The 71,844-nt window shown below is 40.6% G+C and overlaps 2 protein-coding genes across 5 annotated transcripts in view; one reads left to right on the top strand and one right to left on the bottom strand.

The window, feature by feature from the left end:
* The window catches only part of Pus7 (pseudouridine synthase 7), a 56,280-nt gene extending 42,375 nt beyond the window's left edge, over nucleotides 1–13,905 (bottom strand). The window contains exons 1-5 of the mRNA XM_059256443.1: nucleotides 13,883–13,905; nucleotides 11,050–11,356; nucleotides 2,648–3,066; nucleotides 427–511; nucleotides 213–314 (exon numbers count right to left, since the gene is read on the bottom strand). Coding sequence (XP_059112426.1) covers nucleotides 213–314; nucleotides 427–511; nucleotides 2,648–3,066; nucleotides 11,050–11,356; nucleotides 13,883–13,905 — 936 coding nt within the window. The remainder of the gene's footprint in view (nucleotides 1–212; nucleotides 315–426; nucleotides 512–2,647; nucleotides 3,067–11,049; nucleotides 11,357–13,882) is intronic.
* Nucleotides 13,906–23,169: 9,264 nt separating this feature from the next.
* LOC131906580 (RAD50-interacting protein 1) lies at nucleotides 23,170–70,556 on the top strand. 4 transcript variants are annotated; one of them, XM_059257195.1, is made up of 15 exons: nucleotides 23,170–23,370; nucleotides 23,791–23,836; nucleotides 30,439–30,623; nucleotides 38,527–38,768; nucleotides 47,290–47,463; nucleotides 47,552–47,701; nucleotides 49,077–49,233; nucleotides 52,108–52,218; nucleotides 52,309–52,534; nucleotides 54,087–54,224; nucleotides 61,613–61,812; nucleotides 65,967–66,181; nucleotides 66,845–67,025; nucleotides 67,095–67,213; nucleotides 69,249–70,556. In XM_059257195.1, the coding sequence occupies exons 1-15, from the start codon at nucleotides 23,329–23,331 to the stop codon at nucleotides 69,439–69,441; spliced, it is 2,379 nt and encodes a 792-aa protein (XP_059113178.1). In that variant the 5' UTR covers nucleotides 23,170–23,328; the 3' UTR covers nucleotides 69,442–70,556. The 4 variants fall into 4 exon arrangements, with proteins under 4 accessions (XP_059113178.1, XP_059113175.1, XP_059113174.1 ...); XM_059257192.1 differs by lacking the exon at nucleotides 30,439–30,623 and having other exon boundaries at nucleotides 23,173–23,355; XM_059257191.1 differs by lacking the exon at nucleotides 30,439–30,623 and having other exon boundaries at nucleotides 23,173–23,370.
* The last annotated feature ends 1,288 nt before the right edge of the window (nucleotides 70,557–71,844 follow it).

The raw sequence follows: 71,844 nt of genomic DNA, 5'->3' as shown, positions 1-71,844 counted from the left end.
AAAACACACAAACCTTTCCTTGATATATTTATCTTGAAATTGATTATTTGTCCTGATTTAAACAAAGTAAAACCAAAAACTAGTAGACTGCCATTTGAGATCAACAGGACAAGCCACCTCTTTGTTAAACGCAGCTAGCTCTTCTGTGGTCACTTATGAGCATGCACCCTGAAGGAAGCACACAAACCCACGCTCCCTCTTGCACTGCTTACCTCAATGGCAACACTGGTTTCTTTATTTTTGAAAAGCTGGAGTTCCTCCAACTGCTGCTTGTCCTCAGCTGTCAAAACAGTGAGCGCTTCTTCTGGAGGGTCCTTTAACCACAGAAAGGAAGTAAGTCACACAGAGACAGTAAAACTACCTTTCTAGGATCTTTAGGAAGAGCTACTCTATACAACAGGTGGATTTTTCTAGAAAGATTTCTACCTCCTTGTCCATTGGAACAGATAAGTCATCCAAATGGCTGATCCGTCCGTCTTTTCCAATTTCATGAACAACAAAGTCAGAGTATCTAATGAAGAGAAAACCAAAGTTTTTAAGAAGTGAGCATTTTACTTTCTACTAATTTTAGGACAAACTTTACTCATTCTAAATAAGAGACTTAAAGAAAATCTTCTCTTATTTTAATGAAACACACATAGTTTCATACCTAAGTTTCTAAAATATTATTATAGAAAAATTAACAAATGCAAAATGAAAGCCATCAATGTTTATGGCTCCATCAGTACAGTGCTTGAGTAGCAAGCATGAATGAAGACTTGAGTTTGATCCTCAGCACCCATGTGAAAAAGCCACATGTGGGTGCACATGTTTGTAATCTGTTGGGAAGGCAGAGACAAGAGGATCCCTGGAGCCTGCTGACCTGCCAGTCTATATGAATTGGCGAGTCCCAGGTTTTAAGACTGTTTCAGAAAACCAATGCAGAAGAACTGAAGAGATAGCTCAATGGTTAAGTGCACTGGCTGCCCTTGCAGAGAACATGGGTTTGGTTCCCAGTAACCACATGGCAGTCCACAAGTGCTTGTAACTGTAACATCAGTTCCAGTGGACCTGATGTCCTTTTCTAGCCTCCTTGGGCACTGCACACATGCAGTGCAGATAAACACATACAGACACTCACACCATACACATAAAATCAATCTTTAAAAATAATTGGCCGGGCGGTGGTGGCACACGCCTGTAATCCCAACACTCGGGAGGCAGAGGCAGGTGGATCTCTTTGAGTTCGAGGCCAGCCTGGTCTACAGAGCTAGTCCAGGACAGGCTCCAAAGCCATGGAGAAACCCTGTCTCGAAAAACACAAACAAAAAACAAAAAACAAAACAAAACAAAAAAAAAACCCCAAAACAAACTAAATAGTTACATCAGAACCCAGTAAGTCTGTCATAAGCTACTGTGAAAGCTTTTTTCTATCATCACACTTAACATCGTCTTAACAACTTCCACAGTGACACTGGTATCTGTCTTGTGGATGTGGATACTGAGGCTCAGGAGCCTCAGCTAACTATTAAGTAGCTGAACAGAGTCATATCCAAATTTTCCTGGCTCCAAACAACTTCTAGTTCCTACTGAAAAATATGGTCTCTTCAGATAAAACAACTTAAGATTATAAGATGAATTCAGCAAGAAAAAAAAATACCTTGAAAATGTCTAAAAGAATTTAACAAAACAAATACCATACCCCCACACACTAACAATATGCATCACTGGGAAATTACATTTATTTAAACAGTTCTAGGAAAAATCCTCTCCTTGATAAGAAATAAGAATTCATCATAAGCCAGATTGTGAATTAAAGGCCAAACTGGTTAAAGAGCAAGATTCTGTCAAGAAAGAACAAGAGAAAAGGCAAAAGAAACAAACAGGAAGAAAGCAAGAACTATAATGGGTACAGTATAATAAGAGTGTTTGCCTAGTGTGCATGAGGCTTTAGGTTCAAAGCACAGGACCACAGAAAGCAAACATGTTCAGAATCCGAGACTATTTACTTAGGCAGCTCTCCCCACTCTGTCCCTTTTTGATCAGAAATGTAAACAATCCTTGGGTTTAGAAAACTAAATTGAGGAGTTGGAGAGATGGCTCAGCAGTTAAGAGCACTGGCTGCTCTTCCAAAGGACTCGGGTTCAATTCCCAGCACCCATAAGGCAGCTTACAACTGTCTGTAACTTCAATTCTAGGGGACACCCTCACATAGATATTCATACAGGCAAAACACCAATGCACACAAAATAAAAATAAATAAATTATACAAAAAAAAGAAAGAAAGAAAGAAAAAAGAAAACTACAAGGAAAGTTGGGTGTGAAGGCATATCCCCAAATTTCTAACACTCAAGAGTCTGAGGATTGAGAGTTCATGACAACTTCTGGGTTAACCTGGGCTACTTAGAGAGACACTGCCTCAAAAAAAAAACAAAAAAAAAAAAACAGCAAAAGGTTTTCTTAAAAAACAACAATATGGGAAAGACTGAAAAAAAGGAAAAGGGAACAAAGAAAAGGAAAATGGAAGAGCGGGACTGTAGCTCAGTAGAGGAGCTTCGCTAGCATGCCTAAATCCTGGGGCTTGAATAGAGAAAAACAGAGAAAGCTAAACAAAAGACTATACTGCTGATTTCTTTCTGAAGGAAACAAACATGTTTAGTAAACTCACCTTTCTTTTAAGATCCCTGAGAAGCCCTCATGAGGGCTCACAAACTTCGTGATGCCTACATCAATTTCTGTGAGACCATGCTTCATCATGTCTGCAAAACTCTCGGGCTCCTCCTCTTCCCTTGTCTCTGAAAGGCCATCTTCCTCCTCTTCCTCCTCTTGCACCTGAGCACTGGAATTCTTTTCATCTTTCTTGGCACCTTCAACTTCTGGAGGTCCAGGCTCATCCTCACTGCTGTGTAGACCATCATTTTCTACCCCATCCTGACTGTTGGTCAAATAGCACTCTGAGACCTTCTGTTTCTTTGTCTCCTCCTGCAGGGCCACGCCATCATTATCTTCTACAACAAGGCACCCACGTTTCAGGGACATGCTTGTCATTTCTATCTTTAAGGCTCCAAAAAAAACATTTAAGAGGACCTTTCAGAGAGGAGAAAAGAGTAGAAGTTAACAATCTCCCATAAAGAAGCTAGTTTTGGTAAACAGAGGCACAGTGAACCTTGTTCAGAGGATCCTTAAAAAATCATTTATTACAATAATTATCAGGGGTGTGGAAAGATGGCTTAATAGTTTAAGAAGCTTGCTGATCTTTCAGAGAACCCAAGTTTGGATCCCAACACCTATATCAGGTGGCTCACTGGACCTGCCAGTCTAGCTCTAGGGGATTAAATGCTCTCTTCTGGTCTTCTAAGGCCATCACATACACATGGCATTCACTGACACACATTCATATAAATAAAAAATGGAAGTATCTTTTTAATGAGAAAATAAGTAATTCTGATATTGGCATACACTCAAAAGTCTAGAAACAGAAAACATAGTACAACAGTTGGTACCAATAGTCTCACGAATATAACCAGGTACAGTGGCACATGCCTTTAATCCTAGTATTTGGAAGGCAGATCAGGTAGATTTCTGTGAATTTCAAGCCAGTTAGGGCTACAGAAGAACCCTACCTCAACAAACCAACAAATAAAAAACTTAAAAAAAAATGTAGTTTTAAGCCAGAATTTTTTTTTTTTTTAGGGATTTAGCTTAAAAAAATAATTTAGAGAGGGGCTAGCAAGATGGTTCAGTAGTTAATAGTATTTGTTGCTCTTGCAGAGGACCTGAGTTTGGTTCCTGATACCCACTCACATGGTGGCTCACAACCATCCCTAATTTGTTTCAAGGGATCTGACGCTTTCTTTTGGCCTCTGCAGAAACTAGACATGTACGTGGTGCACATATATACATGCAAGTCAAACTCTCATACATAAACATTTAAAAACTAAAACAAAACAAACCCAAACCAAACAGAATATAAATTCAGGGGGTGAAGGGATGTCTTAGAAGTCAAGGGTACTTGTTGCTCTTTCAGAGGATCCATGTTCAGTTCCTAGCACCTGCATGTAGTAGGCGCACAACTGCCTGTAATTCGAGTTCTTGGGGATCCAATGCTCTGTTCTGGTGTCTGAAGCTACCTGTATACACACATATATATAAACAGACACACATGTATGTAGCTTAAGTTTTCCTGCCTGGCCCAAAGTCAGGGCAAATCTCTCTCACCTGCCAGTCCCACAGCTGCTCAAACCCGACCAAGTAAACATAGAGACTTATATTGGTTACAAACTGTATGGCCGTGGCAGGCTTCTTGCTAACTGTTCTTACAGCTTAAATTAATCCATTTCCATAAATCTATACCTTGCCACGTGGCTCATGGCTTACCGGGATCTTCACACGCGGCTTGTCATGGTGGTGGCTGGCAGTGTCTCCCTCACCCAGCTTTCTGTTCTCTCAATTCTCCTCTCTGTTAGTCCCGCCTATACTTCCTGCCTGGCCACTGGCCAATCAGTGACTTATTTATTGACCAATCAGCAACACATTTGACATACAGACCATCCCACAGCACTTCCCCTTTTCTTTTCTTAAAAAGGAAGGTTTTAACCTTTACACATCTCCAAAGTCAGCTTGGTATATTTGGGAATTTGGGCGTAGCTTCTCTTACTACTTCCTGCTGGGGGGGGGGGGTGCTGTATCTTATGGGGACACAAAGAATATTTTAGGATTATGGAGTAGTCCATGAGGGTGTATCATCTGAGCCAGTTGCCTTGAAATGGTTCTGGATGTTGGATCATCTGGGCCATGGTGTCATCGGAGACCTTTCAGGTGGTCTTGGCTGGTCAAACCTGATGTATCTTAATCTGGAACAAATCCATAGCCTCTGGCTTTCTATGGAAACAAAAGCAGAACCTCCTTTCCAAAGCAACATATCCTTACATCCAAATTTTGAAGTCAAGGTACCTTTAAAATATACATTTTGGCATAACTTAACAGCTTTTGTAATCAAATATTTTTTTTCAGTTACAAATATCAAAGAGAACATAATCCAGATTCTCTGTGTGGTAGCCATCTTTACGTGGCTTATTTTTTTTATATTAGCTTGAGCCTATTGCTTTAAACTGTAGCCTTCTAAGCCTGAAAAGGCACTGGCACTATGGCTGCTGGCTCCGCCCACTTCAGCTTCCCAACATGGTGGTGATACGTTTTCCGCCAGCTCTGGGAGCCATCAACTCTCAGAAATAGTGGGTCTATGCTTCTATCAAAGCAGCGTGTAGCCCAGAAACCTCTTTTTTTTTTTTTTTTTTGTTTTGTTTTGTACTAGCAAAGACTAAATCCACCACACAGCTTAATGTGCCACTTGCAGAGGCCTCATTCCCATCATACTGCAGATTGAGCATGCACGCCATAGTAGCTCAAACATGCAGGCTGCCACTAGCTTGAAAGAGACAACTAGGAGCTGTTTTTAGCTCCGTTTTAGAATCCTTTTTCTCCGTTTTTAGGTGGAAACTCTTGCCACCACGTTGGACGCCATTTGTAGCTTAAGTTTTCCTGCCTGGCCCACAGTCAGGGCAAATCTCTCTCACCTGCCAGTCCCACAGCCGCTCAAACCCGACCAAATAAACACAGAGACTTATATTGGTTACAAACTGTATGGCCGTGGCAGGCTTCTTGCTAACTGTTCTTATAGCTTAAATTAATCCATTTCCATAAATCTATACCTTGCCACGTGGCTCATGGCTTACCGGGATCTTCACACGCGGCTTGTCATGGTGGCAGCTGGCAGTGTCTCCCTCACCCAGCTTCCTGTTCTCTCAATTCTCCTCTCTGTTAGTCCCGCTTATACTTCCTGCCTGGCCACTGGCCAATCAGTGACTTATTTATTGACCAATCAGCAACACATTTGACATACAGACCATCCCACAGCACATGTATGCACATAAAACAAATTAAAATAAGCTGAATAATGTGTAGATACAACTGACTAGGAACTGCAAAAGGTGATTACTTCTAGGTGAGGACTGAGGTGTTTAAGTGCTAGCAGTGTGTTTTCATTGAATACCACCACTGTTCTATTATAACTTTGTTCCAGGCATGTGCATCATCTTTTCAAAACTGATAAAATACAGTAGTATATAAATGAAAGCATACTCACACCATACCAAGAGTTATGGGGTACTGTTGTATAGTACCAATAAAGTCATCCAGGTATGATGGTATACATCTGTAACCTCAGCACTTGAGAGGTAGAAATTGAAGGACCAGGAGTTCGAGGCCAGCCTGGGATATAAGAGATAGTGATGGTGGCTTATTCAGGAGGATCTCAACTTTCTCTCTAGCACTAATTTTCTTTTTTTTGAAGTTGGAGCCTGGCAAGGTGTAGACAGAGGGATTCTCTGGGGCTCACTGCTAGCCAATCTAGCCAAACTGCTGAGCCTCATATTCAGTGAGAGACCTCTTCTCAAAAAGCAAAGCCAACAAGACAGCTTAGTGGTAAGGAAGTGTGAATGCCTAGCCTGGCTTGAGTTAGATCTTCAGGTAGAAGGGGAGCATAGATTCCCATAGTGGTCCTCTGACCTCCACAAGTACACCCACAAACACACACATATACATACAATTAAATATAAACAAATGTAATTAAAAAATAAAAAAAAATACTAAGGTGGAGAAAGATAGAAGACATCTGACACTGGCCTCTGGCCTCCCTCTGAATTTCCCTCAAAACATACGGACACAAGACAAAAATAAAACAAAACAAAATGAAACCAAACCAAACCACAAATTCTAAATATATCAGGTTGGTCTTTAACTCTCAAACCTCAGCTTCTTGAGTGCTGAGATTGTAGATGTGCTCCACTATGACAGCTATGTTATGTATGTGACCACAATTTAAAAAGACACAGCCCCCCAACAGATTATTATTATTTAATCGGACCATCTGCAATGAATAGAGCAAAATATAAGACATCACACACACTTCCCCAGTGAAGAGGAACTCAGGAGAGGGGCAAACACAATCAAAATCAAGATATTCTAGACGGTGTGTACTTATCTACTTGATCTTACTTGAAACTAAAATAGGGATGTTACGTTTTTCCTATTTTTGTTATAGGGATGTTACGTTTTTCCTATTTTTGTTACATAGAGAGACAGGAAAGTGAACTTACCAACCAACTTAGCAAACACATCCATATAAACCATAAACGAGCTCCAAAAATACTCTAGTCCTCTAAGTATGGTTAATGAAAAACCAGAATTAGCCATGGTTAGATATTAAAAATCAAGGAAATTCTAAGAATTGGCAGATTTTGCTTCATGTCATAGACATGACCACCTGAGCAATCACTGAGAGGAGTAATTACAATAACGGGCTTGTTGCTGTCAAAGGACTGGTCAGGAATCTTGCGGGCTGCCAAGAATGTATTATAGAGATTCAGCTATGTATTAAAGCTATACTTTGACCGGCCAAGGGTCTGTCAAAAGGCAAGCCATTTACTATGAATATTTGGTGTTATCCAGTTTTTAATATTCTACCTGTCTTCTGCTATGAAATTCTTGTGTGTCCAAATACTATAGACCATTTGGCAAACAGATAAGCTTCTCAGATCTGCTTAACTTCTAGGTAACTAACTCCCCTGCTGAGCCTAGGAGACAAGCAGGCTCCTAGATGTATAGCTTTGTTTCTTGTGCAAATGAAGCTCAGGCCATCCCCTTCCCTCAGCCTAGGGGCATGGCAGAGAGATTGAGGACAACAGGGTGTTTTACATAACCATGGCCAGGGAGAGGAGAGGAGTGAACCATGAGGCAGGAATAGCAGACACAGAATAGTGTGGCCAGAGAGAGAAGAGGAAGACAGGTTTCTATAGAGGTTAAAGCAGATCTCGGGTAGAGTTTTCTGAAAGCTAGGAATAAGGAGCTAGGAAGGTGAGATGGAGGACAAAGGGACAGAGGGCATAGAGCAGGTCAAAAGCATAGGAGCTTACTAAAACTACGAGGACAGGAAAACTGAGCACAGAGAAAAGCCGAGTGTGAGGACAGAGCTGAAGCTGTGTAGACAGAATTGACTGAGAAGAATAAAGTGAATGGACTAAAGATTAACTCAGTGTGCTTAGATTCATTTGATATCCCTTAGATTAGTATCCTTAGCCACTTGTAGCATCTGTTCAGGACCCTGATAGAAATCTCAAGGCAGGCACTTGGGGGGAATTCGTTACAGGAGGAGATCCTGACACCCGTTCATAGGCCACAACACTCAGCAGAGAGGCAAGCACAGCCAGAAAAAGCCATGCATGCAGCCTGGCTCAGGGACTTTATACTCAGACCGTCCACCTCTCTCCCAGATTTAGAAGGAACACCAGATCTCCTCTATAACTCAGAGCAAGATTCCTAGGTCTTGCAATTTAGTAAGTGGGTCACTTATCATCTTTTGAGTTGTTGGAAAACTAAAATATGCTTTGGACAAATATCTAATATCTCTCCCCATTCAACTTTGTTCATTGACTTTTTTTTTTTTTTTTTTAACTTTGGAGCCTGTCCTGTCTGTAGACGAGGCTGGCCTTGAACTCACAGAGATCCACCTGCCTCTGCCTCCCGAGTGCTGGGATTAAAGGCGTGTCCCACCAACACTGCTGCTGCCACAGCCCTGTTTAGTGACATTTATTATGTCCCCAGGAGAGGAGACATGACAAATAACTAAGACCTGTTTTTTTTTTTTTTAAACGCCCCCCCCTTTTGTTTGTTTGTTTGTGACAATGTCTCACCACATAGCCCTGGATGTCCTGGAATACACTATATAGACCAGGCTGGCTGACTGCCTCTGCCTCCCAAGGGTTGGGATTCAAGGTGTATGTCACCAGGCCCGGTCCCTAAGACACTTCTTATTCACTTCTTAATTCTTGGGCTATTGTTGATGCTTAAGCATGGTTTGCTCTTTTAAATACTTTTGGTTTTTGAAACAGGGTCTCATGAAGTGTTGTGCATGATGAGCAAGTGTGCCCTGTGTCTTTACTTTGAGACAGGGTCTTCCTAAATTGCTTAGAATGCCCTTACAATGCAGCCCAGGCAGCTTTGAACTTGTAGTTCTCCTGCCTAGGCCTATAGCAGCAGGCATGACTTAGAAACACTCTCTTTAAGGCAGAGCACACTCTATATCCTCATCTGAAAAAAGCCACTAAGTCTATTAGAATCATTTACTCCTAACATTTATTGAGTATAAATTATCCTGTGTAGGCACTAGAGAAAAATGGAAGACTTCTTGCAATGAAACAGATGACATTCTACTCGAGGATAGAAAAACAAAATAAGCCGGGCAGTGGTGGGGCATGCCTTTAATCCCAGCACTCGGGAGGCAGAGCCAGGTGGATCTCTGTGAGTTCGAGGCCAGCCTGGACTACCAAGTGAGTTCCAGGAAAGGCGCAAAGCTAAACAGAGAAACCCTGTCTCGAAGAAAAAAACAAATAAACAAACAAAAAAACCAAACCAAAAAAAAAAAAAAAAAAAAAAGAAAAACAAAATAAATTGGCGGGGTTTGTGCTCAGAACATTTGCCTAGCATGCCCTAGGTTCAATCCTCAGTACTGCAAACAGCTAAACAAACCCTGTATGAGGACATGCAAGGCATTTAGAAGCAGAGGAAAATGAGCAGAGAGGGGTCATTTGGGAGAAGCCTCCATAAAGATGTTTTAAAGACTTGAAGAATGCAGACCTGAAAAATGGGTGAGAGTCTCACAGGGGCAGAACGGAACCCGTGAAGATCCCAGCTAGAAATTAAGGTGACAGACCAGCGGGTCTGTTATTTCTTTCCAGGATACAAAATCTCCGTTTCATTAGTGCTTTGTATTGCCTCTAACAAAAGTGTTGGAACAGCTGAGTGTGATGGTCCAAGCCTTTGAGTTCCAGGCCAGTCTGGTCTACATAGAGTTCCAGGACAGCCAGGCTACATAACAGAGAGACTCTACCTTAACTAAGTCCCGTCTCAAACTATGTGTTCAAATGAACTTATTAAATTAACAAATTCTGTCTGTTGGCTATTTGCTAATTATTGGACATTATTTCACTCTTTCTCACTATAGTGAATAGTCTGATTTTTGACAGTTCCTTCAATAATAAAAACATTGGGCGGTGGTGGCGCACACCTTTAATCCCAGCACTCGGACTCGGGAGGCAGAACTCTGTGAGTTCGAGGCCGGCCTGGTCTACAGAGCGAGATCCAGGACAGGCACCAAAACTACACAGAGAAACCCTGTCTTAAAAACCAAAAAAAAAAAAAAAAAGAAAAAGAAAAAGAAAAAAAGAAAAAAACAAAAACAAAAACATTGCCCTGCCACTGGGGCATACCAATTTACAGACGGCCACAGATTTTGTTGTTGTTGTTACTGGTGGTGTTTTAGAGTGGGAACAAACCAAAACACCACCTATATTTTAGTGATTTTTTAAAAAATTAATTCAAGTGGCCTTGAACTCTCTTCCATCCATACTTTGACAGGCGCTAATTAACAGCAATAATCCTGTGCTTTTTAAAGCCCCCTCCCTCAGTTTAGGCTGGTGGTAAGGACCAAAGGATAAAGTAGCCTGCACAGTCATCCAGCAGAGGCTGGAGAAAAGAACCCTGATGCCAGCCTGATTGCTTCCGCGGGTGTGAGAAGAGCAGCGACCCCCGAGGCCTGCCCAGTACGTAAGACGTTTGCGGCCAGTACCAGCACCAGGCTCAGACCGGTGCAGGGTAGTCGGACGATCTCGGGGATTGAGCAGTGCTGGGGAAATGAGTTTCGGGGAGGCCAGAGGCACCTCCAAGCAAGGAAGGAGAGGAAAAAGTTCCGGTCCACAGCTCCGCGGCCAAAGAGAGGATCTGGACGCAGCGCCGCCTAACGACCGGCCGGCATCAGGGCAAAGAGCCGGGATCAGGGAACACGGATCGGGAATTAGGGATCTGGGATCCTGGATCGAGGAGCATGGAGCAGATACTGGAGAGCGAGGAATGTGGAGAAGGAGGCGGAAAAAACGGGGGCGGCGCAAGCTGCGACCACGGCCGGCCGCGCCGTCTCCGAAGGCCTGGGGCCGCGCCGCCTAGCCGTGCACTTACCCGGAGCCTGCGGGTGCCGGCTAAGCAGTGAAGAAGGCGCTCGGCTCGGGACGTAGAAGGGCGGCGGCCACTCGGAGGAGACAGTGGCCACCGCCAACCCACATAGGGTACACCGCGAGGAAACCCACACGTACAAGATCTCCCACCAGCCGCCGGGCTCGCACACGTGCGGCGCGGCGCTGCGCTGCGCAGACCACGCCCTAGGGCGGAGTCCGTCTCACCAGCCCTGGGTCCCGGGAGGACGCTCCGCCCACCAGCGCCCGGGAAGCCTCTTGCCACATGCAAAGAATTCTGAACACTTTTAGGGCTTCAAAAGCAGAGACTGCCTTTTCAGTTATTAATTGCGCTTAAGTGAGAGCTTCTTTCACAGTTACAGCCTTTTATTACAGTTAATAGCGCATATTAATTGAATGGGTTTCCTATCAATAATTCCATGCTTGTATTGTGTGTTTCGATCGTGTTCAGACAATATGACCATTTCTTGTTGCATCCAATAAACAATAATGAAAAAAGAATCACTTTATTTCTCTTATACAGCTTGGTACTTGCAAATATAACAAGAGCTAAGAATGCCAATCTCCCCAATTCCTCTTTAAGACAGGACTTTTGACTCTGTAACCCAGGCTGGCCTAGAACTCAGGGCAATCTACTGCTTCAGTTTGTTTTTGCCACTTCTTAGTTTTGACAATTCCCCAGTAGGACTATCTTCAAGAAAATCCCATCATTGCTGGTTTATGCTTTGAGGTAAAGAAAAATAAAATGTATTTTTCTTCTCATGCTCTTCAAGTAGCAAACTGATCAATCAAAAGCACCTTATAACATTTCAGATGTAATTTTTTGCCAGACTTCAACTCAGGGCAAAAAAAAAACAAAAAAAAAACACCTCAAAACAAAACAACTCAAGATATGTGGAGTGGTGGTTTGAAAGAAAATGGCCCTCAAAGGGAGTGACGCTATTAGGAGATGTGGCTTTGTTGGATTGGATATGGCCTTGTTGGAGGAAGTGTGTCACCGTGGAAGTGGGTTTTGAGGTCTCATGTATGCTCAAGATTCTACCCAGTATCTTAGACCACTTGCTGTTGCCTGCCGGATGTAGGACTCTCAGCTCCAGCTCCAGCACCATGTCTGCCTGTACACTGCCATGTCCCTCCATGATGATAATGGACTGAACCTCTGAACTGTAATCGAGCCACTTCAATGAAGGGTTTTCCTTTATAGGAGTTGCTGTGGTCATGGTGTCTCTCCACAGCAATAGAAACCCCAACTTAGACACCGAGTGTCACAAGCCTCTCGTCCCAGCACCATGATGGGGGCAGAAGGACCAGAGGCTTAAGGTCATTTTGGGCTATTTAAGGAATCCCAGATAAACATAGGTTAAGTAAGAACTTGTCTCAAATTAAAATTTATTTCAAACCTTTGTATTTGTCTTAGACTTGTGTATATGTTCACATATGTGACTAGTCTTACTTGTCAATTTGACAGAATCTAGAATTACCTGCCTATGTATGCAGACTTATCCCTATTGAGTTAATTGATATGGGAGGATCCAAATACTATGAATAGCATAATTCCCTGACTGGGATGCTGGAGCATGTAAATCAGTGGTTCTCAACCTGTGAGTCGTGACCCCTCTTGAGGGGGTGAATGACCTTTTCATAGGGATTACCTAACATCATGGGAAACATTAGATATTTAAATTATGATTCATAACAATAGCAAAATTCCAGTTTTGAAGTAGCAACAAAAATAATTTTATGGCTAGGAACTGCATGAGGAACTGTATTATAAGTTTGCATCATTAGGAAGGTTGAGAACCACTGGTGTATATGGAAAGAGAGAGCCGAGCATCATCATTCATTGTTCTCTGATTCCAATAGTGGACATGATATGATGAGCTGTTTCAAGGTCCTGGTGCCTTAGCTTTCCTTCCATAATGGACTGTACTCTTGAACTGTGAGTCATCATAAACCCATTCTACCTTAAGTTGGTTTCATCACAGGAAAGAAAACAAAACTATGTTCAATTCTGAGTTCATGGAGACCAGAGGCCCATATTGGGTGCTTTCCTCTATCACTTTCTTTCTTTTTTTTTTTTTTTTTTTGGTTTTTCGAGACAGGGTTTCTCTGTGTAGCTTTGCGCCTTTCCTGGAACTCACTTGGTAGTCCAGGCTGGCCTCGAACTCACAGAGATCCGCCTGGCTCTGCCTCCCGAGTGCTGGGATTAAAGGCGTGCGCCACCACCGCCCGGCCCCTCTATCACTTTCTATCTTATTTATTTATTGATTTTTATCATTGTGTGTTTATGGTATGTGTGTATGTGTGTGCATGTATACATGTGGAGGCCAGAGAACAATTCTGTAGAAGTTGGTTCTCTCCTTCTACCTTTACATGATTTCTGGGCATAGAACCCAAGTAATCAAGCTTGCTTGTTAAGTGCCTTCCCCATCTGAGCCAGCTTCATGGCCCCTCTACCTTACTTTTTGATAAAGTTTTTCACTGATACTAGAGCTCTTCTATTTAACTAGACTGGTTGACAGGAGAGCTTAAGGATCCTGCTTCCTAATGCTTGTATTACAGCTATCTGCTGTGCCCAACTTTTTACATGAGTATTAAGATCTGAATTCAGGTCCTCATGCTTGCACAGCTAACACTGTATCAACTAAACCATCTCCCCAACCAAAGATGTCTTCTTACAATATGGATTTAATGTGAAGATTCAGCTAATTGAGTCATTGTCTTAAATACTTTTCTACTGCTATAATTATATACCATCTCCAAGGCAACTTACAGGAAAAAGAATTTATTGAGGGCTTAAAGTTTCAGAGGGTGAGTACTTGACGATCATCATCAGAAGCATGGCCGCAGGCAGCTAGGCAAGACACTGGAGCAGTAGCTGAGAGCTTACATCTGATCCACAAGTATGAGGTAGAGAACATCAGGAATCTTTTGAAACCTTAAAGCCAGCTGCTAGTGACACACCTTCTCCAACAAGGCCACACCTCCCACTCCTTCCCAAACAGTTCTACCAACTGAGACCAAGTATATGAACATGTGAGCCTGTGGTAACCATTCTCATTGAAATCACTATGTCATATATAATTAGCTTAGACTTGTAGGTTCTACATTGCTTTCCTCTAGGATTATTCACCTCAGTTACATACCTGAATTCTTTCCTTTGTCCTTAATTCATTCATTCACTTTTTTCTTTTTGAGATTGGTGCTCAGTATATAGCCCAGGCTGGCCCCAAATTCAAGATCTTCCTTCCTCAGTCTCCCAAGTACTGCAGTTATAGGCATATGGCACCATGCCTGGCTCATTTCACTAGTTCTTGTACTATCTCATACTCTTGGGCTATGGTAAATTAATAAAAATTAATAAATTAATGCCCCAAGGTCAGCAGATTCAAATACAACTATGTGGTATTTAGCCCAGATTTAATTTTAATTTTTTTTTCTGAGCAGATTTCTCTGTGTAGCCTTGGCTGTCTTCAAACTCACTCTGTACACTAAGCTCGCCTCAAACTCACAGAGCTCTGCCTCTGCCTCCCAAGTGCTGGGATTAAAGGCATGTGCCACCACTGCACAGCTCTATTTTAATTTTCAAAAATTTTATTTATTTTATTATTTTTATTTTTAAAGCATCTAGATGTTTTGCCGGTATACCAACTGTGTTCCTGTTGCCTGAAGTCCAGAAGTTACACCATTGGAATTAGAGTTATAGCCAGTTGTCAGATGCTGGGTGTGCTAGGAGGTGAACCTGGGTTCTCTGGAAGAGCAGCTAGTACTCTAAATTGCTGAAGGTATCTCTCTAGACCCTAATGTTTATTTACTTATTGAGATATGGTCTCACTATGTGTCTCTGGCTGTCCTGGAACTCACTATGTAAGTTAGGTTTGCCTTGAACTCACAGATTCACTTGCCTCTGCCTTCTGTGTTCTGGGCCACAAATGTAGATGTAACCAACCGCCTTATTAAATAAGAAACACAGAGCCGATTCAGAGAAGAAAGCCAAGAGGTCAGAACTAAGAGCCTTACCCTTCCTGCTTCAGCTATCCTGCTTCAGCCAAGAGAGCTCTCCGAAAAAGAGGCCTACTTCCTGTGTGTATGTCTTTAAATAGTCTAGATGTTCTGCCTTCTCATTGGTTGTAAACTAAACATGTGACTGCCTTGTCATTGCCTGTATGTACCGCCCTCCAGGTCCTTAAAGGCGTGCACCACCACCGCCACGCACTTGCTATGGCTCTATAACTCTGACCCCCAGGCAACTTTATTTATTAACATACAATTAAAATCACATTTCAGTACAAGTAAAATACCACCACATTTCCCCTTTTCTATTTTAATAAAAAGGAAAAAAAAAGAAAAAGGTTATAACTAAGAAAAGAAAAACTATATACAAAAGTACAATAACTATATACAATATATACAAATAATAAATGTCTAAACAATGTCTAGTCCATTTGTATTTGAAAAATTCAGAGATGATAATTTCATTATCCTATTTTGTTAAGTCCAAAATGTATCTAATTCACTTTCTATCCTAATTAATCTTCAACTATAACTAACTAACCTTCAACTATAACTAACTAATCTTCAACTCCCTCAGAGACCCAAGAAGGAAATAATATTAGCTAACAAAAATAAAAACAGAAAGTGCATGCAAGCAACTTCCAAAAAATTTGTGAGTTGACAGAAACGGCCAACTGCCTGGACAGTCACCTGAGGTTTCTCCGCAATGCTGGCGCATCATCTTCAGCCTATATAGGCTTAGCATATCTGACAGACTCATTTGTGAAGTAGGATGTACACAAGATCAACAGTTCAACCTCACATTGGGTGAGAGCAGTCCATGCACCAGAAACACCTGAATTCCACTAATGTCATGTCATGATTCAGGATTTTAAATTCTGGAAAATGTTGATGGTTTTTTAGTTCAGCTCTCCATTCTTCTTGGCTGTGTACATATGGCTTCATCTCAGCATCCCGTTCTTCTCCACATCTCTCTATCAAATGCCAGTCTACTATTGAGAGGCGTGAGCTTAGTTACTCTTCAAGAATAATTGTTTCGGGGGCTGGAGAGATGGCTCAGAGGTTAAGAGCACTGACTGCTCTTCCAGAGGTTCTGAGTTCAATTCCCAGCAACCACATGGTGGCTCACAAACATCTGTAATGAGATCTAGTGCCCTCTTCTGGCCTGCAGACATACAGGCAGACAGAACACTGTATACATTAATAAATAAATAAGTCTTTAAAAAAAAAAAAAAGAATAATTGTTTCAGCTGCTGTTCCATAGCACATCAGAAGCCATCGGCCCACTGCCTGTTCAGCTGCCTTGGAAGAAAAGGGCACTGTACCTTTTCCGAGTTGCGAAGGCCACGTCAGGGATGGTGCCATATTGTCCTGGCCTCAGAAGATGCCTTTTGATAAAGCCATAACCACGCTTGTTTAGGCAAGAATCAGTAGTCCTTTGTTTCATGTCCTGTCTGTCCATTTTGTCATCCGTTGATTCGAGGATACTTTGTGGGCGTCGTATTCTTAAAATTGCTTCCTGCTGGGTATGGGTGAAGTTATCTTTATCCTGAAAGAAAAATTTTAGGTTAATTGTCAAATTCTAGGAAAGGTAACTATATCCTTCATTATCCATTTTGTGTATAATGCCAAAGTTCAGGGTTTATCTCAAGTCCTTATTCAAGTAGTCTTTGAGACTGGATCATCTCAGCTAGTCATCTCAAAATTGCTCTGAGCACCTTGTAGTTCAAAGCTGATCTGTAGATGATGTTTGTCAGCTTAGTGATGTTACTATTGTCCACGTGGAATTGTTGTTGTTGTGGGGCCCCAACTTCTTCCTGGAGACTTCAGTTGATGTTAGGCCTGGCCGTGAATTCCTGCAGAAAACTGATAAGAGACTCGAACACAAAGACATATATATGCATATATATATATATTGAAGCCTTTTTTTTTTAGAATTAATCAGTACTCTATATGACCATTCATATCTTAGCAAAGTTTAAAATGTATATATATCTATATATCTATATATATTAATCTTGTAAATTTTGATATAAAATTTATACTTTAAGAAAAGTTTAAAGAATCAGAATAGAATCAAAGAGTTGAGATTAGTAATAGAATAGTCCCTTAATTAATTTGGCTTTTCTCCTGTCTCATAGCAGAAGATGGCTCTTTTATTCTGGCATGATACAGGGAGTTTGCATTTTCCTTTTAACAACATGCTTGAGTTTAAAGAAGGAGAGAGCCATTCTCCAACTCCAAAGTCAGCTTTAAATTTTAATTGGACTGGGACTATTAGAAGACCAATAGTGTTAAATCTTTAGAGAAAAGCAGAAACAAACATTTAGGAAGACATAAAATTTTTTAGATAATATATACCCATACGCCATTTCACTCTGCTTCCTGGGATAGATGATCTGTCCCTTTTCTTCAGTTGTCTTATTTGTCCAGTGTTCTTCAGATTCCTTAACCTTCATTCTCCTAAAAGACAAAAACAAAAACCTTTCCCCAAGACTAATTTTGGGGATGTTCCTTTTTGGCAAGTTATTATCTGATTAGATGAAAAGACATGTGTTACTGGTATAAGTTAGTTTAAATTGGATGTTCATGTTGGTTGATGAGCTATCACCTCCTCTAATTAAGAGGTTTCTCTTGTTCAAATCGAACCTTTATCAATTTTGATGGTACCCACAACTTATCTTCTCCTGTAGAAACAAAAGCAAAACCTCGTCCCCAATGTAACACATACCCTGGTTTCCATTCTGAGGTCAGCACATCCTTAAAATATATAGGCTGATTTAATTCTGTAGTTTTTTCTATTATCCAATGTCTCTCTGCAGCTGTTGTTCCTTTCTCATTGGCATTAAGAAAATTCAAAGTTAATAGAGCATTATGCAGTCTATTTCTGGGGGGTTTTGTTGCCCCTTTCTGTTTATTTAGCATATCCTTTAGAGTTCTGTTTGATCTTTCTATAACTGCTTGACCTGTAGGATTATGTGGTATGCCTGTAATATGCTTTATATTGTAATAAGCAAAAAACTGTTTCATTTTAACAGAGACATATGATGGAGCATTGTCAGTTTTGATTTGTGCAGGTATACCCATGATGGCCATAACTTCTAGCAAATGAGTGATTACAGAATCAGCTTTTTCAGAACTCAAAGCAGTTGCCCACTGAAATCCTGAATAAGTATCGATAGTGTGGTGTACATATTTCAGTTTTCCAAATTCTGCAAAGTGAAACATGTCCATCTGCCAGATTTCATTCCTTTGAGTACCCTTTGGGTTACATCCTGCTGGTAATGGCGTTTGATTGTAGAAGGAACAAGTAGGACATTTCTTTGGCTTGTTGCCAGGTTATGGAAAAATCCTTTTTTAAACCTTTACTATTGACATGATGTTTTTTTATGACATTCTGAGGCCTCCAGCACATTTCCTATTAATAACTTATCAATCTCATCATTGCCTTGTGCTAGAGGGCCTGGCAGACTAGTATGGGATCGAATGTGAGTTATATATAAAGGATGACTCCTTTTCCTGATTGTATCTTGTAATTGAATAAATAATGAAGTTAATTCTGAAGCATCAGGCATAAATTCTCCAGTCTCAATATGTAATACTACTCTTTCAGCACACTGAGAGTCAGTTACTATGTTGAGAGGTTCTGAAAAATCCATTAATACCAACAAAATAGCATATAATTCTGATTTTTGAACTGAATTATAAGGACTTTGAACCACTTTACTTAAATTTTCTGATTTGTAACCTGCCTTTCCTTGTTTGATGGCATCTGTATAAAATGTATGAACTCCAGATATGGGCTTTTCCCGTACAATTCGAGGCAAGATCCAATCAGCTCTCTTTATAAGATCAATTCTATCGCTTTTGGGATATTTGCTGTTAATTTCTCCCAAAAAATTACTGCAAGCTCTTTGCCAAGGTTCACTTTCTGTCCATAATTTTTCAATGTCCTCATTAGTTAAAGATACGACAATTTCTGCTGGGTCTATTCCTGCTAATTGACGAAGTCTCAATTTTCCTTTCCAAATCAAGTCAGAGATTTTTTCCACATAAGTTTTTAATTTTTTGTTTGGTTTATTTGGTAAAAATATCCATTCTAATATAATATCTTCCCTCTGCATTAATATTCCTGTAGGAGAATGCCTAGAAGGTAAAATAACCAAAATGCAATCCAGCTTTGGATCAATACGATCCACGTGCCCTTCATGTACTTTCTTTTCTACCAAGGCCAATTCTTTCTCAGCTTCAGGTGATAACTCTCTTGGACTATTCAGGTCCTTGTCATCTTCTAAGGTTTTGAACAAATTATGCAGTTCATCATTTTTTACCCCAACAATAGTTCGTAGATGAGAAATATTTCCAAATAATCTTTGAAAGTCATTAAGAGTCTGTAGTCTATCTCTCCTAATTTGCACCTTTTGGGGTCTAATTTTTTGTAGCTCTATTTTATATCCTAAATAATTAATAGAATCTCCTCTTTGTATCTTTTCAGGAGCAATTTGTAATCCCCAGCAAGGCAAAATTTTCTTTATGTCTTCAAACATTCTTTCTAAAGTATCTGCATTTGAGTCAGCTAGTAAAATATCATCCATATAATGATAAATTATAGATTTAGGAAATTTTTTACGTATCACTTCCAATGGCTGTTGTACAAAATATTGGCACAGAGTTGGGCTATTCAACATTCCCTGTGGGAGGACCCTCCATTGAAATCTTTTAACCGGTTGAGAATTATTATAAGTAGGCACTGTGAAAGCAAATCTTTCTCTGTCTTTTTCTTGTAACGGTATTGAAAAGAAACAGTCTTTTAAATCAATAACTATGAGAGGCCATCCTTTTGGTAACAGAGTAGGCAGAGGAATTCCAGATTGTAGAGAGCCCATTGGCTGAATTACTTTGTTAATTGCTCTAAGGTCTGTTACCATTCTCCATTTACCAGATTTCTTTTTAATAACAAATACAGGAGAATTCCAAGGGCTGGTTGATTCCTCAATATGCTGAGCATTTAACTGTTCTTCTACCAGCTCTTCTAAAGCCTGGAGTTTCTCTGTTGTTAAAGGCCATTGCTGGACCCATACAGGCTTGTCTGTTAACCATTTTAAAGGTAGAGCTGTTGGTGTCTTTGGAAGATCATCAGTTGTTGTGCCCTGTTCTTGTATAATATGGATGGCTGGTGACCACTCAGAATAATGCCTTCTAATATTTCTCTCAGAAACATGTACTAATTTATGATTTGTTTCTGAGATTGGAGGGATGTTAATCTGAGTATTCCATTGTTGCAACAAGTCTCGACCCCACAAGTTCATAGCTATGTTAGCTACATATGGTTTCAATTTTCCTCTCTGTCCTTCTGGACCTATACACTCGAGCCATCTTGCACTCTGTTTCACCTGAGATAATGTCCCAATTCCTAACAGTTGAACATTTACCTCCTGAAGAGGCCAAGTTGGATGCCAAAATTCTGGTGCAATTATGGTAATGTCCGCACCTGTGTCTACCAGACCAGACAACAAAACACCATTTATTTATATCGATAATTTTGGTCTTTGTTCATTAATAAAAGTTTGCCAAAAAATTTTCTTTATATTTGCTCCTGAATTTTCTGTTCTCTCTGTTTCATCATCCTGACCAGCATGACTTATTCCAATAGGCATTTGGTTATTTAATTGCTCTGAGTAGGGGTTTCCTCTACGACTGCAGGAAAGGTTTGAACTGGATTTGCTATTGGGGCCTGCATGAGGCCCCTCTGGGAGTTTCCCGAAGACTGAGGCAAAGGATTACCCTGTCTGTCCCTTGTTGATCTACATTCATTGGTCCAGTGTTTTCCCTTACCACACCTTCTGCATACTCCAGAAGGAAGGGGCATTCTGTTGCCATTGTTCCTTGAAGAAACATTGTTTCTAGGAATGACCTGTTTACAGTCCCTTTTCAAATGTCCTTGCTTTCCACATCCAAAACATCTAACATTCCTCAAACCTTTTGAAATTGCTTCTCCTACCCACGTATCATCATGCTCATGAGCTTCAACATTAACCGTATCTCTAATCCAATCTTCCAAAGGTGCAGATCTTGCCTTTAACGGCCTGATTATTGTTTTGCATGCTGCATTCGCATTCTCAAAGGCCAAAGATTCAATTATTATCTTACTAGCTTCTGAATCCGGGACCATTCTCTTTACTGCTGAAGCCAGTCTTTGTAAAAAATCTGTGAAAGATTCTTTTGGGCCTTGTACAACCTTTGTAAATGACTCAGTTTTTTTTCCTGGTTCCTCAACTCTGTCCCATGCATTCAAGGCTGCTGTTCGACATAAAATTAGGGTTTGGACATCATATAAACATTGTGTTTGTGCTGAAGCATATTGACCTTCTCCAATAAGCTGATCCTGGCAGACTTGTATTCCTTTATCCCTCCACTGCTTTTCTATGTTTTTATCTTTGTCCTTGAACCAAGTTAGCCACTGAAGCCTTTGACTGGGTTCAAGAACAGCTTGTGCCAGCCCCCGCCAGTCCTGTGGTACAATCCTATTATATGTTGACCAAGAGTTTAACATTTGCTTTACATATGGGGAATGCATACCATAAGATACTATTGCCTCCTTAAACCTTCGTAAATCTATCATTTCAATTGGAGCCCAAATATTTTGTGTAGTCATTTGATCAGGCGACTGCTGTACGGTTACTGGACAAACTAAGGGTGACTGTGTGAAAACAGGCTTTCTTTCTGTAACCCTATGATCCAATCTTGAAGCAGCTTCACTGTTAGTTTCTTGAGCCACCACTCCTGGCTCCTAATTTTTATTTTCATTTTATGTGTGTGGGTGTTTTGTCTGCATATATGTCTACACCATAGTGAGTTTTCTTCTCACTGAGTAGTTTCTGTTCTCTCTCTCTCTCTTTTTTTTTTTTTTTTTTTTTTTTTTTTTTTTTTTTTTTTTTTTTAGAGCTGAGGATCAAACCCAGGGCCTTGTGCTTGCTAGGCAAGCACTCTACCACTGAGCTAAATCTCCAACCCCAGTTTCTGTTCTCTCTAAAGATTTTTTTCTGCTGGGTCCTCTTTTGTTTTGGTTCAAAGGCACTGCCTTCCCGGATTTGTTTGTGAGGTTGTCAAATTTCCAGATTCTCTACCTGTCCCTTGCTTCTAAGTCACTCCAGTTCTTCCTTCTGCTAGGCAAAGTGCATGTTAGATTTTGAGTGCTTTTCTTCTATTATGCTTCCAGAATGTTTCAACCCTCTTGCAAACAGATCCGGATTCTCCAATTGGAAAATATGAAGGTCATCTCTAGGCAATCTGACCAGCATTAAATAAAGATCTAGAAAACCAGCATTCGTTGGTAAATTCATGCCAAGCCAAATAACCTACCCTGACTCTTCTGATCTCCACGCTCATTCTCATTTTCGAAACATCAGGATATTGTCTAAATATTTATTTAAACTTACAGATTCACATAAAATCTATGACATGGAAGGAGAACTATCTTTACGTTTCATTATTACTATTAGAATTTTTAAATTTTTATTTATTGATGGGGCGATGAGGAGACGTGTGGAGGTCAGAGGACAACTTGTAGGAATTCATTCTCTCTTTCCACCATGGTGTGGAACTCAGATGTCTTGGTGGTAAGAGCATTTATAGGCTGAGCCATCTTGCAATAGGCATTCTTTATGTTGCCCTAGTTGATACCGAACTCTCTTTATAGCTATACAGGAACTAGTAGCAATTCTCCTGCTTCTGCTTCCGAATCAAGAGGCTTGCCCATCATTAGGGGGCCAAAGCCAAAATATTTTCTTTTTTGAGACAAAGTTACAAGTAGTCAAGGGCAGCCTTGAACTCAGTTTGTAGCTGGAGCTGACTTTGAATTCCTGATCCTCCTGCCTTTCTTGACCTCCCAAATGGTGGGATTAGAAATATGAGTCACCATGCCAGGGCCGAATTCTACTTTTATTAACTCCAAAGAAATGGAGGGAGCTCTGTCACAGCGGAGGACGCGAGCCCCTACCGGGCTGAGAAATAGGAGGGCCACCGGGTTCCCTGAGCGGTCGATCTAACAGCCAACCAGGAGGGGGCGCCATGTAACAGGACAGCGGCGACGCAGATAGGTCTCTCTAGCCGAGAGAACGGAACCAGAGAGATGGTGAAAGGAAGTCGAGGTGGCCCTCGATCTGGCGTCTCTGAAGGCTGTGGCTGCGGTTGCCGGATTCTATAGGCTAGGCTGGCGGCGTATGGAATCGAGGGCTTGCGCAGAGGCAGAATGCTTCCAGCTGGCGAGATAGGCAAGGTGCCGGCAGCCTCGGTGAGGTGTCCCTGGAAACCCGGGGAAGGAACACTGGTGACCCTATGAGGTGGCACAGACCTCCCTGGGGAGATTGTCCCCGCCAGGCTAACCTGGAAGCATGTGGAGGTGGTTCCCACGGTCTGAGGCAGTCAAGGACTTCCCAGGGGAAGTAGTCACAGTGTCTTTCATTGTCCCAGGAAGATGACAGTATTGGAAGTTGGCGGTGGCCTCAGTGTCCTGGCAGGGTAATTCAGAGCCTGGGGAGGTGGTACAGATTTCTGAGAAGGTGGCGGTTGTGGCATTAGGGAGGTGGGTCAGGAATGCCCTTGGGAGAGGCGTCTAGCACCTCTCCAGCTGACAGTAGGGGGCCTTGTGGAGCCCTGCATGAACTCCACTTATTTAAATCTAACTTGTTTGCTATACCTGTTTTTCTGCCAGTGCTGTCCCACAAGCGGTGACGAAATGAAGAACACAGAGGAGAAACGTAAGCAGCTCCAAACCCTTAGCTGTTTTTGCCTAGCTATCCCTTGCAGCGTGCTCTTTCAGGGTCTGCAGAAGTTTCTTTGCCTGCTACCTTTTAAAGTATTTTTTTCTGTACAATGTTTAAATAGTAATAAATACTAGTTATCTTTGCACGTGGGCTTTTGTCTAAGATTGTAAAATACAGAAAGAGCACTTTGAGGCTCCTACCTAGTGCCCCGACTAGTATGACTTCACTGGGGCCTGTCATTTTAATGAAACATCAGCTTGCTATTAGGTATTTGGAGGGAGTGATGCTGGTCACTGTTACTGGGTTCAAGGAAGAGGTTTGATAATTGCTTAATTATAGTTTTACTTTCAGTGAATTTGCAATTAAAATTTGCTGCAGGTAGTCCTGGGTCTTGGTCTGGATAGGGGACAAAGGAAATATTTGATAACTCCATTTCCTACCTAGGACAGGAAAATATGTCAGGAATGTGGATATTTGTCAGTTCACTTTAATGAGATAAGCATAGCAAGTTATTAGAAATCCAGTATTCTTCAGAGCTGTTTTTGTTATTTTGTGGGTTTTTTTTTTTTATATTTTTAAAAATTTTATTTTAAGTCAGCTCAAATGTAGCCCAGGTTGGCCTCAGACTATGTGACTAAGGATGACCTTGAATTCCTGATCTTTATGCCTCTATCTCCCAGGTGCCACATGCCCAACCTCTACAGGAGCTTTTGAAGGACTTTTTTTTCTCCTTTTTTAAGAGGAAAGAGAAGAGCATGTAATAGCTCTTTTTTTGTGTTAAGAGTTCAGTTCAATGACTTTGACAAGCAGGCTGATAAAAATTAGCAGTAAGAGAAAGAGTACCCACGTTTACCATGTGGCTCTTAGGAGTAAGGTTTGCCCTTACTATTGGCTACTGATAAGCTTCTTGGAGTTGGAAATATGGCTTGGTGCTTAAGAGTGTTCGCTGCTTTTACAGATAACCTGGGTTCAGTTCCCAGAACCCAGGGTGACAGCTCAGTACTCTAGTTTCAGGAGTATAAGTGCCCTGTTCTTGTCTCTTAGGGCTCTTGCTTACACCTGGTGCACATAAACTCATGGAAGCAAACACATGTGCACATAAATTAAATGAACAAATCCTTAAAAGAAAAAAAGTGGAAATGGGCTGGTAGGTATTTATTACAGTAGCAGAGTTCTTGGCTAGCACTTTGGAAGCCATGGGTTTGAACTCAAGCACTACCAAACAAACAGAAAGTGGACTTAGCTGTTAAGAGAATTTGCTGTTCTTCCAGAGGAGCTGGGTTCAATTCTGAACATCCACAGGCTGGCTAACAAACACTTGTAACTATAGTTCTAGGGGATCCAATGCTGGCTTCTGGCCAGTGTCTGGCCTTTGTGTACATTGAATGAATGTGGTTCACAGACATTCCTGAAGGGAATGCATCTATACACATAAAAATAAAATCTCCTAAAGTTAAAAGAAACACAAACAAACCATTCCTTCTGTACCTTTGTCCCACTTAGATGCCATGACTCTTGACATCAGCTGATCTGTCATTTAGAATGTCAGGTACAAACTACTGCAGTAAGGACTTTGTCCTTGTGTATCCAGTGGCTCAGTCAGCTGCTCTGCAATGCTGACTGCTCTTTATAAAAAATAAAAAGGGAGAGACAGAAACCTCCCAAGCTAGGTGTGATGGCTCATGTCTGAAATCCCAGCCCTTAGGAGGCAGAGGCAGGAGGATTGCCATGATTTGGAGACTAGTTTAGGTCACAGAATTAGAGCTTATCTTTTTATTTTTTAGATCCTTATTTTTTAGTTATGTGCAGTATAATTAAGCCTAGACTGTCCTCTTTTTTTAATTTAAATTAATTTTTTTATTTTTATGGTGTTTTGCTTGCATGTATGTCTGTGTACCATATGCATGTCTGGTGCCAGAGGAGGCCAGAAGAGGGCTTCAGATACCTGGAACTGGAGTTAAGATGGTTCTAAGGTGTTGTGTGGATGCTGGGAATCAAACCCTGATCTGCAAAAGCAACAAGAGCTATTCTCCAGTCCATAGATCCTATCTTTTTCTTTTCTTTTTGTCTTGGTTTTTTCGAGCCAGGGAGTCTCTGTGTAGTTTTGGTGCCTGTCCTGGATCTTGCTCTGTAGACCAGGCTGGCCTCGAACTCACAGAGATCCACCTGGCTCTGCCTCGGGAGCGCTGAGATTAAAGGCATGCGCCACTGGCCATAGATCCTATCTTAAGAAACCAAAAAATAAAACCAAGTACGGTGTTGCATGCCTGTAATCCCAGCACCCAAGAGGTGGAGACATGAGAATTAGAAATTGAAAGTCAACATCATCCTTGACTGCTACATAGCAAATTGAGACCAGCTTGGGATACATGAGATCTTTCTCAAAAGCAAATAAACAAACATAAATAGATAATACAAACCTATATATAATTTTGAAGGATATCATGTGCTTAAGCATGTAGTATACCACATTTAGATATTTACATGTAGTGGTTGTAATTTTTGTTGTTTAAAGTGAAGGTAGAATTGACTACCCAAGATACAGAAACCCACATCTGCCAAATATACTCCACACAACTCATTTGTTATATTTATGAAAGGTTCTTAAGAAGATATTAAGAGTTCTGGACATGATTGCAGTTGGATTATTTTATTCTTTGAGACACCACGTTTTATGTGTCCCAGGCTGGTTTTAAATTTGCTATGTAGCTGAGGATGACTCTGAACTTCCCTTCTTCCTCCACTTTCCCAGGACTGGCATTATGGGTGTGTGCCATTACATTTGGTATCTCCAGTCCAGGAGATGAATCCAGAGCTTAATGTATGCTTGGCAAGCACTTTACCAATTGAGTCACATCCCTAGCCACAGATAATTATATTTTAGTATATGACAGTTATTATTGTGATTAACATGTACATCAGATATTATTCAAGTTTAGATATAGAAAAAACTCTGTATATGGAGAAAAAAATAAAAATAGTTTTGGATTAAAAGCCAGGAAATATGAATTTTAGTCTTATTTTTAACCTTTATAGACTGGGGTGCCAGGTGGTGGTGGCGCACACCTTTAATCCCAGCACTCGGAAGGCAGAGCCAGGTGGATCTTTGTGAGTTTGAGGCCAGCCTGGTCTACAGAGCGAGATCTAGGACAGGCACCAAAACAACACAGAAACCCTGTCTCGAACCCCCTCCCCCAATATATATATTATAGACTGGGACATACATTATTACTTATTTTATAGTTTGGAAGTTGAGACTTAGCCTTGTTTATTTCTCCTATTGCTTCTCATCTATTTTAAATGATCAAATTCTCCTTTTTTCTAAATAAAAAAATTTATTGCATTTTATTTTGTGTGTGTGTGTGTGTGTGTATCAGAGGACAATTTATGACAGTTAGCTCTCTTTTTTTACCATGTGGGTCCTGGGTAACAGTGTGTGTGTGTGTGTGTGTGTGTGTGTGTGTGTGTGTGTGTGTATCAGAGGACAATTTATGACAGTTAGCTCTGTTTTTTTACCATGTGGGTCCTGGGTAACAAACTTAGGACAGCAGGCGTGGCGGCAAGTGCTTTTACCTGCTGTGCCATTTGGCTGGGTAATTCTTCTTTAATTTATTGATTCATTATTTTTGCAGAACCGAGAATTGAATGTAGGTTTTTACTTAGTTCGGGCAAGTACACTATCACTGAGCTACAATGTTGGCACCAAAATATTTTAATTCTTGTAAGTTAAATAGAACAAAGGAAACTAAATTGTTTTCTGGAGTAGGGAGAAAAGAGAGGGAATGAGTACCTGGCAACAAACACATGGTATATAATTGTTCTTTTACATTTCTTTGTGCTTGTGTGTATAAACACATCCCAGAACACACAATTTGCAGGAGTTGTTTCTACCCCTACACTATGGGGTTTCCAGGGATTGAATTCAGGCAATCAGCCTTTTCAGCAAGTTCCTTTACCCAATGAGCCATCTTGATGGCCTTGTAATTTGTTATTGTTGTTTTGTTTTAGATTTATGTATTTATTATGTATACAGTGTCTGTCTGCATGCATGTTTGCATGCCAGAAGAGGGCACCAGCTCTCATAGATGGTTACGAACCACAATATGGTTGCTGGGAATTGAACTCAGGACCTCTGGAAGAGCAGTCAGTGCTCTTAACCTCTGAGCCATTTCTCTAACCCTTTTGTTTTGTTTTTATATTTTTATTTATTTATTACTATTAAGTGTGTGTGTATGATGTATATGTGTGGGTGTGGGCATATCATGGTGTGATTGTGGAGATCAAAGGACAACTTTATGGAATTAGTTCTGATCTACCTTTATATGGATTCTGGTTGAATTCAGGTTGCAAGACTTGCAAGGCATGCACCTTTACCTGCTAAGCCTTCTTTCTGGTCCTGTAATTTGTTTTTTGCAGGGGTTTGAGACACAGTCTCACTATATAGTTCAAGCTGGCCTTGAATTTATATTAGTTTTTCAGACTCCTGAGTGCTGGCCTTAGGTAGGTATGAACCACCTTGCTCTGGTATATTCTGTGACTCTATACATAAATATTTGAACAGTATCTCATATACATTTTCATTTAGGCATATCTTCATTTAGATATGATAGAGTACTTGCCTAGAATGCTCAGTGCTCTAAGTTCAGTACCCAGAACCACATAAAACAGTGTGGTGGAGCATCTATAATCTCAGTGAACACTTGGAATGTAGAGTTAAGAGGATCAGAAGTTCAAGATCATCCCCAGCTGTGTAGAGAATTCAAGGCCTGTCAGGCTACAGAGACCTGATCTCAAAAACAAAAGCTCTAAACTAAAATGTGTGCATACTCACACATACACACACACACACACACACACACACACACACATACACGCACACGCGCACACGCACACGCACACCCATAACAAATTTTTAAAAAAGAATCAGGTTATGTATAGAAACAGCTACTTTGAAAATAAACCATTTATCACAGTACATTAATGGTAGAGTAGGAGAAGAAAGGTAATGTTGCCTAATATTAGTCAACCCCCCCCCCCCCCCCAACTCTGAAGAAGCTGTCAAGAAGTTCCTCTGAGGTGCAGGGTGGCTGAGTCTGTGGCACAGATGATCATCAAATTAGCAGTGCTATTGAGCCATAAATTTTAGGACAGTAAGAGATGATTTAATTGCTTTAAAGTTTTGTTTCTTTCTGTTTTTGGTTTTGTTTTTTAGAGAGAATTTTTTTTTTTTTTTTTTTTTTTTTTTTTTTTTTTTTTTTTTTTTTTTTTTTACTGTGCAGCCCAAGTAGGCTTAGAACTCTGGATTCCCCTATATCTACTCCTTAGTTCTGGATTACAGGTGTGCACCATCACATCTGACTCATTTAACTGCTTTTGAAGTTGATTATTTTGTTTAGTAAAAAATGTTTTAATTTGTTTAAAAATGCTTGAAACTTTTTTGTTTGTGTATTTGACCTGTGCTTCACCAGAAAGTATTTGTGGCAACTTAAACTGTGTGTAGTAAGCATCCTATGATAAAGAGAGAAGGGAGTGCTCAGGGTGAGGGCTGGTTCATAGGGAAGATCAGTGTTCAAGCACAGGATAAACTAGGAAATTTCCTAACCCAAATGAGATAAGAGTAAAGCGGAGGCAGAGGCAGGCCTCTGTGAGTTCGAGGCCAGCCTGGTCTACAGAGTGAGATACAGGACAGGCACCAAAACTGCACAGAGAAACCCTGTCTCGAAAAACAAAAACAAAACAAAATAAAAAAAAAAAAAAGCAAAGCTCACAGCCATCTCTGATTCCACTCTTCATTACTTTTTTTTTTAAATATTATTTTTATTTTATGTGCACTGATGCTTGTCTGCATATGTCTGTAGGAGGGTGTCAGATACCCTATAACTGGACTTACAGACAGTGGTGAACTGCCATGTGGGTGATGGGAATTGAAGCCAAGTCCTCTAGAAGAGCACCAGTGCTCTTAACTGCTGAGCCATCTCTTTAGTCCCCAAATTACTTGTTTTAATGTTTAATAAATTTTGCCCTCCATTACCACTCTCTTTTCACAATAAATAAAAATGTTTTTAAAAGTTTTATCAATGAGGGATTTTTATGTATGGGTTACCATCTCAGTTTTTTTTTTTTCACTATGTTTCAATAACAGATATTTCAATACTGTTTTTCACATACATTAAAGCCAGAGCAGTACTCTTATATTATTTTGGATCATAGTTTTGGTTCCTTACTAACTTTGAAAGTTATGTATTGTCATACCCATGACTCTTGAAAGCTCTAGGAATTTTTTCTTTGCCTGTGAGCATCTTGTGGTAATTGGTTCATTTACTGCTTTGGTTTTATCATTCGGGTATTATCTGTGTTCACTCAGATATATGTGTATGTATCAAGAGATACAGTATGGATGTGTACTCTTTAAATTATCAGGAGGTGCCCGTGGCCTGATATATAAGAGACAAATGCTGTACCACTGAGCTTTATCTTCAGCCTTCAGTTAAAACTTTAAGTCTAGTATACTAACTTGTGTATCTCTTTTATAGCCCTGTATGCTTTTATACTTCCTGTAACACAGTGGTGTGAGTAGTTGCTTTCCCTACCTGTAGGTGACATGAACATTGCAGCATTTGTTGGAAGGGAGCAGCTCATGCAAGGTAGAGATGATGATCGGCTTCTCCTGAATGTGTCTGCGTTTATAGAAAAGGAAGTGGGAAATGACCTTAAATCTTTAAAGAAACTTGGCAAACTCATAGAACAGATGACAGAAAACAAAATGAAGTTAGAAGAACAGGTAAGTATTAAGCTTAGTGAACTATCACCTGTATTCATTGAAAGTGAACATAAACGGCACTATATGTACTAGATATCATACATTTGAAGATGTAGATCATGACAGATAATCATTTAACTGGCTTTAAAGACTCCTGCTCCACATTTTATAAATTAAGTAAAAGAGTTCTTACTGATTTATGTCTTTGAAAACAAAATGATAGCTAATTTTATATCATTTTTATTCAATAATTTCTAGAACAGATTTGTGAATAAGTCAGAATGTACAAAAATAGTTAAACACTATAATTCCAAGTTTCTATAAATGCACACATAGGAAGGAAACATGTCTAATTTACAGTCGTTGCTGGGTGTGGTGGCACATGCTTATAACCTCAGCACATGGAAGTAGGAGACAATTACATCAAGAGTTCCAGGCCAGCCTCAGCTATGTAATGATTATAGACCACTTTGGATTCCATGAAACCTTATCACAAAAAAATTCACAAAACAAAAAAAAAACTGAAAGAGAATTTTAACAATGTTTCTGAGTGTTGGTTGAAAGGTGATTTTCTTCATGCTTTTATGTATTTTCAAGGTTTCATTTTACTATGAACATGTATTTTATTTTAAAAAACCCAATGAAAATAATCTTAAATTAAAGATAAGTAGGTCTTTATAGTTGTAGTACTCTGTCAAAGAGGAAAGATTTTATAATCTAAGTAAGAAATTAATTAGGTTAAGCAGACTCTGATATGTGGGTGTGGTGTGGCTTATGTTCTTCCAGCCCCATGAATTGAGTTAGGCCTTTACACCTTCCTGCTTTTCTGTCACAACTACTGCTAGTTTTTATATGTTGCCTGTTTGTCAGCTTTTCCATTCCTTCAAGGTTCTTTTGGAGACTATCACACTGCTGAGTCACCCAAGGACAGCCCAATTTGTGGCCTGCTACCATAACTATTTTCAGGCTCACGTTGCAGTCTTTTATTGCTACCAACCTCACTCATCCTTCTGAATTTTCCCTAAGTGACTACCCTACGTGGCTATTCTGCCATTTCTTTTTCTCTAACAAAAAAATTGAAGCATCTAGCATGAGTATTTTTAACAGTCTATCCCATGTTCCCAAACTTATTTGTAATCATTTTTACCTTTTCAGAGGTAAACTAATTTTTTGTTTACCACTGAAGGGTTCTAGGTGAGCCTTTAATTGTGTAGCAGAGAATGGCCTTAAACTTCTGATCTTCCTCCTTCCACCTCTAGAGTGCTAGGATTTTCAACATGTATCACCACATTGTGTTCCCAGTGTTCAAACTTAGGGCTTCATGCATGCTAGGCAAGCACTCTCCCAAGTAGGAACTCAAGTCTGAACCTTGGAAACAGGAACTGATGCAGAGACCATGGTACCTTTACATGGGTTGCATAGGTCAGACTTGGGTGATCAGGCTTATTCTGCAAATGTTTTTTAACTGCTGAGTCACCCTACTAGCTGCTACCTCTGGTCTTGGAAAATACATCATTATGTTCTTAGTGTATGTCTTAGTTAGGGTTTCTGTTGCTGTGAAGAGACACCATGACCATGACAAATTTTACAAAGGAAAACATTTAATGGGATGGCTTACAGTTTCAGCGGTTTAGTCCATTATTATCATGGTGGGACATGGTGTTGTGCAGACAGACATGGTACTGGAGAAGGAGCTGAGAGTTCTACATCTTGATCCACAGGTAGCAGAAGCAACTGTATCACACTGGGAATAGCTTGAGCTTATAAGACCTCAAAGCCCACCCCAACAGTGACAACAACAAGGCGACACCTACTCCAACAAGGCCATACCTCCTAATAGTGCCACTCCCTATGGGCCAAGCATTCAAAAATATGAGTCCATGGGGGCTATACCTATTCAAACCACCACAGTGTATAAATAGGTTTCACTATGACATTTTCATACATAAATAGCATTGTACTTTGCATACACTCCCCCCCCCCCCATTCTCCATTCTTGCTCTCTCCATCTCTCCAGTCTGTTGGCCAGTGGTACCGTCCCTAGCCCACATAAGCTTTCTAGTAGGAGCTAATATCAATGCAGGCTTACACTCTAACTCCTTCCTAGCACCTTGGCAACCAAACAGTGGTCTTAGTTTGCTCTTGGAATTTCTTTTTTTTTTTTTTTTTTTGGTTTTTCGAGATAGGGTTTCTCTGTGTAGCTTTGCGCCTTTCCTGGAACTCGCTTTGGAGACCAGGCTGGCCTCGAACTCACAGAGATCCACCTGCCTCTGCCTCCCGAGTGCTGGGATTAAAGGCGTGCGCCACCACCGCCTGGCTTTGGAATTTCTTTTTCCTTGATTTTTTAATTTTTTATCTTAGAACATATTTATTTTTTAATTTTTAAAATTCATTTTACATACCAACCACAGATCCCCCTCTCATCCCTCCTCTTACTCCCCTCACCCCCACCTTCCCCCTACCCCCAACCCACCCCTCATCTCTTCCTCTAACAGGGTAAGTTCTGCCATGGGACAGCTAAGCCTGGTACATTTAGTTGAGGCAGGACCAAGCCCCTCCCTGCTGCATCAAAGGTGAGCAAGGTGTCAAACCATAGGTAATGGGATCCAGAAAGCCAGAGATAGATCCTGATCACACTGTCAGGGGCCCCTCAAACAGACCCAGCTACACAACTGCCTACCATATGCAGATGGTCTAGTCCGGTCCCATGCAGATTTGACAGCTGTCAGTCTAAAGTTCATGAGTTCCTTTGATCTTGGTTCAGTTGTCTCTGTAGATTCCCCCATCATGATCTTGACACCCCCACCCTTGCTCTCTTCGACTAGCTTCCTGGAGCTTGGCCTGGTGCTTGGTTGTGGATCTCTGCATCTGTTTCCATCAGTTACTGGATGAAGGCTCTATGATGACAGTTAGGGTAGTCAGCAATCTGATTACAGGGGAAGGCCAGTTCAGGCACCCTCTCCACTATTGCTAGTTGTCTAATCTGGGGTCATCCTTGTAGATTCCTGATAATTTCCCTAGCACTAGGTTTCTCCCTTACCCCATAATGTCTCCCTCTATCAAGATATCTCTTTCATTGCTCTCCCACTCCATCCCTCCTCCAGCTAGACCATCCCATTCCCTCATGTTCTCATCCCCCATACCCTCCCATCTACTGACTCCCTCATCCCTAGTGTACTCATGGGAATCTCCTCAATTTCCCCTTCCCAAGGTGATCTGTACATCCCTCTTAGGGTCTTCCTTGTTTCCTAGCTTCTCTGGAGCTGTGGGTTGTAGTTTGATCATCCTTTGCTTTACTTCTAGTATCCACTTATGAGTGAGTACATACCATGTTTGTCTTTCTGAGTCTGAGTTACCTCACTCAGGATGATATTTTCTAGTTCATCCATTTGCCTGCAAATTTCATGATGTCACTTTTTTACTGCTGAGTAGTACTCCATTGTGCGTATGAACTGCTGGATTTGTGTTGAGGTATTTGATCTACTTAGACTTGAGTTTTGCGCATGGTGACAGATAAGGATCTATTTGCCATCTTCTGCATGTTGACATGCAGTTATGCCAGCACCATTTGTTGAAGAGGTTTTCTTTTTTCCATTGTATAGTTTTTGGCTTCTTTGTCAAAAATCAGGTGTTCATAGGTGTGCAGATTAATTGTTAGGGTCTTCAATTCGATTCCATTGGTTCACATGTCAGTTTTTATGCCGGTACCAAGCTGTTTTTACTACTATAGCTCTATAGTAGAGCTTGAGGTCAGGGATGGTGATGCCTTCAGAGGTTGCTTTATTGTACAGGATTCTTTTAGCTATTCTGGGTTTTTTGTTTTTCCATATGAAGTTGAGTATTGTTCTTTCCAAGTCTGTGAAGAATTGTGTTGGGATTTTGATGGGGATTGCATTGAATCTGTAGATTGCTTTTGGTAAGATTGCCATTTTTTACTATGTTAATCCTACCTATCGATGAGCATGGGAGATCTTCCCATTTTCTGATGTCTTCTTCAATTTCTTTCTTCAGAGATTTAAGGTTCTTGTCATACAGGTCTTTCACTTGCTTAGTTAGAGTTACCCCAAGCTATTTTATATTATTTGTGGCTATTGTAAAGGGTGAGTGATGTTTCTCTGATTTCTCTCTCATCCCTTTTATCATTTGTATATAGGAGGGCTACTGATTTTTTTTTTTTTTTAGTTGATCTTGTATCCTGCCACCTTACTGAAGGAGTTTATCAGCTGTAGGAGTTCCCTGGTAGAATTTTTGGGGTCACTTATGTATACTATTATATCGTTTGCAAATAGTGAAAGTTTGACTTCTTCCTTTTCAATTTGTATCCCTTTGATCTTCTTTTGTTGTCTTATTGCTCTAGCTAGAACTTCCAAGTACTATATTGAATAAATATGGGGAGAGTGGATAGCCTTGTCATAGTCCTGATTTTAGTGGAATCCCTTTGAGTTTCTCTCCATTTAATTTGATGGTGGCTGTTGGCTTGCTGTAACTTGCCTTTATTACATTTAAGTATGTTCCTTGTATTCCTGATCTCTCTCCAGGACCTTTATCCTGAAGGGGTGTTAGATTTTGTCAAAGGCTTTTTCAACATCTAATGAGATGATCATGTGGTTTTTTTCTTTCAGTTTGTTTATATGATGGATTACGTTGACAAATTTTTGTATGTTGAACCATCTGCTCTTGGAATTTTATCATTTGCTTCTCTACCAGTTCTGTCTTCTCAGTAGATGAAAATAGGTCTTTTCTATAAAACAAACCAAAAAACATTGCCTTCATCTTTTAGTAGGCATTTATTCATTCATTTGGTTGTGTGTATTCAGAAGTTTCTCCGGTCCTGCCTTGCCCAGCAGTCCATATAAATCTCTCCCACCCATAGTGCCACAGCTGCTTATAAAATAATTACTCAGAGGCTTATATTAATTATAAACTGTATGGCCTATGGCTTCAGCTTCTTGCTGACTAGCTTTTTCATCTTAAATTAACCCATTCCTGTTAATCTATATGTTGCCATGTGGCTGTGGCATTACCTGTCTGCTGGCATCTTGTTGCTCCTTCTGTAGTGGGCTGGCGTCTCCCTCAACTGTGCCCTTCTTCTCTCTCTGTCTCTGCTTAGATATCCCACCTGGCTGTAAGGTTTCTTACCATAGGCCAAAACAGCTTTATTTAGTATCCAGTGGGAGCCACACATATTCACAGCATACGGAAAGACATCCCATAGCAGCTGTCAGACATTTAAAAAAGTCTCTGTTATCAATCTCCATTTTCTAGTTTGTTATTAGCTCTTTTACCCCTGTAATCAAGCTTGTTTTCCTAATGACCACAGATACTTTTGCTGAAGTCCCTTACTGAACCTGAAATTGAGCATGTCCAAAATTGTTCTTATCTGTCTCTTAACAGATTTCCCTCTGTGGCTAATAGCAGCTCCAACTGTTTATCACTTAGGTCTTGCTTTCTAGTTCTATGATAAAACACTGACCAAAAGCATCTTGTGGAGGAAAGAGGTTTTTTTTTGGCTTACACTTCCATATCATGATCTGTCATTGAGGAAAGTCAAAGCAGGAGCTCAGGGCAGGAACTTGGAGACAGGAATTGGTGCAGAGAGCATGGACAAAGAGTGTCTACTGGCTTGTTTTTCATGGTTTACTCAGTTTGGTTTTTATATAACTAGGGACCGCCTGACCAGGGGTGATACTACCCATAGTAGGGTAGGCTCTTCCCCATCAGCCATTAATCAAGAATTGATTAGGCTCACAGAATTGCCTAAAAGCCTATCTGATAGAAGCATTTTCTCAGTTGAAGTTCCATCTTTTCAGATGACTCTCTAGCTTGTGTCAATTTGACAAAAACCCAACCAGCACAGGTCTGTAGCCTAGGAGTCTGATGCTTCTCCTCCCTCTGTTAATACCCAACCCTCAGTCTTCTGAGCTCCCTCCTTGCTTTCCTATTCCTATTTTCTAACCTGTAAATTTAAACATCTAGTGGACTCTGTTATCTGTTATACAAAGAATGTTCTTCATGACCACCTGTGAGCTGGTCTTTTCCTCCTGTCCAGGCTCATCTAGTCTCTCTTCTCCCTTTGATTTAGATTCTGTCCATTAGAACAAGATCTCCAGGTAATTTTTGTTCATGTTCAGGTTTCAGGAGTGCTACATTAGTGTACTGTTTCTCCTAGTTCCTAGTGTGTCAGGTGGTTTTGTTGTTCACAAGGCATCACTCTAGCACTGGCTAGCTTGGAACTCACTGTGTAGACCAGGCTGACCTGGAACTCACAGAGCTCTATCTGCCTCTGCCTCCCATGTGCTGGGACTGAAGGTTTGTACCACCATGATCAGGCTAGTATGTTGTTTTATTGCATTAATTTCACTTTTGAGAATGTATGCTTATGTGTCTCTTCCATAATTAAGGGCAGATGTTTATCTTCCTTATATTACTAGCATAGTGCAGGGTTCAGAGTGTCTAATCAGGATTGATTGAGTAGAAATTCTATAAATTCTGAGTAGTACCGGGTGTGGTCACATTAACCTGTAATTCCAGAACTCATAAGATGGATGGAGAATGTTCAGAAGTTCAAGGCCAGCCTGGTATATATGAGACTGTCTCAAAATAAAATATTAGTCATTTGTTCTGATGTCTAATATTGATTTATGTTTCTTATATATGATAAAAAGCAATTTAAAAACATCTGTTTTAATTACATGATTGGGATTGGGTTATATGAATGTTTGGGTTGATTGCTATAGGATGAAGAAATTGAACCTTGTTATTTTGTGTGTGTGTGTGTGTGTGTGTGTGTGTGTGTGTGTGTGTGTGTGTGTGTGTTATGTATGCTATATGTTTCCATGAGTATGGAAATGAATAAGCCAGAGGTCAATGTCAGGTGTCTATCTCTATTATCATCCACCTGTTTTTTTGAGGTAGGGTCTCTTTACTGTACCTGAAGCTCATTGATTCAGCTAGATGGGCTGGCCACTGAGCAGAGATCTACCTGTCTTTTTCTTCCTAGCATGAGGGTTACAGACACAGTGCTGTGCCTGTTTCTTTCTTTTTTTTTAAACCTCACTAGCCCTTTTTCTTTCTTTCTTTCTTTCTTTCTTTCTTTCTTTCTTTCTTTCTTTCTTTCTTTCTTTCTTTCTTTTTTCCTTCCTTCCTTCCTTTCTTTTTCTTTCTTTCCTTCCTTCCTCCCTCCCTCCCTTCCTTTCTTCCTTCCTTCTTTGTCTCTCTCTCTCTTTCTTTCATTTTTTCATTCATTCATTCATTCATTCATTCATTCTTTCTTTTTTTTTTTTTTTTGAGATAGTCTTATGTAGCCTAGGCTGGCCTAGAACTCAATATAATAGCCAAGGCTGACCTTGAATTCCTGATTCTTCTGCTTCTACCTCCCAAGTGCTGGGACCGAAGGTGTGTGCCACCACACCTAGCCAAACCTTTTGTTTGAAGGGTTTTTATGTTTTTTTTTTTTTTTTTTTCGAGACAGGGTTTCTCTGTGTAGTTGTAGTTTTGCGCCTTTCCTGGGACTCACTTGGTAGCCCAGGCTGGCCTGGAACTCACAGAGATCCGCCTGGCTCTGCCTCCTGAGTGCTGGGATTAAAGGCGTGCGCCACCACCGCCCGGCCTTATGTTTGTTTGTTTGTTTTTTTTTTTTTTCTTTAACTTTTTTTTTATCCAAACCAGAGTATGTGACATTCCCCACTTATGTTTGTTTTTAAGACAAGGTCTGATTACATAATTGTAGCTGCCCTGAAACTCAGATATAGCTCAAACTTACAAAGGTACTCCTGCACCTACCTTCTAAGAGCTGGGATTAAAGGTGTGCACCAGTATGCCCAGCTAGCTTGAAAAATTTAATGGAAAACTTTCAGTTCTGTTGGAACATGTTTTTGGACTAACAAACTTTTACCTCGTTACTAATATTTTTGTATGTTGTTAGGTACTTACAATTTCATCAGAAATCCCTAAAAGAATTCAAAGTGCTTTAAAAGATGCAGAGGAATCCCAACAAGTTCTTAATCAGTTTCTGGAGCAGGAAACTCCTCTCTTCAGCTCCATCACTAGCCATTTGCTGACTGCACAGCCCTGGATGGATGATCTTGGGGCCATGATCAACCAGATAGAAGAGATTGAGCAGCATCTCACATACCTTAAATGGGTTTCACAGATCGAAGAGCTAAGGTAGGGCAGGCATTGTTCTCATAATTATTGTTTCCTTTGAGTCCTCTGTCTCAGAGAATATATGTATGCTGTTAAATAATTGAGTTAATTAAAGATTATAATTTTTTTTACCAAGTGTTAGGAAAATAACATTATGGTAATGATTATTCTGCTCTATTGTGAATGAAAATAAACTTTTCAGGTAGCTTAATTTGCATTTGAAAGAAACTAATCTAAGTAAGTTAAAAATTTAAGGCTTGGGCTGGAGAGATGGCTCAGAGGTTAAGAGCACTGGCTGTTCTTCTGGATGTCTTGAGTTCAATTCCCAGCAACCACGTGGTGGCTCACAACCATCTGTAATGAGATCTGGTTCCCTCTTCCTGTAGACATGCATGCAGACAGAACACTGTATACATAATAAATAAATAAATCTTAAAAAAAAAAATTTAAGGCTTAAGCAGTTGTGTCAAACTTTTTTTTGTTTTTGGTTTTTCAAGACAGGAGTTTCTCTGTATAGGTTTGGCTGTCCTGGAACTCACTTTGTAGACCAGGCTGGCCTCAAATCTAAAGGCATGTGCCACCACTGCCCAGCCAAAACTACTGTTTCTTTTTTTTTTTCTCCCTTTTTTTTATTAAGAAATTTTCTATTCATTTTACATACCAACCACAGATTCCCCCTCCTCCCTCCTCTGACCCCCTAATACTCCACCCATTCCTACCTCCTTCAAGTCAAGGTCTTCCATGAGGAGTCAGCAGAGACTGGTGTATTCAGTTGAGGCAGATCTAAGCCCCTACCCCCTATATCAAGGCTGTGCAAGATGTCACACTTGGACACCAAAAAGCCCGCTCATGCACCAGGGACAGATTCTGATCCCCCTGCCTGGGGCCCCCCAAACAGTTCAAGCTAAACAACTGTCTCACCAGAAGGCTAGTCCAGTCCCATGGGGGCTCTACAGTTATTGGTCCACAGTTCATGGGTTTACACTAGTTTGGCTGGCCGTCTCTGTACGTTTTCCCATCATGATCTCAATGTCCCTTGCTTATAGAATCCCTCCTCTCTCTCATCAGTTGGACTCTTGGAGCTTGTTCTGGCGCCTGGCCGTGGATCTCTGCATCTCTTTCCATCAGTAACTGGATGAAGGCTCTATGATGACAGAGTATTCACTTACCGGAGTAGACCAGTTCAGGCACCCTCTCAACCATTCCTAGTAGTCTAAGGTGGGATCATCCTTATGGATTCCTGGAAACTTCCCTAGCACCCTATTTCTCCCTATTCCCATAATGTCTTCATTTATCATGGTATCTCTTTCCTTACTCTTCAACTCTGTTCCTGTTCCAGTGCAAACCTCCGATTTCCTTATGTTCTCATCCCCAATTCCTTGCCCTCCATCACCTCTCCTCACCCCCAGTTTGCTCATGTAGATCTCATCTATTTCTGCTTCACTGGGATATCTATGTGACCCTCTTAGGGTCCTCCTCTTTAGCTAGCTTCTCTGGAACTATGGGTTGTAGTCTGGTTATCCTTTGCTTTACATCTAGCATCCACTTATGAGTGAGTACATACCATGTTTGTCCTTCTGAGTCTGGGTTACCTCACTCAGGATGATATTTTCTAGTTCCATCCATTTGCCTGCAAATTTCATGATGTGATTGTTTTTTACTGCTGAATAGTACTCCATTGTGTATATGTGCCACATTTTCTTTATCCATTCTTCAGTTGAGGGGCATCTAGAATGTTTCCAGGTTCTTGCTATTACGAATAATGCTGCTATGAACATAGTTGAGCATGTGTCCTTGTGGTATTATTGAGCATTCCTTGTGTATATGCCCAAGAGTAGTATAGCTGGGTCTTGAGGAAGACTTATTCCCAATTTTCTGAGAAACTGCCATACTGATTTCCAAAGTAGCTGTACAAGTTTGCATTCCCACCAGCAGTAGAGGAGAGTTCCCCTTGTTCCACATCCTCTCCAACATAAGCTGTCTTCAGTGTTTTTGATCATAGCCATTCTGACAGGTGTAAGGTGGTATCTTAGAGTCGTTTTGATTTCATTTCTTTGATGACTAAGGATGTTGAGCAGTTCCTTAAATGTCTTTCAGGCATTTGAGATTCTTCTGTTGATAATTCTCTCTTTAGCTCTGTAGCCCATTTTTTAATTGGATTGTTCAGCATTTTGATGTCTCTTTTTTTTTTTTTTTTTAAATTCTTTATATGTTTTGGAGATCAGCCCTCTGTCAGATGTGGGGTTGGTGAAGATCTTTTCTCATTCTGTGGGCTGTCATTTTGTCTTACTGATCGTATCCTTTGCCCTACAAAAGCATCTCAGTTTCAGGAGGTCCCATTTATTAATTGTTGTTCTCAGTGTTTGTGCTACTGGTGTTATATTTAGGAAGTGATCTCCTGTGCCAATGCATTCAAGAGTACTTCCTACTTTCTCTTCTATCAAGTTCAGTGTAACTGGATTTATGTTGAGGTCTTTGATCCACTTGGACTTGAGTTTTGTGCATGGTGACAGATAAGGATCTATTTGTAATCTTCTACATGTTGATATCCAGTTATATCAGCACCATTTTTTGAAGAGGCTTTCTTTTTTCCATTGTAGTTTTTGGCTTCTTTGTCAAAAATCAGGTGTTCATAGGTGTGCAGATTAATGTCAGGGTCTTCAATTTGATTCCATTGGTCCACATGTTGGTTTTTATGCCAGTACCAAGCTGTTTTTATTACTACTATAGCTCTATAGTAGAGCTTGAGGTCAGGGATGGTGATGCCTCCAGAGGTTACTTTATTATACAGGATTCTTTTAGCTATTCTGGGTTTTTTGTTTTTCCATATGAAGTTGAGTATTGTTCTTTCCAAGTCTGTGAAGAATTGTGTTGGGATTTTGATGGGGATTGCATTGAATCTGTAGATTGCTTTTGGTAAGATTGCCATTTTTACTATGTTAATCCTACCTATCGATGAGCATGGGAGATCTTCCCATTTTCTGATGTCTTCTTCAATTTCTTTCTTCAGAGATTTAAAGTTCTTGTCATACAGGTCTTTCACTTGCTTAGTTAGAGTTACCCCAAGCTATTTTATATTATTTGTGGCTATTGTAAAGGGTGAGTGATGTTTCTCTGATTTCTCTCTCATCCCTTTTATCATTTGTATATAGGAGGGCTACTGATTTTTTTTTTTTTAGTTGATCTTGTATCCTGCCACCTTACTGAAGGAGTTTATCAGCTGTAGGAGTTCCCTGGTAGAATTTTTGGGGTCACTTATGTATACTATTATATCGTTTGCAAATAGTGAAAGTTTGACTTCTTCCTTTTCAATTTGTATCCCTTTGATCTTCTTTTGTTGTCTTATTGCTCTAGCTAGAACTTCCAAGTACTATATTGAATAAATATGGGGAGAGTGGATAGCCTTGTCATAGTCCTGATTTTAGTGGAATCCCTTTGAGTTTCTCTCCATTAATTTGGTGTTGGTTGTTGGCTTGCTGTACAATTGCCTTTATTATGTTTAGGTATGTTCCTTGTGTCCTGATCTCTCTAGGACCTTTATCCTGAAGGGGTGTTGGATGCACCTTTTTTCAACATCTAATGAGATGATCATGTGGTTTTTTTTCTTTCAGTTTGTTTATATGGTGTATTACATTGACAGATTTTCATGTGTTGAACCATCCTTGCATCCCTAGGATGAAGCCTACTTGGTCATGGTGGATAATTTTTTTGATGTGTTCTTGGATTCAGTTTACAAATATTTTGTTGAGTATTTTTGCATCAATGTTCATGAGGGAGATTGGTCTGTAATTCTCTTTCTTTGTTGCATCTTGGTGTGGTTTGAGTATCAGGGTAACTGTAGCTTCATAAAAAGAGTTTGGTAATGTTCCTTCTGTTTCTCTTGTGTGGAACAATTTGAAGAGTATTGGAATTAGCTCTTCTTTGAAGATCTGGTAGAATTCTGCCCTGAAACCATCTGGTCCTGGGCTTTTTTTGGTTGGGAGACTTTTAATGACTATTTCTATTTTCTTAAGGACTATTGGTCTATTTAAATGGTTTATCTCATCTTGATTTAACTTAAAACTACTATTTCTAATGCCATATTTCTTCAAGTGTGATCATCATTGTTCCATTCGTTTTTAGAGATTGTCACATGTTGAGCTGCATTGTTTCACCTAGTATTTGAATTTCTTTAGTGGTTATTATCATCTAATAAGAAATGCAATGTAAGAGGCTGAGAGATGGCTCAGCAGTTAGAAGCACTTGCTGCTCTTCCAGAGGACCAGGTTTCAATTACTGGAACTCACATAGCAGCTCACAACTTCAGTAACTTCAGTTCCAGTGGATCTGATGACGTTTTCTGGCTTCCCTGGGCACTGTATGCATATGGTGCTCATAGTGTACATGCAGGCAAAGCACTCATACACATAAAATAAAAATAAATAAATAATTGACTGGACAGTAATACTGTACACCTTTAATCCCAGCACTCAGGAGGCACAGGCAGGCAGATCTTTGTAAGCTGGAGGCCAGCCTGATCTACAGAATGAATTCGAGGACAGCCAGGGATGTCTTGTCCTGTCTTGAAAAACCAAAACCAAAAATAAATAAATAAATAATTGCTTAAGAAAGAATTGTGACCTGTCATGATGTAATCCTAGCACTTGGTGGGCTGAAGCAGGAGGATTGCTGCATGTTTTAGGCCAGCTTTTTTTACAGAGTGAATTCCAGGAAAACCCAGGCTACTAATTGAGACCTGGTCTCCAAAACAACAGCAAACAAAAAGAACTACATAGTTAGGCCAATGTGATGGTTCAAACCTGTAATCTCAATGCTTGGGAGGCCAAGGCAGGAGGATAGCAAGTTCAAAATCAGCTTATGGCTACATGGCTAGACCTTGTCTAAAAACAGACAGACAAACAAACAGACTAAAAACTCTCCCAAAACTATACAGTATTCTTAGATGAATAATGGAGTTGAAATACCTATGAGTAGGGAAAAATAAAGTTATTTTGATAAAAAGAGTAATAAAGTTTACATCTGTTTTGTGAACACTACAGGTTAATTATATCTGGTCTTGCCTCTCAAGTCAGAGTAACATTTCTGCCTAAATGGGGAGATTATTTTGTTTTATGGTATGGTTCCCTACCTCCTCCAAATTGTACATTGGTTGTCTTCCTTTATTTTTTGAGACAGTCTCTCACTAAACCCTTGGCTCACAGATTGGCTAGACTGGCTGGCTAGTGTCTCCCTAGCCACCCTCTGTCTCCTCTTCCTGTGCTGTCTCCTCTTCCTGTGCTGGGATTACAGGTGCGTTACCATGCCTTACTTTTTATATGGCTGTTAAAGGATCTAAATCCCAAGTCCTCATGCTTGCACAGCAGATACTTTACCCCCTGAGCCATCTTCCTAGAACCTTTAGTAAAGGAGTTTTAAACCTTGCTTTACTTCATTTCTCTTTGTTTAAAAGTTTCCCTTTCATAGTAGCCAAAGAAATTAACCAAAACAAGACTGTAGTTATCTGTAACTTTTGTGGTATCTGAATTGTTTAAAAGAGAATTTTAATCCAGGAATCATATTGAATAAGAATCAAATAAATAGGGGCTAGAGAGATGGCTCAGTGGTTAAGAGCACTGACTGCTCTTCCAGAGGACCTGGGTTCAATTCCCAGCACCCACATGACAGCTCACAACTGTCTGTAACTCCAGTTCCTGGAGATCTGACACTGTTATACCAATGCACATAAAATAAAGTTAAATAAGTTATTATTATTTTTTTTTTTTGGGTTTTTCGAGACAGGGTTTCTCTGTGTAGCTTTGCTACTCCCTAGCCCAGGCTGGCCTTGAACTCACAGAGATCCGCCTGGCTCTGCCTCCCGAGTGCTGGGATTAAAGGCGTGCGCCACCACCGCCCGGCAAATAAATTATTAAAAAAAGAAAATATTAAAAAAAAGAATCAAATAAGTAATGAGTACCACACTGACAGTTATTTCACTCTCTTAATAATATAGTTTTTCCCCTAGGGCCTTTGTGATAACATCTCTAGTTCCAATTTTCTTTCAAACCTCTAAGCCTATTTTTTCATCTCTAAATTTCCCTGTAATGGCTTGTTTTTATTCTGTATTCTGTCTCTCCTTTTCTCTCCTTCTCTCTTCTTGCTTGACTTAGCATCTTGGCAGTGTTTTGTGAACATTATAGTGAGCAGTGTCATAGCATGAACATTGTTATTCTGGCTTTTCCTGTGCTGTAAGTGTCCTTCACGTTTCAGTGTTATGCAATTCTGGAAATTTTATATTCTGTGGTTACTTGTACATTTCTGTTCTTTTGTAATATATCTTTTTTCTTTCTTTCTTTTTTTTTGTTTTGTTTTTGAGACTAGGTTTCTATGTATAACAGCTATGGCTGTCCTGGAACTTGATTTGTAGACCGGGTCTTCAGCTCACAGGTCTTCACCTGTCTCAGCTTCTTGAGTGCTGGGATTAAAGGCGTGCTCTACCACTGCCGGACTCTTTTTCGTTTTTGAATCAAGGTCTTACTATGTAACCTTGGCTGGCCTGGGACTTACCGTGTAGGTAAGCCTGTACCAGGCTGACATCAAACTCACAGAGCTCTGCTGTAGTTTTTTTTTTTTTTAAACCCTCTTACTCTTTTGGGGGCCTGCTACCCAGCTCCCAAATACTGCTACCCAGCTCCCAAATAAATATATGTGGAGGCTTATTCTTTCTTATGAATGCCCAGTGTTAGCTTTGTTTGTTTCTAGCCAGCTTTTCTTAAATTATCCTGTCTACCTTTTGCCTCTGGGCTTTTATCTTTCTCTATTCTCTATACCTTTCTTTACTTCTTACTCCATGGCTTGCTGTGTAGCTGGGTGTCTGGCCCCTGGTGTCCTCTCTTCTTCTCTTCTTCTTTTCTTTTCTTTCCTTTTTTTTTTTTTTTTTTTTTTTTTTTTTTTTTTTTCGAGACAGGGTTTCTCTGTGTAGCTTTGCACCTTTCCTGGAACTCACTCTGTAGACAGGATGGCCTTGAACTCACAGAGATCCGCCTGCCTCTGCATCTTGAGTGCTGGGATTAAAGGCGTGCGCCACCACCGCCCGGCTCTTCTTCTTTTCTTGTTCCTTGATCTTCTCTTCCCAGATTTCTCCTCCTATTTATTTTTTCTGCCTGCTAGCCCTACTTATCCTGTCTCCTGCCTTGTTATTGGCTGTTCAGCTCTTTATTAGACCATCAGGTGTTTTAGACAGGCTAAGTAACACAGCTTCACAGAGTTAAATAAATGCAACATAAAAGAATGCAACATGTCTTTTCGCCATTAAATGAGTGTTCCTCAGCATAAACAAATGTAACCCATCCTCAACTAATATTTCACAACAATCTGTCAATCTCTACATCCTGAGTGCTAAGATTAAAGGTATGCATCCTTGTGCCTGCCTCATTTTTTTATTGGAGGGTCTAGGCAAGTCTCATGGCCCATGAATTCTTGATCTTTCTGCCTCTATTTCCCCAGTGTACAGTGCAAGGATTACATGCTATGTCACTCTACCTGGCTACATTTGTACATTTCTTAAGCATGATGGTCTTTATTTTAATGAAATACTAAACTTGGAATATACCTTTTTTGATGCAGAAATGGTAACTATGATGCAAAGTAGATAAAAACTGAAGGTTACTCTACCTGAGTGTCCCATATGCTAATTACATTATCCTGTGGATCACAACTTCTATGAAAGAAGTCCTACCAGAAATGAGTGTTGTCTGCAGAAATGTGACACATCTGTCCTCTCAGGAGGAGTGGGAAGGGACAGGTAGAAGAAGACATCTGGAACACAGGCTGCTGCTCTTAGGAGGATGTTAAAGGAGTTGGACGGGGGAGGTGTGTCTCCAGGTTCCTTCAGATGTGAGTGTCTGGTAAAATAAGTAGCCAACTCATAGTCATGCTTCATTCTTCCTTAGATGAGGGAGAATGTTTTTATTTTTTCTTTTTCTTTTTTTTTTGAGACAGGGTTTCTCTCTGTAGCCCTGGCTGTCCTGGAACTAGCTCTGTAGACCAGGCTGGCCTCAAATTTACAGAGAGCCACCTGCCTCTGCCTCCTGAGGACTGAGATTAAAGCCCACCACAGCCTTACTGTGAAATTTTCTGAGCTTAATTTTGTTCCAAAGGGGGATTTGGTAATGGATTAGTCAGTAAAGTGCTTGCTATGCAAACATAAATATCTGAGTTCAGTTTCCAGCAACTGCATTAAAGAGCCAGGTGTTGGGGAGGCAGACAGGAGGATTTCTGGAGCTGGCCAGACAGACAGTGTAGAGTCTAGATTCCAGATGAGTTGGAGAATTTCAGGTTCAATAAAGAGACCATGTCTCAAAAATAAGGTGGAGAGTGATTGAGAAAGACACCTGCTATTGACCTCAGGGTCTCTACACAGGTACACACTCACTCACTCACACAGACAGACACACACACACACACACACACACACACACACACACACACACACACGTCCACGTCCACACACATACTCGCTCACTCCACAAGAAACACTCAATGTGTGTTCTGCTTTGTCTTACAGTGATAACGTTCAGCAATACCTGATGACCAATAATGTGCCAGAGGCTGCCTCTATCCTGATGACCATGACAGAACTTGACATCAAGCTTCAGGAGTCGTCTTGTACTCATCTTCTTAGTTTCATGAGAGCCACAGTTAAATTCTGGCATAAAATTCTCAAGGACAAGCTTACCAGGCAGGAAATATTTCATGGTGATTGCTTTCTGATGGATATTTGGTAATTTAATGGCATCATATGAAATACTGTTTCTTTTCTCTTACAGTGATTTTGAGGAAATTTTAGCACAGCTTCATTGGCCATTCATCACACACACCCAGTCTCAAACTGTTGGCATAAGCCTGCCTGCTAGTGCCCCTGAGGTGTATGCTACTCTGGAGACACTGTTTTGTCAGCTGTTGAAACTACAAACCTCGTATCTTTGTTGGAGTGGAAAAGTTACTAAGACTACTTCCTACAGTATATTTGTGGTTAGTGATTAAAATATTTTGGACTAGTGATAGTGTGGTAGAGTATGAATGAGGCACTGGAATTGACCTTCGATACCAGAGGAGAACGTTTTCAAGTGACCATGAAGCAAAATTGAGGGTCCTAAGTTAGACTTGATATGTAACTTTCTATTGGAAAGTATATATTTTCTTTAAAAAATGAATTGTCTGGGAGTGGGAAGGCTGTAAAAAAAGAGTTCTGAGATAAACAGCTGTCTTAGTCAGTGTTCTATTGCTGTGAAGAGACACCATGACTACAAAAACTCTTATAAAGGAAAACATTTAACTAGATCTGGCGTATAGTTTTAGAGGGGTTGTCCATTATTGTCATGGTGGGAATCATTGCCGCATGTAGGCAGACATGGTGCTGGAGAGGTAGCTGAGAGTTCTACATCTGGATTAGCAGATGGCAGGAAGGGAGAGACACTGGGCCAGTCTTGAGCACTTGAAACCCCAAAGCCCACCCTAGTGGCAAACTTCTTCCAACAAAGTCACAGCTATTCCAATAAGGCCACACCTCCTAATCCCTGTCAAGTAGTACCTTTTCCTAAGGACCAAACATTTAAATACATGAGCCTACTTTGTCCAGTCTTATTCAAACCCCCTTGGTAATTGACCAGTGTTGGTATTACAGGTCTTTTGGGACAAGAAAATAAATAGGAAATGGGAAGAAACCTTAGTAACAAAGTATTAATCAGCTGGGCGGTGGTGACCCACGCCTTTAATCCTAGCACTCGGGAGGCAGAGCCAGGCGGATCTCTGTGAGTTCGAGGCCAGCCTGGGCTACAGAGTGAGTTCCAGGAAAGGTGCAAAGCTACACAGAGAAACCCTGTCTCAAAAACAACAAACAAACAAACAAACAAACAACCAAAGTATTAATCAAATGATTGTGTAAGTTGATTTCCTTACTACTGATTGATTCTAAAAACCTTTTATATTTTCATTATTTTTTATTTTGTGAGTATACCTGTTTTGCCTGTTGAAGTCAGAAGAGGGCATCAGATCTTCTGGTCTGGTACTATAGTTAAGGATGATTGTGAGTCATGATGTGGGTGCTGGGAATCAAACCTGGATTCTCTGCAAGAGAAACAAGTATTCTTAACCACAGAGTCATCTCTCCAGTCCCTAAAAACCTTTTTAGTGAATTTAAATTCAATATAAAGTTAGGTTTCACATTACTTGTACTAAACCTTTTGCTAAGTATTAATACATTTGTTGGAAAAATTGCGTGAGTGAGTGAGTGAGTGTGTGTGTGTGCATAAATATGATTTCGATTCTTTTTCCTTGACTTGACTGCGTCAGAGATGAATTACTAACTGAGCCCAAACAACTCCCAGAAAAATATTCTCTTCCTGCATGCCCTTCTGTGATCCTGCCCATCCAGATCATGCTGACTCCCCTTCAGAAGAGATTCAAGTACCACTTCAGAGGCAACCGGCAGACAAATGTTATCAGTAAGGTGTGCTTCGCTATTCTCTCTCTATCTCTCTCTTATTGTTTTTTGAGACAGGGTCTAAGAAGAACCCCAAGCTGGCCTCAAACTTGAGCTCCCTTTGCATCTGCCTCCTGAGTGCTGGGATTACATGTATGTGCCATGATGTCCACTTTGCCCTGAGGTTTCAGTAAATGTTACCTGTGCCAGGGCTTTTGTGTGTTTAAGTTAAAAACCTGTCTTTATTCATGTTTCTGTTTTCCCTGAAAGGCTAAATTCCTGCCTTATAACTGCTCTTTGTAGACATAACTGGGACTTAGATTGACAGATTGTCAGAATTGGTGCTCTCCTTGGGACATCGTCTAAGCAATTTCTCACATTTATGTTTGAGCATGCAGGCTTTACAATCAAATCTATGCCCAGGCTTCACTATACAGACCACTCCTGTAGATATATATGAATAGAGTGAAAAAGATTGTGAATTCCACAAGATAGAGCATTGGATGTTGACTAGAGGTGTCAATGCCAAAGTGACACATAGCTGCAGAAGAGATATCATGGCAGTAAGTGATGGAATAATTTAAAGGAAATTGTTACCAATATTTGAACTGAGGGATTCTATTGGCATTTTTCTGTAATTATAATCTACAAGGATGTGGGCACTATCTTATTTGTTCTTGTTGTTTGCTGCAGTCAATGCAGTGCATGGAACAGGGTCAGTAAGTATTCTGAATTTAGTGCAAAAACACACCAGGTATTATACATGTCATATGGATGAACATAGTGTCAGTAGATTCCTGTTTGTACTTTATGGGTTTCCTTTTTGGGTAGAGTGTTGTTGGAAGAGCAGAATCATTTAGTATTCAGTAGTAAATGAGGCAAAATATAAACTGAACATGTAGAAAGGCAATAATGTAATTTGGTGTAAGGAAATTTTGAGTTGTGTTGGCTCAGTTTAAAAGCGTGATCCTAATGAATTTAGTACACTGTCAAAAGACCTAAAGTGAGACAGTCTTTGAGATTAGATGTTGCCCTTATTTGTATTCCCAACCTTTCAAATACCATAGGGATTTACCAGTCAGTCTTTTTTTTTTCAGTGCTGTGGGTTTAACCCAGGGCCTTGCACATGCTGGGCAAGTGCTCTATCCCTGAGTTATATTCCAGCCTAGTATGTTTTTGAGCTGTTGTGTAGAAAAAAACTTGAAATGTTTGCAGAATCCTCTCTAAAGACAATTTAAAATGCTTTATGTGGAGCTGGTGAGATGGGCCAGTGGGTAAAGCCATATATACCTCTAAGCCTGACCACTTGAATTTGATCCCCAGGACCCACTTGGTGGCAAGAGAGAATTGACTCCTGAAAGTTGTCTTTTTATTGCCACTTGTACACTGTGTATTGTGTACTCCCACATACACATACACTCAAATGTGCATATACACACAGAAAAAAATGTAAAAAAAGTTTAAAATTCTTTGTGCCTACATTTCCTTTCCATAACTATATCCATTTTAAGGCTTGGATATATTTGTAATGTAGACCAGCTGGATTTTTCCTTTACTTTACCTTTTGAAAAGAAAGCAGAAGAAAATCATGTTTAAAAATGATTTGGGGATGTAGCTCAGTCTAAGTGGAGTGCTTCCATAGTTAATGAAGACCTAGATTTAATCCCCAGCACCACATAAACCACATGTGATGGTGCATATTTGAAATTCTCAAACTAGGAAGGTAGAGGCAGGAAGATCAGAAGTTCATCATCCTCAGTTACATAAAGAGTTTGAGGATAGCATGAGCTACAATGAGATCCTATCTCAAAATACTTTCTTCAGAATGCTATTTCCAAGAACAATTTCAAAGATATCAGTTGCTTATAATACCTCATCATGCTAGGTTTGGAGGGCTTTAAAATAAACCAGCATTTTATATCTCTTTGTGTGTGTAGGTCAGAGGAACAATCTGTGCGAGTTGGCCCTTTCTCTCCATTATGTAGATTCCAGGGAACCAACTCAGGCTGTTAGGCTTGCTGGCAGGTCTCTTTACCCATGGAGCCACCCTGCTGTCTTGGCTCTGTTGTTGTTATGTTTTGCTCTAGAACCTAGGGCTTTTTGTGTGCTGGACAGGTGTAGCTAGAGTTTTCCTGCCTGGCCCACAGTCAGGACAAATCTCTCTCACCCACCAGTCCCACAGCCGCTCAGACCCGACCAAGTAAACAAGGAGATTTATATTGGTTACAAACTGTATGGCCGTGGCAGGCTTCTTGCTAACTGTTCTTATAGCTTAAATTAATCCATTTCTATAAATCTATACCTTGCCTAGTGGCTCGTGGCTTACTGGCATCTTCACATGCTGTTTGTCATCGTGGTGGCTGGCAGTGTCTCTGACTCAGCCTTCCACTTCCCAGCTTTATTCTCCTCCTTGTCCTGCCTATACTTCCTGCCTAGCCACTGGCCAATCAGTGTTTTATTTATTGACCAATCAGAGTAACACATTTGCCATACAGAACTTCCCACGGCAGACAGGTGTTAGTTTTTAAGTATATACAACTGTCTTTTCTTCATTATTATTGTGATTATGCCCCCTTCTTCCTCTTTTTTTTGTGGTGCTGGGGATTGAAATCAAGGCTTTTTGCATCTAAGCACATGTTATACTAGCAAAATACCTAACCCCAATATGGTATTTTAAATTTGAGTTTGCTGACTTAAGCCACATTATTGGAATTTGTTGAGAGTATGTTGGGAAACATTTGATTATAAAGTCTTTTGTGAGTTTGAAGTGCAGGGTAAGAATTATTGTCTTACATATAGGATTTTTTGACTAATTTTTGTCTGTTTATAATTGAATGCATTTAATTAGAATTTTCTATGACTAAAGAATAAATAAGGAATTTCCGTTTCCCTTCTCCTTAGCCTGAATGGTACTTGGCTCAGGTACTTATGTGGATTGGAAACCATGCTCACTTTCTGGATGAGAAGATTCAGCCAATATTGGAGAAAGCAGGCTCTGCAGTCAATGCAAGGGTAAAAGGCTGAGGCCTATGCATTCAGTTTCATTAGAGTTGTTTATGTACCTGACGGACATAATCCCTCATACCTGTCTGTTTCTTTCAGCTTGAGTTTTCTCGGGGTCTTATGATGCTCATACTTGAGAAGTTGGCTTCCGATATACCTTGCCTGCTCTATGATGACAATCTCTTCTGTCATTTGGTGGATGAGGTGCTGTTGTTTGAAAGGGAGCTGCACAGTGTTCATGGCTATCCTAGCACTTTTGCTAGTTGTATGCATATTCTGTCAGAGGAAACCTGTTTTCAGAGATGGTTGACTGTGGAGAGAAAATGTAAGTGCTCATGTGGCCATCAAGTTGGGAGGGTATCTCAGTTTTTTTGTTTGTTTGCTTGCTTTTCATTTTATTAGACATTTTTTTAGACAGGGTCTCACTGTGTAACATTGGCTGGCCTGGAACTCTCTGTATAGACCAAGTTGGCCTCAAACTCATTGAGATCTATGTGCCTTTGCCTCCAAAGTGCTAGGATTAAAAGCACATAAGACCACTGCCTGGCAATCTGTCTGTTTTGTGTGTGTAAAGTTTTGGAGCTTAGAACTCTTACAGCTCTGAGTAGGAAGCATAGGAGCCTAAGCTTTCCTAGGCAGGGTCTACTGAATTACCTTCAAAGACAGTCTTCATTTCTTTCCGTGAAACTTCAGTGTTATTCCTGGAATTACAGTCTACATGTTGGAATATTGAGTCAGTAGAGGATATTGCTGTTTTGTAGATTTTTGCCATGTACTATTTCTACTCTAGTTCCCCTCCTCCCCACACCCCCCCCCCCATTTTTCGAGAGAGGGTTTCTGTAGGTGTAATTCTTTTTTTTTAAAGATTTATTTATTTATTATGTATACAATGTTCTGACTGCATGTATGCCTGCAGGCCAGAAGAGGGCACCAGATCTCATTATAGGTGGTTGTGAGCCACCATGTGGTTGCTGGGAATTGAACTCAGGACTTCTGGAAGAGCAGTAAGTGCTCTTAACCTCTGAGCCATCTCTCCAGCCCCTGTAGGTGTAATTCTAAACAATCTTATTAAATAAGAAACACAGAGCCAATTAAGAGTTAAAAGCCCAGAGAACAGAGCAGTAGCTAAGAGCTAAGACCACCTTATCTTACCACTCGCTGCTGTCCTTCCCCTGAGAGAGAGAGACCTTCTTCCTGTGTCCTGTCTTTTTATTGCCTTTCTGTTCTTTCTTCTCATTGGTTCTAAACCCAACCACATGACCTCCTCGTTACTGCCTGTCTATACAGACCTCCACGTCTCTATGGTTCGTACTGAGATTAAAGGTTTGGGTCTCTGTGTGTCCTTGAACACACAGAGATTCTGCCTGCCATGTGAACACGGATTAAGGGCGTGTGCCACCACCACCGGACTTCTGCTAAATGGCTTGTTCTTAGCTCTGATCCCCAGGCAACTTTATTTATTAACATACAAATAATATCACATTTCAGCACAAATAAAATATCACCATAGGTTTCTCTGTGTAGCTTTGGAGCCTGTCCTGGAACTCTCTCTGTAGACCAGGCTGGCCCCGAACTCACAGAGATCTGCATGCTTCTGCCTCCCGAGTGCTGGGATTAAAGGTGTGCGCCACTACCACCTGGCTAATTGAGTATTTTTGGTTGTACCACATCTAGTCAGAATTACTATTTTGAGGATTTGAGAGGAGGGAGAATAAGGTATCTTATTTAACTCTAAAGTTGAAGATTTTAAATATAGTACGATTAGTTAGTGGGAGATTGCAAATTTATTTTGTTTGAAAAAAATCATTGCTAAAAAATATAAGTTGATAATTTAAGAATGACTATAACTCCTTGACATGATCCATTCTTCATGTTAGTTGCTCTTCAAAAAATGGACTCAATGCTTTCGTCGGAGGCTGCCTGGGTATCCCAGTATAAAGACATCACTGATGTGGATGAAATGAAGGTTCCAGACTGTGCAGAAGTTTTTATGACTTTACTTTTGGTTATAACTGGTAAGTACTGGTCTTTTAATGCATGATGTTAGTTTAAAATTAAGTTTTTAAGCTGGGTATGGGGGCTCACACTTGTAATCCCATCTCGGGAGGGAGAGACAGGAGTATCAAGAGCTCAAGGCCAGTCTTAGTTACGAAGCAAGTTTGAGGTCAGCCTGGGATATATGAGACTCTATCTTAAAAAAACTAAAACAAACCAAGGAGCAAACAAACAACAAAACTAATTGTAGTTTTGTAAGTTTGGGGCTTGAGAGATAGCTCAGCAGGGAAGAATTCTTGCTGCTCTTACAGAAGACCCAGTTCAGCTTCCAGTTTATAACCCATTGTAACTCCAGCTCTAGGGGACCCAATGCCCTCTTTGGCCTCCTCAGGCACCAGGCATGCGTGTAGTGCATATATATATATATATATATATATATATATATATATATATATGCACTACATGTATATATATATATATATGCACTACATGTATATATATATATATATATATATATATACACATGCAGGAACACATTCATAAGCATAAAATAGAAATACTAACTCTTTAAAGTCGTACGTTTCACTGGGAGGTAGTGGTGCCCACCTTTAATCCCTTAACTCAGGAGGCAGAGGCAGGCAGATCTTTGAGTTCGAGGCCAGCCTGGTCTATAGAGCGAGTTCTAGGATATCCAAGGCTACACAGAGAAACTCTGTCTCCAAAAACCAAAACCAAACAAGCTAAAAAAGTATTGTGTTTCACATGATTTTTTTTTGGTAGTTAATAAATAGCATTATAGTAACTTCATGTTTTTTTCTACTCTAATAAAAACCTGGGGCAGTAGTCTCACTTGTGGCTTTCTAATAATTTAGGACTGAGCCATGTGTGGCAGCACTCACCTTTCATCCTAGCACTCTGGAAGAAGAGGCTGGAGGATTTGTGGCTTTGAGATCATTCTGGTTTATGAGTTCTAGGCCACCCCAGATGTATAGTGAAATTCTGGCTCAAAATAATAAAATAACAATAAATATTAATAATAATATTAATAGTAACAACAATCAGGCCACCTAGATGTATAGTGAGACCCTGTCTCAAAATAACAACAACAACTTAGCACGTAAAAAGGGAAAAAGTCTTGAACAAGGCCAGGCAGTGGTGGCACATGCCTTTAATCCCAGGACTCAGTAGCAGAGGCAGGTTGATCTACAGAGTGAGTTCTAGGACAGTTAGGGCAACAGAGAGAAATTCTGTCTCAACAAACAAACAAATAAACAAACAAAAAAGTCTTGAGCAAAACAAATAAAAATTTGTTAATTTTTTTAACTCATTGCCATTCTTTTTACATGTCTTCAGATTTCATTTTATTACTGTTATTTTAAAGACTTTATGTGTATGAGTATATACCTGTATGAACGTATTTGTAGCATGTGCATGCCTAGTAGTGCCTATGGAGGCCAGAAAAAAATGTTGGATTCCCTGAAACTGGAGTTACAGATGGTTGTGAGCTGCCATGTAGGTGCTGGGAACCAAACCTGTGCTCTCTATAAGAATAGTAAGTGCTCTTAACTAGTGAGCTTCTCTCCAGCTCCTTTTATTTTATTTTATTTAAATTCTTTAGTTTTATGTATGAGATTTTTGCCTGCACAGATATATGTGTACCACATGCATGCCTAGTGCCTGTATAGTTCAGAAGAGAGTGTTGGATCCCCTAGAATGGGAGTTACAGTTGGTTGTAAGTTATCATGTGGGTGCTGGGAACTGAACCAGGAACCTTTCTAAGAGCAGCCAGTGCTCTTTCCACTGAACCATCTCTCCAGCCCCCATTTATTATTTTTTTAAGAGACAGAGTCTTACTGCATTGCCTGGGCTGGCTTGAGCGCCTATTCTCAGATGATCTTTCTGCCTTGGCTTCCCAGATAGCTGAGCCTAGGTACACTCTACTATGTTCGGTGGAAACCTAAACTTTCTTGGAATTGAAGAAGAGAGTAGAATAATGAAGTAGTTTTAGAATTGAAATAGTATAGGGATTCTTCTCATGTAGTGTTATTCTGGCCAGAGAAGTGACTAGTGTCCTAAAGCTCTGTTGGTGTGCAACATCCAAATTTCCTATTGTAGACTGCTGGTTCTCTAGATGCCAGTAACTCCTCATTGCTGTCATCCTATGCCCTCTTTGCTCCCATCCTCATATGGCAATTGTTTTGGTTTGAAAGGAAATGGCACACAAAGGAAGTGGTACTATTAGGAGGTGTGGCTTTGTTGGAGTGGAGTGGAGTGTGGCCTTGTTGGAGGAAATATGTCACTGTGGTGACAGGCTTTGAGGTTTCCTATGCTTAGGATACCAGTGTCTCTGTTGACTTCCTGTTGTCTGCTAGATGTAGAATTCTCAGTTATTCCAGCACCATGTCTGCCTGCACATCACCATGCTCCCTGCCATGATGATAATGGACTGAATCTCTGAAACTGTAAGCAAGCCACCCCCAATTAAAGGTTTTTATTTATGAGAGTTGCTGTGGTCATGGAGTCCCTTCACAGCAATAAAAACCCTAATTAAGACAGAGGTTACGGGCTGGAGAGATGGCTCAAAGGTTAAGAGCACTGACTGCTCTCCCAGAGGTCTTGAGTTCAATCCCCAGCACCCACATGGTGGCTCACAACCATCTGTAATGAGATCTGGTGCCCTCTTCTGGCCTGCAGTCATATACGCTGTATACATAATAAATAAATAAATTAAAAAAAAAAAAAAGACAGAGGTTACAAGGGACTGGGGTATTGCTGTGATAGGTCTGACCATGGTTTTGTTTGCAGGAATTTGGACGTTGGCACTTTGGGTTATGCTTTAAGCACTGCTTTATGGGCCATACTAGTAGGAGCATCGAAGACAAAGGTGCTAAGAGTTATTTGAACTGTCGAGGGCTCACTCAAGAGATTTCAGAGGAGAAGAATGTTAGTATGTTGCCTAGAGATTGTTCTTGTGATATTTTGGTGAAAAAAGTGGCTGGCTTTTGCCCTTGTCTGAAGAGTCAGCTTGAGGCTAAAGCAAATAATTTTGGATTAATTCTGTTGGCAGAGGAAATCTCAAAACAGCCTAGTATAGACTCTGTTGTGTGGTTACTAGTGTTTGTGCTTATAAAGATTTATAATGAAAAGGAGAAGCTGAGCAAGGAAAATTACAAAATGGAGAACAATTTGAAGAGAAAACCCCTTTTTAGGAAGTAGAATGAAGCTAAGTCCTGTGTTAAAGGAGATAAACAATTAAGAAATGGAATAAAGGGAGTGGTGACCTCAGGGCAAGATCCCACCCAGCTAAGTTTCCAACTTGTGAAAAGGAACTAAAGAAAAGCTTAGAGCCAGATGTGGTGGGGCACATCTTAATCCCAGCATTGGGAAGGCAGAGGCTGGCAGATCTGAGTTTGAGGCCAGCCTGGTCTACAGAGCAAATTACAGGACAGCTAAGCTTAGGCTGTGAAGGACAGAAAGCTGGTGAAGATATAATTGAACGAGGATGCCATTTCCAGCTCCAGTAAGCAGCAGAACTTGGCAGCTTTGGCCACGTGGTTGTGCTTTAGAGTTAAGGATAGAAGAAATGGGGTATGGAATTTGCCTCAGCCTAAAGAAAGCTGCTGAGGCCAGGCATGTGTCAAGTGTGTCTCAGTGCAGGCCTAGTAGAGATGCTGTTTTGTGAATCTGTGAAGTTGAAGCCTGGCTTGCCTTGGAGACCCCAAGATGTTAGAGATGCCAGAGTCCTGGGATACCTGCTGAGGAGAGCTGCTAACAGGGAGTGGAACCAGCTCAAGAGAAAGAAGTATGTTGCAGTCAACAAAGCTGAACAGAGTTGGAGATCTGAAGAGTGTTTTGACATCAGACATAGAGATACAGAGTTTAGAGTTTACCCAGCTGGTTTTTGGTCTTGCTTTGGTCCAGTATTTCCTTGCTATGCTCCCTTCTCTCTGTTTTGGAAAAGTAATGTATATCCTGTGCCATTATATGTTGGAAGTATGTGATTTGCTTTTTGATTTTAATTTTTTGTTTTGTTTTGTTTTTCAAGGCAGGGTTTCTCTGTGTAGCTTTGTACCTGTCCTGGAACTCACTTGGTAGCCCAGGCTGGCCTCGAACTCACAGAGATCCGCCTGCCTCTGCCTCCTGAGTGCTGGGATTAAAGGGGTGTGCCACCACCGCCCGGCTTGATTTTAATTTTATAAGGGGATTGCAGTTAAGAGATTGCCATGAGTCTCAGAAGAGACTTTGGACTTTAAAACATATTTGAGACTGTTATAGACTATGGGAACATTTGAAATTGGACTGAATGCATTTTTGCATTAAGATATAGCTACAAGCCTTTGGGGGCCTGTAGTGGTATTTGCTCTGCCCATGACCTTGAGCTATATGGCCCAAAGGCGGTGCTTTCTGCCATTGTACATGGCCTCTTGTAAGAGAAAGGGGAAGAGAGAGATGGCTCAACGGTTAAGAGCATTGACTGATGTTCTAGAGGACCCAGGTTCAATTCCCAGGCCATCTGGTGTCTGATCACATCAAGATAAAAAAAAAAAAAAAAAAAAAGGACCCACATGACCCCTTTCCCTTTTCTTATAAGAGGTCACATACAACAGGCAGGAAGCATCACCTTCTTTGGGCTGTATAGCCCAAGGTCATGGGCCGAGCAAATACCACTACAGGGGCCCCCCGGAGTGGAATCTTGTGGTTTGAAAGGAAATGACCCCTAAAGGAATTAGCACTATTTGGAAGTGTGGTTTTGTTGGAGTAGGTATGGTCTTATTGGAGCAAGTGTGTTACTGTGGGCTGAGTTTTGAGGTTTTCTATGCTCAGCATACCACCCAGTGTCTCAGTCAATTTCCTGTTGCCTGCAAGATGTAGGACTCTCAGCTTCAGCATCATGCCTGCCTGCAGGCCACCAGATCTCCCCCCACCATGATGATAATGTATTGAACCTCTGAATCTCTAAGGGAGCTGCCCCAATTAAATGTTTTCATTTATAAGAGTTGCCGTTGTCATGGTGTCTCTTCACAGCAATAGAAACCCTTGGTGGCAGCATAAATGGAGGAATGGAGCAATGTGTATGTGTGGTGGAGAGAGGCAGAACTAGAGATGTCATGGAAATGACAAGTGTGACAGAAGGCCTCAGTTGAACATGTTGTTGCTCAGTAGGCTTGGCAGGGTGATGTGTAGCAGCCTGGAGCTTGCTCAGACTCAGCCCGCAAACATGCCGCCCAGCTGCATGATCCCTGTAGTTCTGAGCAACAACAGCATGTCTAAGATAAAGAATGGTTCATTTTCTGGATTGGACTAACTTGAAAGACTTTCATGGTCCATACTGTCTCCAGAGGCTATGTTGGTATCCATGGTCCATACTGTGGCCCCAGGCTATGTTGAAGCCCAAGGTTCATGTGAATATCCATGGACTGGGCTGCCAGTGGAGGCCATTTTTATGTCCGAGGTCTATGTTAACCACTGGAGGCCAGATGTATGTCTAATAGTCTGTACTAACTAACACAGAGGCCATGTTAGTGTCTGTGGTCCAGGTTGCCACTGGAGGCCTGTGTTTGATGTTGATATGTGTGGCTTGTACTGCCACCGGAGGCCATGTTGATGTCCATGGTCTACGCTGCCACCAAGGGTCATGTTTGGGTCTGTGGTCCTGCTGCAACTGGGAACCGTGTTGATGTCCGTGGGCCATGTAGCTGCTGGGGGCCATGTTGACATGAGTGGCCTGTGTTGCCACCTGAGGCCATGTTGATGTCTGTGGTCCATGTTGTCGCCAGAGACCATGTAGAAGTCCAAATCCATTCTCCCACTGACTGTAAGGGGCAGGGAAGCTACTTTTGGAGTGGTATCAATGATGGCAAACACACAGTTGAGGAAGAGAGTTATAGAAGACTTGTGACAACACCTACCCATACCCTACTCTACCCCTAACAAAGCAACAGCCTAGACAGCCAGCCATCAAAGAGAACTCTTAAAAATTGTGATAAAGGGCAGTTTGTTGTTTTTGGACTCCAGATGTGTTGAGTACCCAGGATGCCATGTGGAAGCTAAAGATGCTCTTCCTAGGATGGGGGCTGCTCCCAGACAAGCACCTGCAGCTCATCCTCCAGCAGCAGCTGCACCATCTGCAGTTGGCTCACCTGCTGCTGCACTCAGGCAGCCAGGCCTGATGGCCCAGATGGCAACCACTGTAGCTTGTCTGGCTGTGGACTCTGCAGTGGGGCACTGAGGCACACCCTGGGTCATGTCATCACTGGAGGCTTCAGTGGAGGTGGTAATGCTGAGCCTGCAAGGCCTGACATCACTTAACAGGAGCCCTTAGGGGGCCCAGCTGCTGGACCAGCAGTCTCATGGGCCTTGTTCTCTTGAGATCAGTTTCTGGAGTGTGCCCAGAACCAGAGTGATGTCAAGTTCTTCAAGGACTTCAGTGAGGTGTTGTAGCAGTGCAGTATTGCAAATTGTTTAATCTAATCAAGAAGTTCAAACTGAAGAAATTGAAGTGGGCTTCACATAATTGATAGTGCAAGTGGACCCTGACTAAACTTATTTCTAATAGTTCCATTGCTTCAGAATAGCCATGAAAGAGTTCTAAATGTAAGGATATTCACTGAGGCTTGTAGTGTTGGGGACTGAGCAAGTGATGGCCTCCTTGAACCAACTATATTGTTTTTTGTGAGTTAATGAAAATAAAATTGTCTTATTCTGAAAACAAACAAAATTGTGGCAAGGATGCTGAAGTATAGTTTTACATAACTGAGGGCTTCTGGTGGGGGTGTGTTAAGGAAGGACTCAGTTTTCTTTAAGGGGCTGGCGACTGGGAGTTTGACCATCCTCCAGTGAGTATATGGGCAACACAAAGTGGACTTTTGTGTTTTTATTTCTTTTTTGGGGGGGTGGTGTCACAAAGGTGGTGGGAGCAGACTTTGGGTGCATTATGTGAAATTCCCAAATAATCAATAAAAATATTATGTTGGAAAAAGAAAAGGGTAGCCAGACATGGTAGTGCATACCTTTAATTTCAAATATCAGGATTTTAGAGGTAGAGGCTGGAGGATCAAATATTCAAAGTAATACTTAGCCACATAGGAAATTTGAGACCAGCCTGGGCTGAATGAGACCTGTCTCAAGCCTTCCTCACCAGAGCTACTAACTTAAGGAACAGTTATTCTAGAACACAATTTGCTTTTTGTAAATGAGACATGATTTATACATAGCAAAACGCACAGATCTAAATCTTAAGTATTAGGAAGTATACTATTGGATGAGTCCTGACACATTTACCTTTGTAATCTAAAGAGTTTAGAAATGGTCAATTGAGATTTTTCATAAATGCAGTAAAGTAGAGCTTTAGGGAAAACTGTCATGACAGTATCAAATCCTTCATGTGTTTTGTTAACTTTCTCCACAGACAGGTATAAAAATCTCCCCACAGCTCCTCGAAAGCTGCAGTTCCTGGAGTTACAGAAGGACCTAGTAGATGATTTTAGGATACGATTAACACAGGTGATGAAAGAAGAGACTAGAGCTTCACTTGACTTTCGATACTGTGCAATTCTTAATGCCGTGAACTACATCTCAACAGTACTGGCAGATTGGGCTGACAATGTTGTGAGTTAATGTGCTTTTATATTAAATAATATATTAGTACCTTGATCATCTTTAACCTTTGAAGTGTTGACTCTGTTGCAAACAAAAAAATTACATTAGGCAAAAAGCATAATGATGCCAAATTTAGGAGATGTAAGTAAAGATTTTTCTCAATCAAATCTAAAACAGTTAAATAATACTAACTATTTAATAACTTTACTCATAAGAGGACTGGGGGTATAGCTCAGTGGGAGTATATGAGCCCAAACATGAGCAAAGTCTTGGGTTTGATCCCCAGGACCATAAAATGAGAGAAAGAAGAAAACAATCAGGCATGGTAGTATAGCCTGTAATCCCAGCACGTGGGAATATGGATCAGGAGCCGCAAGGTCATTCTTGGTGATAGAGTGAGTTCCAGGCCAGCCTGAGTTACTTGAGATCCTACTTCAAAAACAAACAGAAGGAAAGAAAATAAGAAAACAAAGATAGACACACAGACTTCCATGAATAGCTGTATAGCATGAACCATTTTTCTCTTCCAACTATGTACTCTGGATATAATAATCCACTAAATGCTAACACAGAAAAGTCATTATTTTACAAAAATGTCAATCAATACATATAAATTGGTGGTATAGTTCAGTGGCAGAGCATAGTGGAAAGATCTAGTTTAATTGCCTAGCACTGCAAAGAAAAAAAAGTCCAAGACTTGACTCTTTTGAATATCTTCAAAGCAGGACTATCTGATAGACCCCAAAATCTCAGGTTCTACCTTCTCAAGTGGGCGCCCCAAGAACCCAGACTCCGGTCCAGTTGATGCAAACAGCACAAGGTTTATTTTAAAGCAGCTGTACAGTTGGGCTCCCCCTGTCCTGAGGGCAAGAGTCGCATCGCACTGCAGCCACATAGGTACTTTTAAAGGAAAAACCGACAAAAGCCACAAGATTACAATTCCCATACAATTTCGTTTTGATTGATTTATGTCTAGAGGCTAATTTCATAAGATCATGGTCTGATCACAGAGTGATCACAGAGTGGGTATAGTCACGTCCGCATGCACATTCTTCCCGAAACCTCAAGGGTGGGTATCAGGTGGGAGTGAAGTTTACACAAAGGTTACAGTGGTCCTTCCTGGAACACTTGCAGTTATCCCAGTCACAGTTGAGCGCATCTCTTAATAAAAATCTCTTTATATTGTTACATTGTGGCAGGGGGGGTAGTTGAGTAATGGCTGAGTCAGGTTGCCCTTGGAACTAGCTTTTTTTAGTTCCTCATTCTCCTAGGGCTTGAGGGGTGTAAGCCTGAAGGGTTAGGGTCTTTCAATCTTAGTTATAGTTCCTATTGCTGTGATAAAAACACTGTGACCAAAAGCAACTTGTAGTTCATCATCCAGTGAGTCAGGGCAGGAACTCAAGGTAGGAACATGGAGACAGGAGCTGATGCAGAAGTCATGGAGGAGTGTTGCTTATTGGATTGCTCTGCATCGCTTGCTCAGTCTGCTTTTTTATAGCAACCAGGACCACCAGGCCAAGGGTGACACTACCCGCAAAGGGCTGGGCCTTCTTATATCAATCAGTAATTAAGAAAATGCACTATAGGCTTGCCCACAGGACCATCTGGTGAGTGCATTATGTATCTGTCATTCTTACTGTTTTTTTTTTTTTTTTAAGATTTTTTTAAAACTATGTGTCTAAGTGTTTTGCCTGCATGTAAGTGTGTGTACCACATATGTGCAGTGACCACAGAGGCTGGAAGATCCCTAGGTTATCCTTAGCTACATAGCAAGTTCAAGGTCAGCCTGGGGTACATGAAATCCTGCCTCAAAAAAAAAGCCTTTAGTCCCACATTGGTTATTTTCTTTAGATATTTTAGGTCTAGTACCAAAGTGATTTTACAGGGCCTTCTGGGCTCACTTCTTGGGCAAAGTGCTGTCCAACTGGGATTCAGTGCCTTAAGAACATCTATGAAGATACAGCTTTGTATTTGGCTTTATACTATGTGCTTCATAAAGTACATTTTATGACAGTAACCATCCATAAGGAACTTAGCTAACCAATATGATGGTGAAATATATATTAAACTGTAAAAACTATGATGAACAAATAGACACATTATAAATGTAAACTATTATATATTATCATAAAAACAAAATAGAAAAAAAAAACCAAATAGGCAAATATACCACTTTAAAAATATAGTATGTAAAGGGGAATTAAAGAATTATAAAGTTGATTTTGGAGATTTAGTGCAGTGGCAGACTCCTTGCATAGTACAAATGAAGCCCTAGATTCAATCTCTTGCACAAGTAAAATAAAGTAGAAGTTTCTATGTAGAGTTGATAATGTAGCTTAGTTGGTAGAGTCCTTTTCTACCATGCACAAAGCCCTAGGTTCAATCTCCAGCTCCGCCAAAAACAAAAACAAGTTAACCGAGGACTGGGAGTGTAGTTCAGTGGTAGTAGAGTACTTGCCCAATATGTGTGAGGCTGTAGGTTCAGTTTCCAGCACCATCACACACACACACACACACACACACCTCTGAAATGTATGTGCATAGTGACATTTGCTGGAACAAGGAAGTGAATATAATACAGAGTGCAATGAAGTGCAGTTATCTTCATAAAGTCAGACAGCATATTCATTTATTTTGTGCTTTTGTGTCATGTTCTACTTCCAGAGAGTAGTTCATGTTCAGCTCTCACACTGATCCACTTGCTGCTAAGACTTTTTGATAGCATGAAACAAATTGTCATTCTTATGCCAGGTGATCCAATGAGAGACTTATACAGGGACAGGTTTTTAGTATCAGTGAAATTCTTTGTAGATCATCACAACTCTTTGGTGCCGCTGCCTGTTAACACAGATGAATTAGCTATCATCTTTACCTGAAGAAGATTAAACTATGGTTCTCAGAGCAAGAGAAAGAACAAAATTTAAGAGTTGGATCTGAATATAAATGGATTCTGGCTTTCATGGTGCTGATTTTATTTTCACATCAAAAGTCCTTCAGTTATTTTCACAATGCTTCAGACTGTAAATGCTTTTTTTTTTTTTTTTTTTTGAGACAGGGTTTCTCTGTGTAGATTTGCGCCTTTCCTGGAACTTGCTTTGTAGACCAGGCTGGCCTTGAACTCACAGAGATTTGCCTGCCTCTGCCTCCCATGTGCTGGGATTAAAGGCGTGCGCCACCACCACCCGGCCAGACTATAAATGCTTTAAGTGAATATCATCAAAGTTCTTATATTGCATAATTCCATAATCAGAAGAAGAAAACAATGACAGCTCACCTTCCATTTATTTCGTTGAGTAATTGAGTGCAATAAAAACAGATGAAGTACATAGTACATGCTATGGAACTATGTGAAAGAAGTTGATCATGAAGAATAATACTTCATATGGTTACATTTACTTGAAATGTCCAAAGTCGTCAAAACCATAGAGAGTAAACTAGTGATTGCCTAGAGTTGGACGGAGTATGAAGAAAATAGAGATACAGACAATGAATGATGGATTTTGTTGCTGAAAGTAATGACAGTATTCTAGAATTGTAATGGATGCACAACTCTGAATTACTAAAACTGTTGAATTAATAAAGAAGATTTATTTTGTGCATGCATATGTGTGTGTCATAGCACATGTGGAATTCAGAGGACAACTTACTGGGGTTGGTTCTGTCATTCCACCATGTGCTACCCAGGGAACAAACTTGAGGTCATCAGGCTTGGTGACAGGTGCCTGTACCCAGTGAACTATCTAGTAACATTTTATTTTTGGGGAGAGGACAAAGGCTTTTATGCTTGTTTGCCTTTGGACAGGGACTCATGTAGCCCATACTGGCTTTGAACTTGTGGTAACCTGGTGTCAGCCTCCTGAGTGTGGAATTGCAGATATGTGTCACTGTGCCAAGCTTTCTCTCTCTCTCTCTCTCTCTCTCTCTCTCTCTCTCTGACAGAGAATTCACCATGGCATATGTGTGCAGGCTACAGTTGTTTCCTCCCACTGTTTTCCGTCCATCTTGAACTCAGGTCATCAGGCTTGGCAGCAAGTGACTTTACTGATTGAGCATCTCAGTGATGCTGAACTGTATACCTTAAATTAGGGAATTGTATGACATAGTCCTATTTCAAGATGCCCAGCACTGTGTTAATAAATGTACTAATGGATGTTTGCTTCCAGTTCTTTCTGCAACTTCAACAGGCAGCACTGGAGGTCTTTGCAGAGAATAATGCCCTCAGTAAGCTACAGCTGGGACAACTAGCCTCCATGGAAAGCTCTGTCTTCGATGACATGATTAATCTCTTAGAGCGTTTAAAGCTTGATATGTTGACTCGCCAAGTAGATCACGTTTTTAGAGAAGTGAAAGATGCTGCAAAATTGTATAAGAAAGAAAGGTATGTCCTGTGTGAGTCACCCTTTACACAAGTTAGTCAGAGTCAAAGGTGGCATGTACACTCCAAATTTTAGCTTTTGTAGACGCGCACCCCCCCCCCCCCCTTTTGGAGATTAAACTTAGGGTTTTGTGTATGGTAGGTCCAAACTTTGGTTTTGATGTAAATCTTTCTAAAATCTGTTCCTTCGAAGAATTTACTCAGAATAAACAAGTGATAATGTGGATCTCATAAAGAAGTAGCATATGATCTGGAGTTGACTTGCTCACTGTACAAAGTAAAATGTCTTGTGCATGCTTGCTTCTCACAGTTTATTATCTTGCCTTTATGCTCGAGTGTGTTACCTGCACACAGAGTAGTGCAATCAATATGGAAGAAGTATTTGCTAAAATCAGAACGTAAGATTAAGTGGTGTCTTTTTAATTCTAAAGATAAAATTTAGATAGAATTTAGGGACTTTTCAAGGAAATATTTAATAATTAAAAGTTAAAATCTAAATAGGTACTTTTTTTTCTGGGAGAGCTTTTAATATTAGACATTCCCTTTTTTTTTAAACATCACAATTCCTCCAGGACAGTACATCTCCTCAAATTTAAAATAATTTGTTGAAACCTTAAGGATACAGAGTGATAAGGGTCATTCTGGTAAAGGTTGTTTATTTTTCAGATGGCTGTCCCTGCCATCTCAGTCTGAACAGGCAGTGATGTCCCTGTCCAGCTCAGCCTGCCCACTCCTGCTGACCTTACGGGACCGTCTGCTTCAGCTGGAGCAGCAGCTTTGTTTCTCCTTATTCAGAATCTTCTGGCAAATGCTTGTAGAGAAGCTGGATGTATACATCTATCAGGAGGTAAGTCAGTGGGTGCTGGGGGGCTGTGCTGATGAAGACAGACGTTACATGGATTGCTCTTTGTTTCAGATAATCCTTGCTAATCATTTCAACGAAGGAGGAGCAGCCCAGTTGCAGTTTGATATGACACGGAATCTTTTCCCTTTGTTTTCTCACTATTGCAAGAGACCGGAAAACTATTTTAAACAGTAAGCCTAATGTGTAACCTTAACACTGGTGAATCCAAATGTTAGAGGAGTTGACTTGTTTTTTTTTGGTCTTTTGGTTTTTCTCAAGTTAGGGTTTCTCTGTGTAGCTTTGGATGTCCTGGAACTCGCTTTGTAGACCAGGCTGGCCTCTAACTCACAGAGATCTGCCTGGCTCTGCCTCCAGAGTGCTGGGATTAAAGGCGTGTGTCACCACCGCCCGGTGAGTTGACTTCTTTTTAACAGTTTCAGTTTCATTGATATTTGTTACAGTAACATCAGTTGAAATCTGGAGCTGGAGAGATGGCTCATAAGTTAAGAGCACTTGATCTTCTTGTAGAGGACTGAGATTTGATTCTTACAACTCACATATTGGCTTACAACCACCCATAACTCCAGTTCTGACACCCTCTTCAGGCCTCCATACAGGGTGCACAGGCACATACAGGGTGCACAGACACATACAGGCAAAACAGGCACATAAAATAAAATTTAAAAAATTTATAAAAATTAATTAAAACCTTAAAACATTCATTGTGTATCTATTTTATTTTCAAAACACAATAGGGAAACCCAGATAATTTGTGTGACCCATATCCTCAGAAAGTTGACCAGAATCAGGTAAAATTACATGTTGGACTTGCTTCCTAGCATTTGGTTCAACTCTATTTGCTTATTACTAGGAGAGTAAATAGAAAATGGATGCAATTATAATTCTGCCACCCATAGAAAAATAAGAAATCACAGCTAGGTTTAGTGCCTAACAATAGCCCAGACCAGAGGAAAATTAGTTTTCTTATACATTTAATATTAGTTTTAGTTCTAAGTATAGTTATAAACATGAGAATAATTACTAGAATTCTAGTAAAATTTTTGCTGATTTAAAATTTACATTATATATAGGGTATGTGCAATCTGGAAACATTCCTTTAAAAACATAAAAACTTATGTTTGCTTATTTCAGGAAGCTATGATTGCTTCTGGTTTGCTTTTCCTTTTTTGAAATGGGGTTTCAGGTATCCCAAGCTGGCCTTGAACTTTGTACATAGTAGCAGAGGATGACCCCAACCTTCTGATCCTCCTGCCTCCCTGTTCTGTGTGCTGTGATTATAGGTGGGTAAGCCACTATACCCCAAGTCCTCTCCCATGCTTCATTCATGCTAAGCGAGCACTCTACTTAGTGCATTAAATCTCCAGCGCTTATTTGTTATTATTATTGTTGTTATTATTATTGTTAATAGGTTTTTCAAGACAGGATTTCTTTGTGGAGCCATGGATGCCCTAGAACTTGCTCTGTAGACCAGGCTGGCCTCCAACTCACAGAGATCCTCCTGCCTCTGCCTCTAGAGTGCTAGGATTAAAGGCATGCACCACCATACCCAGCTGTTTTTATTAGTATTTAATTTTTAAATTTTGTGTTCTTGTATGTGGAGGCCAGATGACAACTTGTGGGGGGTGGTTCTCTCCTTTCTACCATGTAAAAACCAAGAATTGAACTCAGGTCATCAAGCTTTCCAGTAGGCACTTTACCCCTGGGCTATCTTACCAGCCTTCCTATTTCTGTCGTGGTTTTAGTTTTCTGAGACAAAGTCTCACTGTTTAGCCTTGGCTAGTATGGAGCTCACAGTTTTGACCAGACTGTCCTGGAACTCAGAGAGATACTCCTACTTTGGCTTCCTGAGTGCTGGGATTAAAAGTGTGCCGCCATCTCCAATCTATTTATGGTTTTGGTTTGTTTAGCTTTTTTGTCTTTTCTGCTATGTTCATTTTTATTCCTTTTCTTTTTTTCCTATGTCCCAATTCTACCTAAATTCATTGCTATATTTAATAATCTGTTAACATCAAAAAGTGTACTGAGACAAACTCTAGTGTTTTATTAATCCTGTATAACTTCTGTAATCTCAGCATATTTAAAGAGCTAAATGGTAAGTCCATAGATAGTTGAAATGGCTGTGTAGACTCTCCATAGGTCATTGTTGTCCTATGGATGGTGCCATAAAGGATCTCTCCTTCCCTTTGTTCTTGTCTTCCTAAACAGTGTAAAAGAAGCCTGCATCATTCTAAATTTGAACACTGGTTCTGCATTACTCCTCAAAGATGTCCTGCAGTCATCTTCTGAGCACCTTCCTGCCACAGCAGCCTTAAATGAAGTTGGAATTTACAAACTAGCTCAGCAAGATGTTGAGATTCTGCTTAACTTGAGGACAAACTGGCCTAACACTGGGAAATAAGGGTTGAGAAAAGGGTTGTTTAGCAAAGAAGACAGTTGTATTGAAGTTGCCTGATTAATAAAACTGGACAAACAAAAACTTGGTAGAATCATTTGTTATCTTGAGTACGATGTCACTAAAATAATGACCATGCTTCCTCCATCCTTCTGTTCCTAAGAAAACAAAGAACAGAAAACTCAACCAAGAGAAGCAGAGTAATTACATGTTTAGGATTACAAATAGGAATGCAGACATCTGAAGACAGTGTGAAAGCAAAAGTCAGCCATAACTGACCTTCATTTTGCTAATCAAGGGGAGCTGTTGTAGAAAGATGAACACAGCCAATATACTCTAAACGTATGTTGATAATTAAGGTTTCTTTATTCAGTTTTGGATTTCACTATATTTATATAAGAAATGCATAGTGTGATGGGAGTGGTTGTAGAAGTAACCAACCGTCTTGTTGAGTAAGAAACACAGAGCCAATGTAAAGATAAAAGCCCTAGAGGTCAGAGCTAAGAGACTTACCCTTCCTGCTTCAGCGATCCTCTTCAGCCAAGAGAGACCTACTTCCCGTGTGTTTGTCTTTATATAGACTTTCTGTTCTGCCTTCTCATTGGTTGTAAACCCAACCACATGACCGCCTCGTCACTGCCTGTCTGTACAGACCTCCAGGTCTTCTATGGTTGGTATTGAGATTAAAGGCGTGTGTCTCCAATGCTGGCTGTATCCTTGATCACACAGAGCTCTATTTAGCTCTGCCTACCAAGTGCTGGGATTAAAGGCATGCACCATGAATGCCCAGCTCCGCTATGGCTTACTATTAGCTCTGACCCCCAGGCAACTTTATTTATTAACATACAAATAAAATTTCAGTACAAATAAAATATCACCATAAGTTGTGGAAGAATTTATAATCCCAGAACGCTGAAGGCCAGGGCAGGAGTATCACTGTGGGTTTAAGACTCACCTGGGCAACATAGTGAGATTCTGTCTCACAGAGAAAGAAATGAAACAAAACAAAACAAACTGCCCCCAAACCAACAACATAGCGGTTTTATGAGGTGGTGGTTAAGCTATGGTTGTTCTTATTATTCAATTCTCATGTCCTTCTATTAAAGTATTTCCTAGTTGTATTTGTGTGTGCATTCGTGTGCAGGTGTGTGTATGTATTTGTGCATGTGTGGGATATACATGTGCGTGTGTGTGCCTGTGGAGGTTAGAGGTCAACCTGGGGTATTGTTCCTCAAGATGTCCACCTTGTTTTGGAGATAGGGTCTCTCACTGGGACTTTGGGCAAGCCCCAGAGTTTCTCTTGTCTCTGCCTCCCCTAGACAGGCATTACAATTATAAATCATCATGTTAGGTTTTACATGGGTTCTAGGGAATGAGCTCTTTATGCTTGCTTGTCAATGGCAAATATTTTGCTCTTTACCACTAAGCAACTCCTCTGCCCTTCCTGGTTCTATTTCTTGTGACAATGGTGTTTCTTTTTCCTCTGGTAGAAACAATTTATAGTCCAGATACTGCTTTAGTCATTTGCCTGTGGTAATAATTATGTAGCTGATGAGATAAAAATCCTGTGTGTGTGTGTGTGTGTGTGTGTGTGTGTGTGTGTGTGTGTGTGTGGTGTGTGTATGTGTGTATGTATGTATTTGAGTCTGTGCAAGTGGAGGCCAGAGGTTGATGTTGAGTGTCTTCCTCAATTGCTTCCCACCTTATTTTTTGAGGCAAGGTTTCAGTGAACCTGGGTCTCATTGATTTAGCTAGACTGGATGGCCAGTGAGTTCTAGGGCTCCACCTTCTTTTCCCAGTGCTGGGGTTACAGACATGAGCCGCTGTGCCCAGCTTTTACATGTGAGCTGGGGATTTGAAGTCAGATCCTTATACTTGTTCAACAAGCCTTTTACCAGCTGAGCCATCTCCCTGACCTGAGACAAAAATCTTGAACTTTGTTTTTCCTTTTAACATGTCCTTGGTCTTGGGCTATGTTTTATGTGTGGTATTAGAGATCAGACTTGGAGCTTTGCTCATGAAGGCAAGTCCTCCACCAATATCCCCAGCCCAAGCAATGATCCCTTGTTAATAAATCCTCAGAGAGTAAAGCTTTTACACAAATTGAGCTTAATTAGTCAGAAGATTTCTATATCTATAAAATTTTATTCTAGTTTTCCCCCCTAATACAGTATTTATTTAGTACTCTCAGTGCTATATTACCTCAATCTAAAATTGTTGGGCTAAGGGCAGGAGAGATGGCTCAGCTGTTAAGAAACTACTCTTCCAGAGGACCCAGGCTTAGTGCCTAGCACATAGCAGTCACTCACAACAGGCTATAACTCCAGTCCCATGGGATACAATGCCGTCTTTTGCCTCCGAGGGCATTGCATGCATGTGGTGCACAGACATACACTCAGGCAAACACTC

Source organism: Peromyscus eremicus, chromosome 3 (assembly GCF_949786415.1).
Source record: "Peromyscus eremicus chromosome 3, PerEre_H2_v1, whole genome shotgun sequence".
NCBI lineage: Eukaryota > Metazoa > Chordata > Mammalia > Rodentia > Cricetidae > Peromyscus > Peromyscus eremicus.
This window is presented reverse-complemented; position numbering and strand designations above follow the sequence as displayed.

What these genes read in the sequence shown, in the direction of transcription:
- LOC131906580 (XM_059257195.1), top strand. Translation starts at nt 23,329, where the DNA reads ATGCTTCCAGCTGGCGAGATAGGCAAGGTGCCGGCAGCCTCG. An exon ending in CAGATTGGGCTGACAATGTT is followed by an intron (nt 61,813 to 65,966) that starts GTGAGTTAATGT and finishes GTTTGCTTCCAG; the next exon opens with TTCTTTCTGCAACTTCAACA. An exon ending in AAATTGTATAAGAAAGAAAG is followed by an intron (nt 66,182 to 66,844) that starts GTATGTCCTGTG and finishes TTTATTTTTCAG; the next exon opens with ATGGCTGTCCCTGCCATCTC.